General features: G+C 35.9%; 2 protein-coding genes across 2 annotated transcripts in view; both read right to left on the bottom strand.

Annotated features, from left to right (window-relative positions):
• LOC105442097 overlaps positions 1-1,091 on the bottom strand; it is a 16,945-nt gene extending 15,854 nt beyond the window's left edge. The window contains exons 1-2 of the mRNA XM_030993921.1: positions 900-1,091; positions 306-458 (exon numbers count right to left, since the gene is read on the bottom strand). Coding sequence (XP_030849781.1) covers positions 306-458; positions 900-1,091 — 345 coding nt within the window. The remainder of the gene's footprint in view (positions 1-305; positions 459-899) is intronic.
• A 20,897-nt stretch (positions 1,092-21,988) lies between these two features.
• On the bottom strand, positions 21,989-61,046 carry LOC105447010 (ankyrin-3-like). Its single transcript, XM_030993912.1, has 9 exons — positions 61,003-61,046; positions 57,576-59,511; positions 56,854-57,057; positions 56,123-56,280; positions 55,184-55,218; positions 50,997-51,311; positions 49,981-50,213; positions 49,097-49,225; positions 21,989-22,078 (listed from the first exon to the last, which is right to left on the bottom strand). Exons 1-9 carry the CDS (start codon positions 61,044-61,046, stop codon positions 21,989-21,991), a joined length of 3,144 nt encoding a protein of 1,047 aa, XP_030849772.1.
• Positions 61,047-72,089: the final 11,043 nt, after the last annotated feature.

The raw sequence follows: 72,089 nt of genomic DNA, 5'->3' as shown, positions 1-72,089 counted from the left end.
GTTATTCACCTCGGCTCGATGACTAATGAGGTATTTGGTGACGTCAGGATGACCATTATTTGCTGCCAAATGTAAAGGGGTCAAACCGTCATTTTGAACTTTATTCACCTCGGCTCCTTGACTGATGAGATATTTGGTAATGTCAGGATGACCAATGTGTGCTGCCAAATGTAATGGGGTCCAACTCTCATTTCCGCTTGTATTCACCTCGGCTCCTTGACTGATGAGATATTTGGTGACGTCAGGATGACCATTCTGTGAAGCTATGTGTAATGCGGTCCAACCGTCATTTCAACTTTATTCACCTCAGCACCTTGACTGATCAATTCTTTGACGACATCAAGATGTCCATTCCGTGAAGCTAGATGTAATGCAGTCCAATCGCGATTTTCGACAATATTCACTTCGGCTCCATGACTGATCAATTCTTTGACGACATCAAGATGACCATTCTGTGAAGCTATGTGTAATGCAGTCCAACCGTCATTTTCATCTTTATTCACCTCAGCACCTTGACTGATCAATTCTTTGACGACATCTAGAAGTCCGTTTATAGCAGCTGAATGTAATGCAGTCCAACCATCAATTTTGCCTTCATTGACTTCAGCTCCTTGACTGATCAGATATTTTGTTATCTCACGATGACCTTTCTGTGCATCTAGATATAATGGGGTCAAACCCTCTTTTCCGCTGTTATTCACCTCGGCACCTTGACTGACCAATTCTTTGACGACATCAAGATGACCATTATCTGCAGCTAGATGTAATGCAGTCGCAGCGTTATTTTGAACTTTATTCACCTCAGCAGCTTGACTGATCAGATATTTGGTGACATCGGGATGACTATCTGTAGCACTTGAATGTAATGAGATCGAACCGTCATTTCCATTTTTATTCACCTCGGCTCCTTTACCGATTTGTTTTGGGATGAGGTCAAGTTGTCCATTATGAACAGCACTGCTTAGTGCGCCCTGCAAATCACCGGTGCCAGTACGGCCATCTTGTTCATTTCCATCCTTATTGTCTCCGTGGGTCAGACTTTTGGCGTTGCCTTTACGACTGACCGACTTTTTGAAAAACTTCTTCCACATTCTTAGTGAAAGCTAGGTGTCATTCTCCTTGGTCTTAACGTATTGTACAAGTTCTTGAATTTATCAGAATCTTTTAAGGCTGTTTGTAAATGTATCTACATGCTGTATCTTCTCATTCTTCTGCCACATTCCTAGTGAAAGATGGAAACTGACATCAGTTTATCACCAAAACACCTAGAAAAAATGAATAATTTTAATTTTTGGCAAAATTGGTCAGCGGTGAGATTCATGTTTTTTAAAAGTTAAGTCCAAAAGGGTATGTGGTTAGCCAGACACGATTGATCTACGGCCAGAAAAAGATAGCCATTTTCAGAACTTTAGAGAGCACTATTCATATCATGCGTAATTGTTGGAGCGTGAAACTTGGCTAGGGTGTGTGCATCGATATGATAAAAGGGATGTTTTTTTGTTTTTTTGTAAAATAACCATTTCAGATCTTCTTTATTCTTTTCTTCATAATAATATAAGCATATTCACATTTTTAGCATTTGCCTCCATTTCTGGAGGGATATACATGGTTTTCTAATATTTTCTTCTGTTTGTAAACGATAACTTAATAGGTAAATAAAAATATGAAAAAGTCTCTTTTTAGTTGTTTTCTTTTTAAATTCTTTTCCAACAAAACTTTTGTAAATAGTAAAAAGTGCATAATTCAAAATAATATCAACATCTTTTTCCTTCTTTGAATTAAAATCAATACCAAACAATAGATGACATGGTTTGAAATTAAAATTACACATGAAATATAGTCCTTTCAACTTCATTCCAAAACATACTGACTTCGTTACAAAAAAAGAACATGTGCATACAATGACCTGTCTGATTACAGTAATAACATTTATCATTGGCATTAACTTTCCATTTAAACAAATTATATGGTATTGCTAAAATATTATACATGAATTTGAAATTGAAACTAATTAGTAAGCTGTCTTTTATTTAGTTTAACTTAAATAACCAAACATCCGACCATACAGGTACATATTCAACTTCCAAAGTATTACGCCAACATTCCTCCGCTCTAGATTTTTCGATTTTCGATTAAAGGGATAGTTGAGTTCTGTTGCAGAGGGCGCTACACAAAATATTTTTTTGGAGATAATGAAAAACTGAGTGTCAAATTTGAAAAAAAACATATAATTTAAATACAAAATCATCTTTGTTTGATCAAAATTGGTCCAGAGACGGCTGAAATATCCGTAAATATCCATTTCTAATATTTGTGTACCACCACAAATATTCGATAATTTGAAAAAGCCGTTGAAAAAAAAAGCGCCTTTTACGTTGTATTTCAACCAATGCCGATGTTGGATTTTGTGTTTAATAGCTTTGTCGTGTTGGTTATATGCACAAGCAGCCGGCCCATGTATTGTTATTATTAATTCATTCATTCATTAAAGGTCACCGTATTTTGGGGAAAGTGTAGCTGAATTTTGGGGTCTAAAATTACCTTCATAGCAACTTTATGTCCCAAAAGGGCACTATATAATGTCATATTAAAGTATTAATGACTGCTTTAATATTCGAGAAATAGTTGTTTTTATACGCTCTCGGGAAGGTTAGAAATATGCTATTGCCCGAGGCGTGCCGAGGGCAATAGCCCAATTGTAACCTTCCCGAGAGCCCAATAAACAGAACACTAAAAAGTAACCTCTTTTGGGAGTGTATATTAAGTGATTTTAAAGTATAGTGCTTTTTGAACTAGATTTAAACGTTATCGACACGTGCCTTCATTTAAACAGAAAAGGTACTCCTGTTCACGTTTTCATCTAACCTAAAAACCACCAGTTTATCACGCGACTGGAGTACCGTCATTCCACGTACCTCTGTAAATCAAGTGTTTATGACCAAATAACCACTTGACCAAGCAACGAGTTTTTTGTCCGTTAACCGATGGTGGCGATAAATACGTAATTATTTGGTCTTGCAAGCACCTTTATCGATTGGTTTCACAGGTTATCCAAGGTTGATGGTAATAATCACGTTACTTACACCGGCTAATCGTCTAATTGTTCTGTCCGTGAATCTCTGGTTATATTAAATTAGTAATTCTGAGGTGTCTTACACACCTCTTTAAATGGTTTCAAAGTTACCATGAATTTCTGGGTTATGATCACGTGGCTCAAGCTGATTACTAATCTAAGCTGTGAATACGTGATATGTAGGTATGAAAATTCGTAATTATTAAGTGTTTTAAAACACCTTTTTAAATGGTAGTCAAAGTTGCCATAAGTGCCGCGGTGATGATCTCGTGACTCAAACGGATTATTAATCTAAGCTGGGCATACGTGACTTTTAGGTGTGAAAAATTAGTAATTATTAGGTGTCTTAAAACACCTTTTTAAATGGTTTCAAAGTTACAATAACTTTCTTGGTGATGATCACGTAATTAAAACTGATTACTAATCTAAGCTGTGAATCCGTGATATTTAGGTGTGAAAAATTAGTAATTATTAGGTGTCTTAAAACACCTTTTTAAATGGTAGTCAAAGTTGCCAGCAGTTCCGCGGTGATGATCTCGTGACTCAAACGGAATATTAATCTAAGCTGGGCATACATGACTTTTAGGTGTGAAAAATTAGTCATTATTAGGTGTCTTAAAACACCTATTTAAATGGTAGTCAAAGTTGCCATAAGTTCCGCGGTGATAATCTGTGACTCAAACGGATTATTAATCTATAAGCTGGGCATACGTGACTTTTAGGTGTGAAAAATAAGGCATGTTTAGGTGTCTTAAAACACCTATTTAAATGGTAGTCAACGTTGCCAGCAGTTCCGTGGTGATGATCTCGTGACTCAAACGGATTATTAATATAAGCTGGGTATTCCGTGTTTTCCAGGTGTGAAAATGAGTTAGTCTTGGGTGTCTTGATGGTTTCACGGTTACCATTTAAGTTCCGTGGTGATAATCCCGTGACTGTTGGCATGTTTCTATGTTCATCAGTTGATAACTGACTGTTGGCATATTTTCATTGCACCAGTTGATTACTGGAGTGTGCATATTTCCAGTTGCACCAGTTGATAACTGAGTGTTGGCATATTTCCAGTTGAACCAGCTGACACCAATTAATTTGCATATTGAATATGGGGTGCGTGCAGATCTATGTTTTTTAAACAATTTATCTGAATTTACAGCATATTTCGTAATTACTGATGATTTAGTTATATGCAATTCATTTCGAAAATACTACAAATATAAATTACCAGTTATTAGGACATTTCGCTACTTCGTATAAATTACATTTAGGTAAACATGAATAAGGGAAACATAACCTATGAACTAAAATAATGTCAATAAAGTACAAGTATACGAACATTTTTCGATTAATTCAATTATGTAAGTCTACTTATTACCAATGCCTTTACATTGGAAATACAGACGTACCAGTATTGAAGTATTGTTGCTGTTCAACTGGTTGGAAGTTTTACCAAATGGTTCTAATGGCTCAGCTAGACCAGTTGAATTATAACTGACCTGGATCAACTGGATCATTTAGCCCCTTTCAATTTCCAGGGTTACCAGTTGGCATTAAATGGTTCATCAACTGGACCAGTTGCAACTAGCTTTCTCTTCTGGGATGTTTGCACCCCCCCCCCCCAACCCCCTGTAATCCCAAACTGCTTCCGGCGCGCCTGGACGTAATTATGGAAGATCCAAGACACGATGTTCAGAAACGGGATGAGAACGTCATTATTTTGGTTTATTTATTGTGTAACATTTGCGTAATTATTGGGTTGAACGCGGGTTACAGTAACATACTTCCTCTTCGATGTAAATTTCACGTGAATGAAGAACATGATTCATCTCAAGTCAGCCTCGTAATATTCACGTGAATTTTACGCAGATATTTTGACTAAAACTATCACTAACGCTTCACGTGTTTCTGTGAGGCGATAATTTCGTTTATGAAGATGTAATTTCATAACCAAACAAACACGGGAGTATTAGGTTTACAAACCATGGTCTCCAAGGTAGGGATAATGGTGATATTGCAGTGACAATTGCGTGATTTAGTGTACGTGTGTTTTAAGTTACCTAGTGCAATAAACGTATTAACACATTTACGTAAATGTCCGGTGTTTGAAGAACGTAACTCTCCTCAAGTCGATACCTTGATATTGACGTGATTTTCACGTGATTTTGTTTATTGGGAGCGTATAAAAAAAACTATTTCTCGAATATTAAAGCAGTCATTAATACTTTTATATGCCGAAAAAAAAGTCAACTTATGACACCACCTTGGCCTTTATCTAGTTTATCTGCACGGTAATTTTTTTTTATGAGTGTATCTTTGAGAGTAGACTAAAAAATTAAAAATTAAAAATTAAAAACTTTTGTCGAGGATGGGATTCGACCTCTTGCGTGCAAACGATGATGTGACTAAAATCACAGCGTTAGACCGCTCGGCCATCGCGCACTGATAAAATAGTTAGCAGTTTTCTCTGATTTATTTAAATGGATTGAAAACGGCTTCGCGTACTGGATGCTTCGCGGCAGCTCCATTAAACGGGCCCTTCGTTTACTTTTGCAATGCATTGGCACGAACTTAGATCAAGATCTATCGGCAGATGTTGTTTTTGGAAGTTTATTTTCGTCTTCATGTCAACAATGCAAGATAAAATTGTCGGTAAGATCGATCGAGATTCAATTGTATTGAAATTACCGACCAATTCATCGCACACGTACGGTATCCTCGATCGCTCAGATCATTTTTTAACATGTGAACCTATGGGTATTTCACCAAGACTGAACTATTTTCCCAGTAACCATGGTAACTGGGATTTTAGAACTCTTTTTTGAACTATTACATGGGTTTGGAATTTTACCGGGAATTTTACAGGAATAGTTAAAGTTTATGAATGCAATTTCGACCGAACAGATGGCTGGATTTCTTAAGTGAGGTATATAAGAATAAGAGCAATAAGCATGCACTTTAAAAGCATTTGCGGTCTGAAAACAGAAACTATCCCTTTAAAATACTGTAACAATTTGACAAAAATCGGAATCGGTATTAGAAAGTTATGGCAATTTCCGGTTTTTAGGGGATAATAATTATAGAATTTTAGCAATTTTTGACGAAGTTGATTTCTATTTTAATTTCAAATATGAAAGGCTAGGTTACACGTCGCAGATGAAAGATAATTCTTTTAGAAAAATATGTAAGAAGTCTGTAGGATCTAGAGTAGTGGACAAACGAATGAATAAAGAAAGGCCTTGAAAACGGACCGGAAATTGACAAAATGGCGTCTGGACGGTTACGCATCAGTGAATTTATAAAAACAAAGAGTCAGATGGCCTGGACTGGATGTCGAAAAATACGACTACGAACTTTGAAAGGACTTTGCTGGAGGAAGGAACCTAGATAGGGATAACAAGCACTCCGTGCATAACAAATATAATTTTAGGGAAGAAGAAAAAGAATTTAGAACGCGTACGGAAAAGGGCATTAACGAAAAGTCGTCCATGCAACTAAAACTGCAATCGTATTGGACCGATATTATGCATTGACAAGGACCTCCCGAATTTTCTACGAAACAGGCGAAAGAGTTTCTTTTTTTACTATTAAAAGGCATTTGTTAGACTGATGATTTATATTATTTCGGTCAAGAAATTACAAATCATGATTTTTCACATTCTTTCAAACTTTGAGCCCCAAATCAATTTTTTAATGAAAATTGGGCATGGCATCCACCTGTATCTTATTCCTCAGTATTTGTGCAAGAGTTTTAGCATTAGTGCCATACATTACCCCCAAAACGCCATGATTTTTGTTTATAGAGCCTTTCTCTACTACAGCGGAATCAGCAGTGCGGCCCTCTTTCAAAGGCGATTTACTTAAAATTTTCTGCGTGAGTATATAATGTATTCATTCGAAATGAAATTTCATTGCGGTCATTCTGCCACCATTATCATCTATTTGAAATGTACTGCAAGCATAAAACGCATTGTTATGTAATGCATAGTAAATTCATCATTTTGGGTGATGACTTCGCGATGACGTCATTTAACTTTACCAAACTTGGCAGACAGTTGGCACATGTATAGATACAAATATCTACTTAGTTTCATTAACCTACATGTAGGTATAGGGTGCGCCATTTTAGATCACGTTGATATTATTTCGGAATTTATCTGAAAAGCAAGATTTTCAGGTCGGTCAGTGGAATGATACCCATATACATATATTGGGGGGGGGGCAATTCTTGAAATATCTAAATCCAAAAAAGGGTACGGGTTTGGCCAGACAAGAATCTACGGCCCGGAATCTCGGAATTTTAGAGAGCGCTATTTATATCTCGCATCAAGGGGGTTCAACTCCGCTTCTGCATTCGTCAAACCATGGGGAAATTTCGGAAGTCAAAAGTTCACACTGTTCCCACTTTTCATGTCTATGAAGACGACAACCTTGTAGTGCACCAGCGAAATATAGATATTTTACTGCGTGCAGCGCGTAAAAAAAAAATTAGTAAAGATTTAAATATTCATGGAACTTTTTCACTTATTAGGATAAATCGCAATGAAAAAAACCAAACAATGTGCATGCGTTACTATCGGCCGGATCATGGCGCCTGTCCCGAACTAAAAGTGTAGAGCAAAGGTCAAAGTGGGGGAGGGTAAGGGGGGTAATAAACGTTTATTTGGGAAACATGGGGGCAAGATACTTCACTGTTACCAGAGTGGAAATGACATAAAGAAAATTCAGTGTTTCCATGGCAAATATGATGACCCGATTTCACCGTCTGCCTCAATCTCTTTTGGGTCTCTCAATTGTTTGTTCCTTGTTTTATTCATATTTTGTATTTTCCTTCTTTTTAATCAGTCAGATTTCTCAGATCATTTAGCGCCCACTTAACATGTGCCATTTTCAGTGCCAAAATGATTGATCATTCATCAAATGTTAATATTGTGCCCCCCTCCGAACAGTAAAATTTCATATGAACAAATTTGACCAACATTCGGCCAAAAGATCAATGAGTAATTGTGTGTACCTCCCACACAGACGACGAACGTTCGAGTGCACTAGAGCGTAACACCAAGTTACTGGACTCTTCAATTTTCATGCAATAGGGGTTTATCGTAGAAAACTGGTAAGAGTGTAAATGTCAACGCCGCTGTGCGAGAGTGACTTGTCAGGTCACTCTCCCCTTTTCTTCTCCCCCCTAAAAAAGCAAATCAGAAAATTATATATGCAAGTCTAGTAAATGCAGATGCACATATATTCGAAATTCATTGTCATCCCTCCGTCTAAGATGGGCGGGATCTCCCTGGTATATGAATACGCGATTCCTTCACAAGCAGATATCCGTGAAGATTTAGATCTGCTCATGCAGCGAGTTCAGAGTGCCATTAATTTGCTAATTTTCAGGGAAACTAAAGAATCCAGTGTCTCGTGAGAGATATAATATATTCCCTGCACACCTTTTTTTCATAAAAGATCGTCCATAATGTGTACATTCCCTTCAGTAAATTGCTGAAATCAACGTAAAATGTGCCTTTTCCATCGCTGGAGCCGAGTCAAATTTGGTGGTCGATATACGCACGGCTGCGAGGCCGGTGTGTAAGCCTCATTGTCCGCTGTGTAAAAACTTCGCTTACGCACTTGCATAAATTATAGAGGTCATACGTAAATTTATAAAAGATATTTTTCATTGGATTGAAATTGGCCCTACTTTTTTCGACAACCAATGAAATTATGTGTTACATCAGACGACAGGGGATTATATACTCTATGTTTTGGCATCCGAGACCACCCAATAACAAGTAGTAGTTACGAGCATTATCTCCTTGAAGTACACAGCCCCCAGTGAAAAAGTGATTTTTTCCTCTGACCTCTGTAGAGAAATCACAAATTGAATGATTGTTGTCCATATTTTAAGACGAAAAGGCTCTATTTTCCAGTCTACAAATCAGATCGAAATTGGTATCAGTGGAAAGAACCGTATCTCAACATGTGATTTCCACCGAGATGGTGTGTAATCAAAGTTTGTTTTCCTTGTAGGAGCATTTACATACACACTATGCGCATTTTCAAAGATGATTTTACGTGTTGTAGACCGTGGAACGAGACTGCGTGAGCAGATGTCTGAAATTTGTTCAGAATCCAGGCCCCCTTCCAATAATGAAATGTCCATTAGCCCTATTACCCCCCCCCCCTCCCACCACCACCATGATTTCCCATGCTGTTTGGCACTGACTTTTTGATTTTTTTTTATTTAACTTTGCCTCCCATATCCCCCTCCACACTGTAGACAATCTGTTATACTGCATTTCTATTTTTGCCCTGCCAACTCTCTTATTGCCGCCTTCCCTCAATCTCGCGAAAGACTGTATCAGCCCTATCACTCATCAGTCACACAGCTATACCACCATTACAGAGTAAAAGATTTTGTGCTTATATCATAATAATCACCATCGTCACATATCTTTCACAAAATAAGAAAATGAAAGAAAAACAATTGGGGTTAGGTGCGTATTGAGCCTATGGGAAAGTTTAGGGATAGGGTTAAATCAAGACCTCTTTAAAAAAAAAAAAAAGCCCCAATTTGTGCCGCAGAAAAAATGACGCCATCCGGGCATGGTGACTCAGTGGTTAGAGCGCCCGCCTCATGAACGGGAGGTCGTGGGTTCGAACCCTGGCCGGGTCATACCAAAGGATTATAACAATGGGACCTTCTAGCTAGGCGCTCAGCATATCAGATTGGAGAAGGGTAGTAATAACATATCATGTTATGCAGGGCCCGCTGGAAGAGCAGTTTCATAACTAAAGTGGCTACATTATCATAACGGAAAGACCATTTTTAGGTTCATTAAATGCAAATGAACTTTCCTACCGGAGTTTTTTTTGGGGGGAACCGCTTCGAACAAGATAATATTTCATGCGTTACCAGAGTCAAAATGCTTTATCCTTGTCCAGGTATAAAAACTTCTGACACGCTAATGTGGATAATGTCCACCTTCTCATCATTCTCAAAATACTATTAACATTTAGTCAAAGTGTCTATGATATATTACAAAGGATTAGGGTTTCTGCAATATATACATGGAGTGTATGTAACTCTTTTCCGTTTATCCTATATAGTGGATATTCCTGGGATCAACACAACTTAGAGGTAACGAGTCAAAATTGATACGTATTATACACACTGTACTCACTATTTTCCTAGATCCTGCTAAATGCGAAATGAATGGTAGAATGAGGCGTCGAGTCCTCTCCTTAGAAATATTTATCCAATTATAGCTGAGCTAAAATGATTCACACATAATCTTACACAGTTCAACTAAAAGTCACTGAAGCAAGTGACATTAGAAGTCTCATCTAGAACGTGGTATAAAGGCGTTTACGATGTCTTTTTCACAAGATAAGAGGAGAGTTTGTCTCTGGGTCATGACATGAATCAGGTGCGACTGATGCCAAAACATGCAGTTTGATGATCTAGAAATCAATTTAAATGCAGATTTCCTTTTCCAAAACTGTGCTTCGTTCCATTAGATTTCCATGTAGAAGTGATGGATAACCCAAAAGAAATGAAAGACATATCGGCAGCATGAGTCTGTATTTCAACGTCTGGTGAAATGGCATTCGGCAGGTACCTGATGCAAGTCAGTTGAATCATGTGGTTCAAAACGAAACCAGATGAAAATTCATCTAACTAGAGCTAATCGACCAAACAAAAGAAAACATATCTCTTGCTCAGTGAGTCGGTCCTGTGGGCATTGTGACGCAAGTAATATCACGTGACAACGTGGCCTGGGCATTCTGCTCAACAAGTGGAAACCTTAGTCTGTTACCAGACAGAAAAGAAACTACTTTAAATGACGATGGGGAGAGGGGAGAAGGGACTTCAATATATATCAACTGCCATAGCGAATAATGTAAACATGCTATTTATTTGTTTTTTTGGGGGGGGTAAGGGAAAGCCAGGCTTTTGTTACCCGGTAAGTATATAATTATGTTTTCAATTTTGATATTCGCGTTTCGTTTTATCATGATTTTAATACATTTATTAGTATCTGAATCTAAGGAAATGTATACTACAGTAAGGGGCTTAAATATAAAGTTTTGTTCTGGTCATGCGGTTGCATTGTGAAAGAAATGGTGAGGAATCAATCAAAAAAGGGTTTACAATGGAAAACTATTTTTGAAATGTAAACATGTCTAAATTTGGGTATTATACTTCGTTCTGCTTTGATAATAATAATAATGATAATAATACTCAGTTTTTATATAGCGCTTATTAGAATCACTAAGCAAACATCCCTTGCTAAAATGAGATACGAGAAAACTCAGGCAGACATATATTAGCTGAAGTGTAAAAAAATAGACACCAAAATTTGACTTCGGTTTATGACACTGATATTTAAGTCCACCATTCTTAAAGAGATTTCACATTTATATATCTTTCATAATGTAATTCAGGAAATGAGTTAAAACCCTTCAATCTAAATTATTAGAACTAAATTTATACTTTAATATAGCTAAGGTATGATATACGTGAACCCACGAGGGCATTTGAACGTTAAGCTGGTGTTGAATAGATTGAGAATTTTACAGAAAACGTTTGCTTTTTCTAACAGAACTAGACAAAATATGTATATATATATGCATACATATCATGTATTTGGTGAAAAACACAGGTCCGTATTTCAATAATTCACTTGTTGACACTTCAAATGATAACATTAAATTCCTCCGTCCCCGATACAAAGTATTACAGATATGTGTACTTATTTTACAACATTTATTTAGGCTCTACGAACTCTAAAATAAGATACCAACGGAAGCATTGTAAAATATACCCTAACGTATAGGCCGATGTTGTACTGCTATTGCTATTGTACAACAGATGTTGCTTAATATTACAAGTAGATTTGGCTTCGAGATGCCCTGCGTTTGGCAACCCAGGCTTACAAACTTTCAAGATAATGAAAAGGACGGAAAAAAGACGAAAATCGTTTTTAAAAATGACGCCCTAGCCAACGCGGGTTATAATTATGCAAAAACTCAGTAGTACTAGTAGACAAGAAAAGATAATTTTTTTTGTTTTTGTTTTTGTTTTACTTTCGACGGTATTATGGGGGGTAAAGCATGGCATCCATGCTAAAATGATCTAGAAATCAATCTTATGCAGATTCACCTTTCACTAATGTGCTTCGTTCCATCAGATTTCCATTTATTTCCATCTTCATATAAAAACAATTATAGATCATTACAATATTATACATTAAACAAAACCAAAAAAAACAATTATACATGTGAACTGTATCAAAGAGACCAAATTTACCAGCCTAAAATGAGAAAAGGGAAACTAATATAAGGACAAAAGGCCTTGTAAAATAAGTTCCCTGTGTAGCAGTGACGAATAACCCGTATGAAATGAAAGACATATAGGCTGCATGAGTCTGTATTTCAACGTCTGGTGAAATGGCATGTGGCAGGAACAGGCAGGTACCTATCATGCACCATCATGGAACATTGGGCTTTAAAGTTGATGCAAGCCGTCGAACATTGCCCGAATGTTGAAATCGTTCATCGTTCATCGACAACAACAACAAATCTTCAACGGAGAGACCTTTTTAGGTTCATTTAATGCTAAATCCACTTTCCTACTGCTTCGAAATAGATGATGTTTCATACGTTACCAGAGCCAAAAATTTCTTTTCCTTGCCAAGGTATAAACTTAAGAAACGTATGACATACTAATTTGATTTGACTTATTGGTTTCTGCATTTTTCTTCTTTTTTCATCATACATGTTCATAAACATAATATGGACAATGTCCACCTTACCATCATTCCCACAATACTCATAACATTTAGTCAAATTGTTCATGATATATACTAAGAATTACGGTTTCTGCAATATATTCATGGATCTTATGTTACTCTATTACGATGAGGTGAAAGTGGCTATTGCTTGGATCAACACAATTAAGAGGTAACGATCGAGTCAAAAACAATATTTCGTTTCGTCTATTTCTATTTCCAACAAAATAAAATGAATTACATGGGATTGCCTTGTACATATTGTATAACAATGAAATCTTAAACAAATATTTGTAATTGGTCCACCGTGTACAACAGGCATTTAAAACAGGTTGGTCGTGGAGGGGACTGCTGAAATGCTTGGCTTGTACATTATAACTTATAATTGCAAAAATAATATATCAATAATAAGGGAACGCACAAATACATTACCAAATAGACATAACATAAAAGGAGTGCAAGGGACAGGGAAAGAAGGGAGACAAGGAACGAGAGAGGGTGGGATTGTTGACTATAACACACACAACAAAACACGGTCCGACCGGAATACGGATGGCAGTACAAAATAAATGAAAATATAACAAAGTATTTTTATTGAGTGAAATATTTAATGAGGGAGAGCTGAGGCTTGATAATCACGCATAGTTTTATTTTAATTTCAACTTAAAAGAGTTTAAACTGGGGGCATTCTTCATGCTAACATCAAGAATGGCCGAAAGCTTCGGGCCTGCGTAAATAAACATGGATTTAGCAAGTATAGTTCGTCAGATTGGCGCGTGGGGTATTTGTGTATATTTTTTATTTTAATGAAAATTGAATTCGTAGCGTTTAATTATTTAACTGGTACATAAACTGACCGAGGCTATAACGATATAACTCATTTATCTTCAACCTATTTTTTTTAACAAAACATCAGTTTGGAAGTGTTACAGAAAACACGCATAGCTTTCTTTTGTAGAAGTATTATTTTATGAAGATAAGAAATGTGTGTATTACCCCATAAAATAATGCCATAATTTAAGTAGGGCAAAATTAATGTCGAGTAAATCATTAGCAGGGAGGAGGTTGGCAAAAAAAAAACGTAACCATATTTACAATCCCTATATTGCGAGAAATTGTGCGGCAAATGCTATAAATATGAACTTTCCATGAGAGTTTATCGTCGATTATCCTATATATCTTATATACAATATACTCACTATTTGCCTAGATCCTGCTAAATGCGAAGTGAAACGTGGAATGAAGCTTTGAGTCCTCTCCTAAATATATAATTATAGCCGAGCTGAAAGGATTCACAATAATCTTACACAGTTCAAATAAACGTAACTGGCAACACGTGACATGAGAGGTCTCTTCTAGAACGTGTTATGAAGGCGTTAACAATGTCTCTTTCACAAGATAAGAGGAGAGTTTGTCTCTGGGTCATTAATCCGTGTGTGACAGATGCCAAAACATGCAGTGTGTCGAGGAAAATGATCTAGAAATCAATTTAATGGCGATTCCCTTTGCACTAAAATGTGCTTCGTTACAACATATTTCCATGAAGAAGTGACGAATAATCCGTATGAAAATGAAAGACATGGGCTGCGTGAGTATGTATTTCACCCCCTGATGACGTGACATTGAGAAGGTACATGATGCAAGTCAGGTGGATCATGTGGTTCAAAAACGAAACCAGAGGAAAATACATCTAACTAGAACTAATCGACCAAACAAAAAAGATACATATCTCTTGCTCAGTGAGTCGGTCCTGTGGGCATTGTGACGCAAGTAATATCACGTGACAATGTGGCCTGGGCATTCTGCTCAACAGGAGGAATTTGGCCCAGCTTTGGCGAAGTAACAAGCAATGTACAAGTAAAGATGTATATGGGACTACAGAAACATGTGGACTAAAAGTCGGGCGTCATTTTTAAGCTGATACTTGTCATATTTAGAATAGAAGCGCCATGCTTTTCAGAGAACATTTTTCCTCTGATTTTGTCCACACTTGCATTATAAAAATGATAAAGCTTTCTTTAAACTCGATGATAATTGCCCGACAATGTTTGTGAAAACATTCATGAAATTCAAATGAAGCAATAAAATATTATGTCATTATTATATCATGTATAAAAGAGGCTCTCTATGTAAAGTTGAAGGCAAAATTATCCCCGACATTTGTTTTAGTTCTTCTTCTTTCCTATACGGGTTAACTCATGGTCCCTGGATTTTGTAATACACAGAGAGAGAAAGAGAGGGAGACAAAAGAGTGACTTTGCCTGGAAACCACACAAATCTATGTCTGATGCCCATTAGTCATACCATGATATTCGGACCGGCATACTTTTATTATCATGTCACAGTATTGTAGGTGAATAAGATATTTCATTCGCCGACTGGGCTTGTATCAAAGGTGCCAGTAGAAAGAAAAAGCACATTTGATAGGAACGTTCTAAAGAGAAACGTACCTTGATTTATATCATTTGTAATGAATTTAACGCTGGTAGGGGGTACATTAAACAAAAAAGTTTGATGCAAGTCAGTCGGATCATGTGGTTCAAACACGAAACCAGAAAAAAAAACATATAACTAGAGCTTTTCGACCAAACAAAAAAGATGCATATCTCTTGCTCAGCGAGTCGGTCCTGATAGGCATTGTGACGCAAGTAATATAATGTGAAAACAATACGACTGAGCTTGTATCAAAGGTGACAGAAGAAAGAAAAAGTACATTTGAAAGGAACGTTCTGAAAGGAACCGTACCTTGATTTAAATCATTTGTAATGAAGTTCACGCTGGTAGGTAGTACATAAATAAATGGAGAGAAAAAACAGTTTATGAACACTGGCTGTAACCCGAGGAGCGTGGGGGCTTAGAAGCTCAAAAACATGTTTGCCGAATATATTCTTTGGAGCAAAATTATAATGGAAAACTATTTGAAATGTAAGCATGTCCAGATTTGGTATTACACTTCGTTCTGCTTTGATATAAACATCCCTTGCTAAAAATGAGATACGAGAAAACTCAGACAGACATATATTAGCTAAAAAATAGAAACCAGATTTTGGCTTCGGTTTATGACACTTTACCTAATATTCAGGTCCACCATTCTTAACGAGATTTCACATTTATATATGTATCATAATGTATTTCAGTAAACAAGTAAAAACCCTTCAATCTAAATCAGAACTTTATTCATACTAAAGCTACGGTATGCTATACTTGAGCCCAAGAGGGCATTTTACCAATAAGCTGGTGTTGAATAGATTGAGAATTTTATAGAAAACATTTGCTTTTTCTTCTCGCATTAGTAAAATGAATAACAGAACTATACAAAGTATGTATATACACACATATCATGTATATGGTGAAAAACACACAGGTCCGTATTTCAATACTTCACTTGTTGACACTTCAAATGATCACATTAAATTCCTCCGTCCCCGATACAAAGTATTACAGATATGTGTACTTATTGATCAATTTTTATGAAATTTATTTAGGAACTACGAACTCTAAAAAAAAAGATACCAACGACATTCAAGCTTTGTAAAATACACCCTAACGTATAGGCCGATGTTGTACTGCTAAGCCGATGATGTTACAAATCCGGTATAGGTTAGTGTAGAAAACTATATAATTTGATTTTTGTTTTTTAAGACATCAAATTATAACAAATTCACTAGATGTTGCTTAATATTGTTAGTAGATTTGGCTTCGAGATGCCCTGCGTTTGGCAACCCAGGCTTACAAACTTTCAAGATAATGAAAAGGACGGAAAAGGGACGAAAAGCGTTCTTAAAAATGACGCCCTAGCCAACGCGGGTTATAATTATGCAAAAACCCAGTAGTACTAGTAGACAAGCAAAGATAAGATTTTTTTTTTTTTTTTTTTTTTTTTTACTTTCGACGGTATTATGGGGGGTAAAGCATGGCATCCATGCTAAAATGATCTAGAAATCAATCTAATGCAGATTCACCTTTCACTAATGTGCTTTGTTCCATCAGATTTCCATTTATTTCCATCTTCATATAAAAACAATTATAGATCATTACAATATTAAACATTAAACAAAACCAAAAAAAAAACAATTATACAAAGAGACCAAATTAACCAGCCGAAAATGAGAAAAGGGAAATTAATATAAGGACAAACGGCCTTGTAGAATAAGTTCCCTGTGTAGCAGTGACGAATAACCCGTATGAAATGAAAGACATATAGGCTGCATGAGCCTGTATTTCAACGTCTGGTGAAATGGCATGTGGCAGGAGCAGGCAGGTACCTATCATGCACCATCATGGAACATAGGGCTTTAAAATTGATGCAAGCCGTCGAACATTGCCCGAATGTTGAAATCGTTCATCGTTCATCGACAACAACAACAAATCTTCAACGGAGAGACCTTTTTAGGTTCATTTAATGCTAAATCCACTTTCCTACTGCTTCGAAATAGATGATGTTTCATACGTTACCAGAGCCAAAATTTCTTTTCCTTGCCAAGGTATAAACTTATGAAACGTATGACATACAAATTTGATTTGACTTATTGGTTTCTGCATTTTTCTTCTTTTTTCATCATACATGTTCATAAACATAGTATGGGCAATGTCCACCTTACCATCATTCCCACAATACTCATAACATTTAGTCAAATTGTTCATGATATATACTAAGAATGACGGTTTCTGCAATATATACATGGATCTTATGTAACTCTATTACGATGAGTTGATAGTGGCTATTGCTTGGATCAACACAAATAAGAGGTAACGATCGAGTCAAAAACAATATTTCGTTTCGTTTATTTCCTTTTCCAACAAAATAAAATAAAGTACATGGGATTGCATTGTACATAGTAAAATAATGAAACTTAACAATATATTTGTAATTGGTCCACAGTGTACAACAGGCATTTAAGACAGGTTGGTCATGGAGGGGACTGCTGAAAAACTGGGCTTGTAGATTGCAGCCCCCTATAAATTATAATTGCAAAAATGATATATCAATAATAAGGGAACGCACAAGTACATTACCAAATAGACATAACATAGAAGGAGTACAAGGGACAGGGAAAGAAGAGAAACGAGGAACGAGAGAGGGTAGGACTCTTGCCTATAACACACACAACAAAACACGGTCCGACCGGAATACGGATGGCAGTACAAAATAAATGAAAATATAACAAAGTATTTTTATTGAGTGAAATATTTAATGAGGGAGAGCTGAGGCTTGATAATCACGCATAGTTTTATTTTAATTTCAACTTAAAAGAGTTTAAACTGGGGGCATTCTTCATGCTAACATCAAGAATGGCCGAAAGCTTCGGGCCTGCGTAAATAAACATGGATTTTAGCAAGTATAGTTCGTCAGATTGGCGCGTGGGGTATTTGTATATCTTCAACCTATTTTTTTTTAACAAAACATCAGTTTGAAAGTGTTACAGAAAACACGCATAGCTTTTTTTTGTAGAAGTATTATTCTATGAAGATAAGAAATGTGTGTATTACCCCATACAATAATGCCATAATTTAAGTAGGGCAAAATTAATGTCGAGTAAATCATTAGCAGGGAGGAGGTTGGCAAAAAAAAACGTAACCTTATTTACAATCCCTATATTGCGAGAAATTGTGCGGCAAATGCCGTAAATATGAACTTTCTATGAGAGTTTATCGTCGATTATCATAATCTTATATACAATATACTCACTATTTGCCTAGATCCTGGTAAATGCGAAATGAATCGTGGAATGAAGCTTTGAGTCCTCTCCTCAGAAATATATAATTATAGCCGAGCTGAAAGGATTCACAATAATCTTACACAGTTCAAATAAACGTAACTGGCAACACGTAACATGAGAGGTCTCTTCTAGAACGTGTTATGAAGGCGTTAACAATGTCTCTTTCACAAGATAAGAGGAGAGTTTGTCTCTGGTTCATGAATCCGTGTGTAACAGATGCCAAAACATGCAGTGTGTCGAGGAAAATGATCTAGAAATCAATTTAATGCCGATTCCCTTTGACTAAAAATGTGCTTCGTTCCAACATATTTCCATGAAGAAGTGACGAATAATCCGTATGAAAATGAAAGACATGGGCTGCGTGAGTATGTATTTCACCCCCTGATGACGTGACATTGAGTAGGTACATGATGCAAGTCAGGTTGATCATGTGGTTCAAAAATGAAGCCAGGAGAAAATACATCTAACTAGAGCTAATCGACCAAACAAAAAAGATACATATCTCTTGCTCAGTGAGTCGGTCCTGTGGGCATTGTGACGCAAGTAATATCACGTAACAACGTGGTCTGGGCATTCTGCTCAACAAGAGGAATTTGGCCCAGCTTCGGCGAAGTAACAAGCAATGTACATGTAAAGATGTATATGGGACTACAGAAACATGTGGACTAAAAATCGGGCGTCATTTTTAAGCTGATACTTGTCATATTTAGAATAGAAGCGCCATGCTTTTCAGAGAACATTTTTCCTCTGATTTTGTCCGCACTTGCATTATAAAAATAATAAAGCTTTCTTTAAACTCGACGATAATTGCCCGACAATGTTTGTGAAAACATTCATGAAATTCAAATGAAGCAATAAAATATTATGTCATTATTATATCATGTATAAAAGAGGCTCTCTATGTAAAGTTGAAGGCAAAATTATCCCCGACATTTGTTTTAGTTCTTCTTCTTTCCTATACGGGTTTACTCATGGTCCCTGGATTTGGAGAGAGAAAGAGAGGGAGACAAAAGAGTGACTTTGCCTGGAAACCACACAAATCTATGTTTGATCCCCATTAGTCATATATTCGGACCGGCATACTCTTATTATCATGTCACAGTATTGTAGGTGAATAAGATATTTCATTCGCCGACTGGGCTTGTATCAAAGGTGCCAGTAGAAAGAAAAAGCACATTTGAAAGGAACGTTCTAAAGAGAAACGTACCTTGATTTATATCATTTGTAATGAATTTTACGCTGGTTGGGGGTACATTAAACCAAAAAGTTTGATTCAAGTCAGTCGGATCATGTGGTTCAAAAACGAAACCAGAAAAAAAAACATATAACTAGAGCTTTTCGACCAAACAAAAAAGATGCATATCTCTTGCTCAGCGAGTCGGTCCTGATAGGCATTGTGACGCAAGTAATATAATGTGAAAACAATACGACTGAGCTTGTATCAAAGGTGACAAAAGAAAGAAAAAACATTTGAAAGGAACGTTCTGAAAAGAAACGTACCTTGATTTAAATCATTTGTAATGAAGTTCACGCTGGTAGGTGGTACCTTAAAAAAAGGTTATGAACACTGGTTGTAACCCGAGGAGCGTGGGTGGTTAGAAGCTCAAAAACATGTTTACCAAATTGATTCTTTAGAGCAAAATTACAATGGAAAACTATATTTGAAATGTAAGCATGTCCAAATGTAGGTATTTTGTTCTGCTTTGATACAAACATCCATTGCTAAAATGAGATACGAGAAAACACAGACAGACATATATTAGCTGAAGTGTAAACAAATAGAAACCAGATTTTGGTTTCGGTTTATGACACTTTACCTGATATTCAAGTCCACCATTCTTAAAAGGTAAAGACCAGTTTTGGAAACGCTCCCCTCTCAAAAAAATGAAATGGAAGTTTTTATCAACAATCATGTGAAAGAGTATGTTTTGAATTATACGTAATGATACAAATTTGGCCGAGAAACTGCCTACTAATTGAAATATTTGGTAAAATATTATATCTATTTGGACCTGATAGGTATAACGCACGTGTCGCGCACGTGTCGCGTAGTCCCATATACATTTTTTTGTGTACAGTGCTTGTAACTTTACCAAGACTGGGCCAAATTTCTTATCATTTTGATGATTCCAGAACCTTGTAGTACACACCATTACTTATATGCTAGATGATCAACCTTTTCTGATCGATTCCACAGCGTTTCTTTCACAATGCAATCGCAACAGAACAAGACAAAGTATATATATTTATATATTTGCATACATATGAGGTATTTGGTGAAAAACACAAAGGTCCGTATTTCAATACTTCACTTGTTGACACTTCTAATCATCACATTAAATTCCTCCGTTCCCGATACAAAAGTATTACAGATATGTGTACTTATTGATCAATTTGTATGGAATTTATTCAGGCTCTACGAACTCTAAAATAAGATACCAACGACATTCAAGCTTTGTATAATATAGGCCGATGTTGTACTGCTAAGCCGATGATGTAACAAATCCGGTATAGGTTGGTGTAGAAAAACTAGAAAAATTTGTTTATTTGGAAACATCAAATTATAACAAATTCACTAAATATTATAAGTCGATTTGGTTCGAGATCCCCTGCGTTTGGCAACCCAGGCTTACAAATTTCAAGAGAGAAAAAGACGGAAAGGGACGAAAAGAGTTCTAAAAAATGACGCCCTAGCCAATATTATCAAACAAGAATTCTAAACTGAAATGTTGCTATATGCTTAATTGTTTTAGATCTAATCAAATTTTTGGGTGAGTATTAAACTGAATATAATCATCGAGTAAGCCATCACACCAAGAGAGGGAGGGAGATGGAGAGAGGGTGAGATAGGGTGAGAGGGAGAGAGAGAGAGAGAGAGAGAGCGAGAGAGAGAGAGATAAAGCGAATCTTGAATGGCACATTAAGTTGTTTTCAGTTCATTAGCGCATTTATTGATCGTTATGTTACCTAATTTATGCATATTTGAAATGAATTGAATTGAATTTATTTCTTCTCCAACATACAAATCAAATTGAATTTTAGAAATACAACTTATTCAATATAAAACAAGTTTTTTGAACGTGTATATAAAATGTTGATAATAAATGATGACATTAAAACAAAATGTAAACCGGTAATACAGATTCGAAGCCTCCACCCTTAAACTGAGATTAATGCCTAGGTCACATTTGTTTTACGGCTAGAATACGGCGGCCGTACGCCCCGAAATCGAGAGCCGTATGGCAGCCGCAGATTTTCTGTCTCCACAAATTCAAAATACACCGTGCGGCTACCTGTAACCTGACAATAGAATGATTATTCTCATAATAGTAGCCAGGTATATCCATGTTCAGTGTGTGCGCACACCCACTACTTTTACACAAAGGTAAAGTACATTTAAAGCTGAAACTAGTCTAGGTTGCACGAGGAAAATTGTCGCTCTGTAGCTCGTGATCCGGACCAAGGAGTGTTACTTCGGAGTATTTTGCCAATCGTCTGTACATCTAGAAAAGAAGCCAACAGATTACAATCGTTGAATTTCTTAGAAGAGCAGAGGGTGAAAAGTGACGCTGGAAGCAAAGTAAGTTATATCGTCTACATGACTTTGTATTAAAAAAACAAGATTCCACGTCGGCCTAAATGCATTTCCCCAAAACACTTGTTGTCTTGTTTTGTCCATGCGCTTGGTAGTTTGAAAACAAAGCGAATAATGCAATTTCTCGTAGATTATGGTACACTGTTTTCAATTTGTTATGATCCAAGTCATATTGTAAAATTCTGTATTGTAAGTTTGTTTAAACTGATTATCAACCTGACACTAATTGTTATTTCTGCCATAATATCATCAACATACTCCATATCGTGGAGTTATGAATTTTCATCTTCGTGCTAATCATAATCATCATATATAGAATAAACAGAAACTAGTTAAATACTAGACTACCTAAAGATGAACTTGAGTTCTGGTTTTAAAAAAATGAATTCTCACAGAATCAAACGAAACTTACACTGAATGTTCAAGATTACAAATAAATATCATTTGCCAAACAATTTTGATAAAAATGTATAGTGGCTGAGTAATGAGCATAGAAAGATGAGGAAATTGAGGTATAGGCCCGACAGTGGCGCATCCAGGGGGCCCGCCCCCCCCCCCCCCCCCTGGGGAAAAACCGTGTCAAAACACGTGTTTTTTTTACCTCTTTGGGGGCGATGGCCCCCCCCCCCCTGACGCCCAAGGGGGAGTGCAAATTTTTAAATCATCGAGGGCCCCTCCCCCCAAAAAAGTGGTCACTACCCCCCCCCCCCCCCCTTGCTACGTCCCTCGAAAAGGGGTAATACGGTCAGGTGACTTGATGACCCATGTGACGTCATTGCGGGCATGTCCGATTTGATAATTTCATACGAAATTGCCAAAAACGTACTGGGGTTATCGAGTGCATATTATTTGTCTAATAAATGTCCCTTTTTTCTTCAATTAATATCATAGTTTGCCTTTTTAAAGACATTTTAATGCCTAAATCACCCTCCTTTTCACCAGAGAGGCTCCTGCAGTGACGTCATATGCTATTGCGCAATACAGCTCCGAAACCTGGCTTTTTCTGAGCGTTATGAGTCGTGATTTTTAAAGCTAGATTCTAGAATTAATGATGATTTGTAAGAAAAGTCATTGTCATGTTCGGAATCTCCGTCAAAACTTATTTTACCTGTTTTTTTTTTCCTTTTTAGCCAGTTTTGGTTAGAGTGGCCCTTTAACATTATGTTTAGGTGGTAGGGCTTTTAAAACAGATGTGAAGCAGGGCTTCCACTTAGCCGAGTTGGAGCCTCGAGTTGTGGCGAGCTGGCGCGAGTTTATGGCAAGCCGTTTTATCATTAAAACGTATTTCTTGATATTAAGAAATAATTTTACGTTGTAAAACAATGGTAATTCTTGATATCAAGAATTGATTTCGTGATATCAAGAATTAAATTCTTGATATCAAGGAATATGTTTTAATGATAAAACGGCTTGCCATAAGCTCGCAACAACTCGAGGCTCCAACTCGGCTAAGTGGGAGCCCTGCTAAAGAGTAACCATTAGTTTCTTCTTGTGACCCATCACTTCAGAGAGAAGAGTACTGCACCAGATATGTTGTGCATGCATATGCCATTGCGTGGCAGCATTTTAACAACAATAAAAGAAATTATTGATGAATAGTCTACGGGTACAATTTATTGGGTCGTCATGCGATCTCACTTTACACAAAAGAACAGTGCTTGAGCTTATCAAAATTTCGCAATGCTTTACGCAATAGTCGAGAGAGCTAGAGAGAGAGAGAGAGAGAGATAATCCTCTGTGACGAGGAACAAAAAGAACAAAATAACATATGTTGTTCTGACTACAAATAGATTCATTTATGCAATATGTATCTATGCTATGCATAGACGTTGTTCTATTACTTTTACAATCGCTCAAAGGGTCCACAGTCTTCAATAATTTATCTTCTTTTTTTTTTTCTCTCTCTCTCTCTAAGTGCCATGCTGTTCAACAACTGTATTAGTACTCCTCCCAATTCTTTCACCCCTCTCTCTCTCTCTCTCTCTCTCCTCCCTCTCTCTTCCAACCATTTCTGCAGACTGTCCATCCAAAGTATCCTCCTTCTTCCCCTACTCCTTCTTCCCACAATTTTCCCTGCCACAGCAAGATTCTCTAGGCCTTCTTTACGTGTAATGTGACCCATGAACTTCAACTGCCTTCAACATCTCACGTTTCATTTTCATTTGATCTCCAGCTCGTGTAAAATCTCTCTCATTACTAACGTTGTCAGTCCAGGGGATTTCCATCATTATTCTTTAAAAAAAAAACATTTCGCAACTTTTCAAACGCTTTTTAGTATCAGAGGTTAAAGTCCATGTTTCACTACCATGCATAAGTACTGGGTAGATGTAACAATTCAGTAATCTTATTCTAGTCCTCATACCCATTGTTCAATTTGTCCGAATTTTGTCTAACTAGAATATGCAGATTTAGCGAGAGCTATCCTTCTCTTGATCTCTGTCTCACATCTTGCATCCTCGGTGATCATGCTGCCGAGGTAGTTAAAATGAGGAGACTTGTTTAATAATCTGTTCTTTCAGTTTCAAGTTACATTTTGGACTGCTCTTCTTGGATACCATCAGGCACTTTGTCTTGTTATAGTTGATATCTAGTCCCACGCAGAGGATACGTGGGGGTATTCTTGACAGGCCCCATCCCAACAAAGTCCAATTATCTCATTATATATGCAGTGGTTATTTGAATCAAATTGAAATTAAAATATTTCAAAAGAAAATTTCGATATTTCAAGATTTACACTGTGAAAGCTTAAAGCTAATACAAAGTGTTGATATGGGGTCATGAATTTGGTTCAAATGATTATTGGAAGCATATACGATCCTACAATATTCAGTGATCGTTGTCGCGGTCGAAATCGACTCTAAAGTTATGAAATTGTAAATAATAAACACTTCACGTTGAATAGCTCCCTCTCAAGGTCAAGATATTAATTAAGCTATAAAACAATGTTTATTGACTAAAAGTGACTGATTAGCTATTCTCGTTCGGAAATTATATACCACAACTACATACTCTGAGATTTTCATGGTCGCAGCTACCATTGTACGGCCGCAGGAGCTATTTGAAATTTATCAAAATTTACCGGGAGCACCGGTAAATCTTTATATTCATTTTTTCTCAAAAGCAGGAGTGTTTTAGGGGCTAACATTTCTGGTGTTTTTAATACATCCACATGGGGCATCCAAATATATTAAAATTGTAAAGAATCACTATCCACCCATTTTTTCAAAATTTCCCAAAAACTTTGTAATACCTTTAATGTAATCATTAAAGGCGGGAGGTAACATATGCCATTCTATACATGAAGAAAACAAGGCATAATTCGGCGCAGCGTTACTCATGATTCAGCAACATTTCACACAAAAACGGGACACGACGATCATATACAAATGTTTGAAAACTGATGATGCTTTGGATAATGGCAATAACCGCAAGTGATGAATACACAACACCTTTCTCGAGATTGGACAGAAAACTTCCTGAAAGTCCTACAAACTGGCGATTAGACCACATGGACACCCCCCCCCCCCCCACCAGAAACAACCAAAAGAAAAGAAATAATTAGATCTATTATTAGAAATGCGGGATAATACTTAGACGAACTGATTTTCGACCAAATTGCCAATACGAATGATAACTCAAGCAAAGAGAAATAGGAAGAAGAAGCTCAAACGAGCTTTTTTTTTTTTTTAAAGATATTCATTTAATTTCAGTTATTATATTGTCTTCTCTTTCACAAAATGTGGAAATATGCTTTCCACCAGTATTCAGTGACAATACAAGAACACATGACAGAAAAATAAAGTAACAGTAGAAACACACACATGTTTAAACATTCAAACAACCAATGAAAAAAATTTGTTTACAGAACCAAATGTATGTAACTCTACATTGTCGACATACTCATTATTGTTCATATCAAACTTTTTTCATGAAATATTATTTCGCTACTACTTTATTTTCTCTGCCTTCAATTTGTTGTTCTATTCGCTATCACTATCATCCTGATCATTTAATTTAATTCTATTATGTGCGCAATTTACTTCCTCTACTGCTCTTACATTTGTATTTGTTATCTGGTTGGGGTTCATTTGAGGTTCATATCATTAAAAAAACTGGTGTGTAGACTCTAGGTTAAATCGATAAATATGATTAATATATCAAATTTTGTACAATATTATTGAAAGTGTGTAATGCGTTGGGTACAAATGACTGGTGGAAGTAGAAGCGTAGACATGGTGGTGGAAATCCCCATATTTTCTTCGACGCCAATTAGCATACAATGTCCCCGTTGACCCCAAAACACATGACGAATCTACAACTAATTCTCGTAACAATACATTCCAATAGGGTACGTAAGGAAGTTCGTGTTGGGAGGTGGATTACTGAGAGAGGCTAGGGACAAATGTCTTCATTACTTTGTTGTCGTTTTTCTGAGCCAGAAGCAGAATTCATGTGTGACTTTGGAATATTTTTAACGGCCCGTTTATAAAAGCAGCCAACAGATGACAAACAGTTTGAATTTTTCCGAAGAGTAGAGGGTGAAAAGTGCTCCATTAAGTATTAAGTCAGTCAGTTTAATTCTTATTCGTCGATTTTACAAAATAATAAGCTTCAAGATCGGCCTATGCATTTCAAAACAATTTGTGTAGCTTGTCTTGATTTGTTCATGCGTTTGGTAATTTGAAAAAAAAATCGAATAATGAAATATCTCGTACGTTATTAGAAATGTTACGTTATTGTTATGTTTATTATCCAAGTCTTTCCTGTAAGTTTGTTTCAACTGATTTTCAATCATGCCTTGGACACGTGAACATTTTGAAATGACAAAACTTGAAAATGTTATAGTTATGTTCTACGAGAGTATTGCCCGTTTTAGCCCAGCTCATGCAGCTACATATTGTGTGTAGATAGTTAAAGAGTGCTCACAAATTGTTGATAATAGGCGTGACTGGTCAAGGATATGTAATTAGGCTTAAATCCCACATGTAACAAGCGATTTATTCTCCCACTGTATATTAAGTCAGTAGTTGAATTCAGTAAACACGCAACAAGCCTCGCTTTTTAGTAGGTTCATGTTTCATTTCCGTATCTGATGATTCACAGAATATTCTTTCACGTCCGATGTTTACTATGATTAATTACTTCCATATTTACTTAAAGAAATATTAGTGCTTTGTAAAATATATAATGTTTTGTTAAATTTACATGGAATATAAATAAAAGTAACCAATAAATAAATGATCCTACATTTCTATTGAATAATGTAATTCGTGAAGTGCAGTCATTCTTAGTATTTAAAGTTCAAAAGAAATGTTTAAGAATAGCTACCAATTCTCATTATCTAGCACCTTCCGCACCTTTGTTTAAGAAGCTATCGTTATTAAATATATATGATATAAATAAGTAAGAAATCGCAACATTTATGTACAAATATAAAAACAAGTTATTACCTGCCCCCTTTTCAGACCTCTTTCAATATAATAGTCAAATTCATAATTATAATACACGGCTTTCCAACAAATTTCATTTATGGTCTGTTAAGTCTAGTTATGAAGCTAAATCAATGAGTTATCTAGGTCCTAAACAGTGGAATATGATTCCCCAAGTAATAACGAAATCACAATTCATATCTTCCTTTAGAAAACAATATAAAATCTTACTACTAAATAATTATTAATCAGCACAGTTGTTGATTTTTTTTTCTTCTTTTTTTCTAATTTTATATCTGAACCCTCTTTCATTGTTATCTTGTTTTCCTTTCCTTTTTTTCCCCTTTATATATTGTTTTTCTTCTCTCTATTTTACTTTCTCTTGTTTTATAGGTAGTTGAAGTGTTTGTACTTTGCTTATTTTACTTAATTTATTGTTATGTGCTTATAATATGTTATACATGTATTTCTTTTTGTATTGTTTTTCATTCTTTAAAGGGCGATCCAACTTCACAGGTTCTCGCAACCTTCATGGAAAGCCCCGCATATAACCTTTGTAAACATAGTTAAAATTTACTGTTACTTTGTATATTTTGATTTTTATATTGCGAAATAAAATTGAATTGAATTGAATTGAATTGAATTGAATTGAATTGAATTGAAAAGTATTATGACTGAAAATGTGATTGTGAATAAGTTCTTTTTATTTTAAGTAATCATCTAAGTCAAATCAATTTATACCACTCTTGCAACAGTCATGGGTGTCGATCCGTAACTGATACCTATTCATCAGGGGGGGATGATCTATTCATTCATCCCCCCTGATGAATAGGTATTACGTAAGTATCGACACCCATGGCAACAGTGTAGATTGCACCTAGGGCTCTAGGGGAGAACTGTGTTAATACTGATGAGGCTTGCCTGGGTAAACAAGACATATTACTTATGATTATTATTATCATTATCATTATTAATATTATCATTATCATTGCTGTTATTGTTATTATCATTATTGTTATTTTTATTATCATTATTATTATCATTATTGTACATTTATCATTTTTCACAATCGTACCTTATAAAGAGGCAGGGGTTATTAGCCAACATATGAGTGACAAAAAGCGTTGTTACAAGACAAAACATTTAAAGACGGGGAAATGTCATCATCATCATGTTTTTGCCACTATATTGGCAGGTGGGCGTCGGGTGTTGTGTGAGGCACAGACAAAGTCAGTCGGAATTTCAAGGCGACGAGTACTTAACGGGATCCGGTCACTTTGTCTCAGATTCTAAAACAACATCCTGGATTTAGCCCATGCTGCAATGATAATTATAAACCTTTAGGTCAGTCAGGAACCCCATGAAATTTACAAGCCGATCGCCTGTCTGATTATCAAGATATTTATGATTGGAATTACAAATTTTGAAAACCTTTTGCCAAAGGGTTTTCATAAAATTACAGTCTATTAGAGAAAACGAGTATGGTAAAAAACCGGTCACTGAAAGATTTTTGAGGCACTTCTTGATCATTTTGAAGGGTGATTTTGTTTTACCGCTTCAATATTACACCATATCATTTAGCATTGTTAAACGATCCGTTTAAGGCATGAACGTGAAAGGGGCACGGGCGCTTTTGTTTGGAGATTAAAGGCATTATGGGTCTAAGTCAGTGAGTCATGAAGGTTGCCTTATTTGGACAAAAACATGACAAACAAGTCGTGATAAAGGGACGTGGAATTCAAAATATTTTGATTAGCTCACTTGATGATAAGTGACTTGGAAAAAACAATATTTTATACGAAGTATGGCGTTGTCGTTGTTTTCACATTGTGTGCTACTTTTTTTTTTTTTTAATTTACACTGTTTGTATGTTGTATAATTATATATTTATGTTTGAACTTTTTAATTAAACAAGAAAATGAGAATTTCGCTTCTGATACGTATCCTTTGTATCTCTGTAAAACAATATTTTGTGAGAGCCTAATATTTGATAAACTTTTCAAGATATCAGACATTTGATCGAAAATTATCTCGCTCATTTTGTAATCATAAGCTCCACATCTGATCTCTAGCACGCTCTTCATCGTACATCATATATCCTAAAGTGAGAACTATACTTATCTGAAAAGGCATGAATTTTTGGAAGAAAGAATGATGGAACAAATTATATTAAAACTGTTGTCAACCTTCTACACGTTTACGTCGCGGTAAGATCGCTTTTTCGTTTGATGCTTTAATTGGCATAACAGTGATAATTCCGTATCATTCTTACTTCCACAGGATATCAAGAACGAGCCAAAGAAGCCTGAAACTGAACTAACATGAAGATCATCGTTGCCATACTCTTTGTTATCTCAACCGTCATTGCGACTGACGAGAAGCAAAACAAAGAAATGCTCGAATCCCTGCACTACATTTGTACCAACCTAGCATCCACACTGGGAAAATTAAGTTATGTTAGTAGTGACGCTGGCAAATTGGATAAGGTACTGAAACCCATATGTGACATCTTTTCAGAGTCTGGCGGTCTTACGAATTTTAAATCTGCGGTTTTCTGCGATCTCGTCATCGACATTCTCCAGCTCGGTGGAATATGTCCTAAGATGTTAGGCCAAGGTAAATGAATCCCAATAAACTTTAAGGAAGACAAAAATTATGAAATTAATTTCTTATTTTCATTTCATGTCCCATTCTTTTCCCTTTTTTTGCATAATTAGAGTAATATTTAAATGGAGATTACTTGTTGAAACCTGGCCACCCATTAGCAGATTGGGCAGTGGACTAAGTCAAGACAGGCTTAACGTAGGCCACTTTCGAGAGGATAGGCCTTTTTTTTTTTGTAATGATGTGTCTGTTTTGTCATCCTTCTACTACACAGGAAAAAAAGAATTGTAGTGCTCGCTTAGGCCTCCGCCTATTAGTCTACAGCTATGATCGCAGAACTGGACAGAACTGTATGACTCATTAGGCTACTAACAAGACCGCATTAAGGCCCGTTCAGATATGTCGCGGTGAACCACCGCCAAAAAAAAATGCCGCTGTCTTTGTTCGTGTAAATGAATCAGAACTTAACGTTATCCAACAAACACATCAAAATAAAACAAAAAATCGCCGATTTGCTGAGGTATATCTGAACGAGCCCTTAGATTACCATTACAAACGCTTTAATTAAAGAGTAGGTTAAGTTTTGGTAGAGGTGACAACAATAATTGTGAGCTATCTCTTTCCTTTTATGTTAATGTAGAAGAATAACTTTTATTTTAAAAAAGATGGCCCCTGAAAAGGATGACTCGACAAACTATATGCATGGTAATCAATATGGCAAGAAATAGCTAAAGTGTTTAGACAAAACTTACATGCAACATGTTTGTGTACTTAATCCCATAACATGTTTGTGTCTTGTGTATATTACTCTCAGTGGGACTAAGTCAAATTTCTTTTTATTTTGATTCTTCCTAAACCACGTATAAAGTACAGCAGAATCAAACAATATCATGTGCTACAAGATCACCCTTTTCCAATAATGTCTACAGACACTTTCTGTCACAATGCAATCACATGACCAGAATTGAACTTTATCATCTTAAAGTAAAATAAGCAGTTGAAGACAGTACTATTACTAGTATCCTGTATTTTGTACGAGAAATACATATATGCCCACTGCAAGAGAGGCGCCATTTTGGCTGACACGTGATTGCGTCAATAATAGATCTTTGGCGCACGATGAGAAAGTTGTTTAGTACAAATGTGGGTGCACTATACACAGTTAAAAAAAATCAAAGTATATTTAATTACTGACGTAAGGGCTATTTTTTTTTCCTCGTCACAGTTTTGATTAACGCAGGTAATGACGCTTTCAAACGTCGCCTCGTGGGTAGCAGGCATTAGATTATCCTTTAAAAAAATTTATTAAAAGAGTTTCGTCAGCGTTTTTCAACCTTTTCATAGTCAACAAGACAACCTTTACAGAAATAGGGAATAAAAAGTTTCTTGTCACCCCTTCCCAAATTCATAACGGAAGATTCATTTTGCATCACGCTGGTAGTCGTAAGTGCCATATACACGTATAGGCACATTCTTCTTTTTTTAATTGCGAGTAAGCGAGTCACCTCACGAATATGTGAATATTCGGTCAACTCGTTGCCTAGAATCAGCCTGTTTCTATACATTCCGAGCGAGTAAAGCGAACGAGCATGGTATAATTTATTTTCGATAGAAACAAAGAAATATTCGGACACCTCCCTGTCATATTCTGGCACCCCAAAATAACGAGACATTCAGGCACTCAAAATCACAGCTTAAAATCAGATTCTAAATTTTGCGAGCGAGGTAAGCGAGCCAGGAGAAAATAACACTTTTTTCAAATATTATTTCATAATGAAAATAGATAGCCGTTAATATTATTTTGCTTCACGAATTTGACTTTTATTTAAAAATGCATCAACAATAGATCTTTGATAAATTTCTCTCGCGGCACCCTTAAAGGTGTTTTGCGTCACGCCGGTCGAAAAACGCATAGAATTCCTATTCCTATGTTTAAAGTAATGTATTGAAATTTAAGTAAATGTGTATTTTAAACTTGTACTAGATTTCCCACGAACTTGCGTGAGTGCGGGTGTGTGTATGTGTAATGTGTAGGTGTCTGTGTGTGTGTGTTGTGTGGGTGTGTTTGTGTGAGGGAGGGTGGCATGACGGAGCAGGACTTTGTCCTTTGTACCAATAAAATAACCTCCAGATTTGTTTTGTTTTTTTTTTTATATAGAGTAAATAACATGTTCAATTGATTTAATGTTTATGTACTTCAAGTTCAGTTATATATACTGTAAATTATGTTTTGTTCAATTATGTTTATTTATAAGCAATTAATATTGAAAAGGTTTATTTACTTCATTCAATTGTATGTTGTTCTTGTTTGTATTACATTTGGAGGAACAATACAAAATTACCCCCCCCCCCAAAAAAAAAAAAAAAAAAAAGTGTGTATGAATGTATAAGTACATGTAATCTTATAACCATATTGTTAGTAACTGACTTGTAAAAGCTCGAAGTTGAAAATCAATACTGAATTAAAGAAACAGTTTAAGTCTCTCTGTAAATATATAAACACGCTTGTAGTCTATTCTATAGATACAGAACCTTGCCATTACGGCTTTTGAAAAGCATAGCAGAGGGTCTGAAGTTTTACACTATGTAGATCAATTTCATTGGCCATATATCTACTCCTGAAACTGACAAAGTTAGTCAAGGCTCAAGACTTCACGGCATTGTGATGTTTTATCAAATTAGTCCAAGTAAAATTAATGGATTCCTATTTTCTCGTCCAGATCTTTTTCAATTTTGGGAGGAGACGGGTTCCATGTTATTTAATTTTTAATAGCTTTTCTGTAATGCAGTGTATTGCAATATCGATACATACTATCTTAGATAATTAAATTGTATTTTCTTTCTTTGTTCCATGCACTGTAGAGGCTCTAAACGAGGTGAAATTGCATTACATGGTAATTTATGTACATCATTTTTTTGAAAACATCAGATCCTTGACTTCAAATTTCAGCACAAAATTTTCAAATTAATTCGAAATGAGACAAGCCATACAATAAAGAGAAAGGTGAGAATATAGGAATTTCATTCATTTTGGCCTTATATTATGTAACCATGATTATCATTTAATCGCTTTGAATTAATTTCTCGTCGAACATAAATCTTTAGAATGTTTATTTTCTTTTGTTTTGGTCTGTTTCAATTAAAACGCTAATCCTAAAATAAATTCTTGGTTTATTTCGAATGATTGTTTGCCGATCTTTTTTTCCTTCACATGTTTTATATAGCCACTAAAACCGAATTTGGTGAGAGTAAATATTTAACTATGCCCCCCCCCCCCCCCGAGACCAACAACCGACAAGGCTGTTTTATGGACCTTCTTTCAACTTATTCTGATGATCCACGAGACCGGTGGCTCACGGAATCTAAAGCCAGTGAGGCCGACATTGTCTGAGTGCTTTTCTTACGTGTTTCTAAGCCTTTTTTATATTTGTATTTTTTGGTAATATCACCTCTTGGAGCAACTAAAGCAATAACATGGTGCTTACATTAGAAACATTTGATATGATCATTATTGGGAAGAAAAGTACGTAATAACATAAAATGCTTAACAATAATTTCTAACTTTCAAAATGAAACGAATAAAATTGTAATCTGAAACCTCATATGTACGGATACAGCATAGGCCATATTCCGTCACAAAAGTTGACCAGGGCCCCGTCTTATAAACAGTTGCGATAAATCTTATTTGATATTGATATCAATTGCAACTATGTACATAAGACTGCAAACTTGCGATTGATCATAGGACATGCGATTGATTCTAATCAATAGCAACTCTTTTTACAATGGGGCCCAGATTTCCGTTCTTATCTATATCATGTATTCTATTTCTATTTCTGTCCTCTTTGAATTTCTAAGTTTTTCGGTTCCTAAACTTTTTTTTGCTCTCTCCATTGAGTTTCCTCGTTTTCCTCTTGCTACATTTTTCATGAATCTTTTAGGTTTTCAATATTTCATCTCGATTATTTAAACCTTTCATTGTGCATTTCTTTTCAATGGTTCATTAGACCAAAAACCAATGAGACCGCAATTTTTCTTCCTCCCCCTCAGTATAACTTCATTCTCTCGTGGGTTGTTTATCTCCTAGGTTCTCAATATCACTGACTCATCGGTTTGAAATTCATAGACATTTCGGAACCTTTATTTTTTGTTCTATGTTTCTATTTATGTTTTTTTTTTAGATAATTCTTGGCAGTTACGTGGAGCGGTGAATATGAATACGTGGGCAACTACAAGATATTTGCTGTGTCCTTGTCCTATATAAACAGATTAATATCAAACAAGAGTTCTAAACTGAATTGTTGCCAAATACATAAAATTATTGTCTTTACTCTGATCTAATTTTTTGTTGAGTTTTTTACCGGATAAAACCATCGGATAAGCCATCACACCAAGAGAGGGAGAGCGAGAGAGCGAGAGAGCGAGAGAGTGAGAGAGAGAGACAGAGAGAGAGAGAGACAGAGAGATAATCTTGAATGGTATATTAAGTTGTTTTCAGTCTCATTGGCGCTCTACAAATTGGCCTTTATCCTGATGTAACCTAATTTATGCATATTTAAAAGGAATTGAATTGAATTTATTTTCTCCAGCATACAAATCAAATTGCACTTCAAAAATACACTATATGCAATATATAACAACTTTTTTGAACGTGAATACAAAATATTGACAATATATGATGTCATTAAAACAAAATGTAAACTGACAACCGAGAATTATCGATTAAGAAAATTAATACGCAAAAGAGGACGGGCTATTACAATAAGTGATTGCTTGATATCGTGATAGCCCGGGTAGGAGGGGATGTGGGGGTGGAGGGTGGGGGGTCCGCTCACTATTCATATGGACAGCTATTAATAAGGACGATATTCATAATTTCAGAAAAAGAGTCATTATTCATAAGTGCCATTATGAATAGCGCCCCTTCTTTATGATTATGAATAGCGACCCCCATGTTGCATTATGAATAGCGGTCCTTATCAATATGAAAAGTGACCCCCTTTCCGTTTGATGAATAGCGGTCCTTCACGTATAGGAACTTACACGTGATGAATAGCGGTCATCGGTCCTAGTGAGGTTACCAGCAAGGGGCGGAACCAGCCGGCGGCAATGGAGGGGCCCGATTCGTGAGAAAATATTTAGCGGCGAATCAGCCAGCCGGTGAAAAAGCGGGAGGAAGAGGTGGGGTACGGATCACTAATTTTTGTTTACTCAACACCCCCCCCCCCCCTCACCCCCTTCAGCACACAAAAAAACTAGTACTTTTTTTTTTGTCAGGGGATGGGGTTCGTCTTTTTTTTTTTTTACAAGGTAAGATTAACGTGTTTTTACCTGTTATTTTTTCCAGCGGAGTGGCTTCGCCCCTTCCCCCCCCCCCCCCTGATCCGCCACTGCCCCGCCACTGGATGGGGAGGCGGGAAGACTTTTTGAAGCGCCTCTATAATCATGAATGTATCTAGTAGTCAAAATTCAAAAAAAGTATACATTAGTTTTTGCTAGGTAGGTGAAACGTCATGGCTTGTCATCCCTAACACCACTTGCAATATATATTCTGAGTATTGAAATACAATTATTCGTAAACATGTGTAACATGTGAATGAAAAAATTCGTATCGGGGCACTTAAGTATGAATTTGGTTACGATACAAAAATGGCCTATTCCGGGATCGAATTGGATGGATGATGGATGATGCCAACGTAGGGGACAAAATAGGCTATCTCAGATTTGCCCGTATTTCGTCTGATATGCCGAGTGCAGATGGCGACAGCAAATATAACGAATATGAGTGAGTTTTCTCGTTTTGCTTTTTCTTATTATGTCTGATTCATTTTGGCGGTTTGTGTTTTCTTTTTGTTTGTGTGTGTGGGGGGGGGGAGTGCGAGTGTAGGTAGGGTACATATACACGTATGTATGTGTATGCGTGTGTGTGTGTGTGTGTGCGTGCGTGTGTGCGTGTGTGCGTGTGTGAGTGTTTGTGTTTATCTAACATATGTTATTTTAGCCTCGTTTAAATGATAACAAAAATTGTTTTAAATAGATTGTTTCTGTTTGTCTGTAGCTCCAATTAGGGGTATTCTGGGGGGGGGGGGCTAGAAACAATGTGTGGTGGAAGTGTGGTCGGGTGGTGTGTGTGTGTCGCATGGTGTGGAGGGGGGGAGTAGTGTGTTTGATTGGATGGGGATATTTCCCGGCCCCTCCACTCAGTGTTATTTAGGGTACGCATATGCATGTTCCCTCCTTTTGAAAACTTCCCTGAAGTCCGGTGTGTAAAGTCTTTTTTGCGAATGTAAGAGCCGGACTTTGGTTCGTGAAAAGTACCCCTTTACCAGACATTTGGTAACACGCATGATATCCCTCCGTTCACGGAGTGGGGGGGCGGGGTTATTTGTTTTAAGTTACAACTGATTTCATTTTTGTTTTCATCAATTGTCCAATCTATGTAATGAAAATGTTTTGAATTCATGTCAAGGAAAAACAACTGTATTTTATTTCGAAGATTTGTTTGTATGGTTTGGAGAAAAAAAATAAAAAAAACTATTGAAAAAAAAGCATTGCTTATCAAATAAGTATGGCCAACTTTTATAGCTCGTTCTTTCCTGTAGGAATAGGTTGCTATCCGTTTCTGATGTTGTATGTCTTTACTTTTCTCTCTTTGGGTATAAATAATTTAGTTGTTAACTTTATATGTTTGGTTTACATTCGTCTCTGGATCCCTCTTCATATCTCTCTCTTTGATGACTCCTATCGTTCTCTGCAGCTAGCTCCTCTTAAACCTCCTTTTCACTCCCCGTAATATGCCTCCTATATCCTCCTCCTTTTAATTCCTTCCTCTTCTTCCTCCTCCTTCTCCCCCTCCTTAGGAGTACTTAAACATGAAGAGGCCGTTGGAAGGGGATGAGGTTGAGGTAATGGCATTCATTTTCTACACGTGCCTCGTAGTTTTGTTGGGGGAGCTAGAAGGGTTCCCCTCCCCTCCTTACATCATGATATTGTAACATAGACAAAATAAATTCTGAATTACCCTACAATCAAACAAACAAGAATCAAACTCAGTCAAAAAACGAACAGTGAAAACACCAAACTAATTGAATTAAGAACCTACAAATAAATGGAGCTGAACAGAAGTACTCGAAATAAAAGACATTGAAGAGAAGAAGTCTAGAAGTGCTCTGATTTATTTTGCCTGCACTACAAACCTCACCTTCCTTGTTTTTACAAAACATATTCAAATATATTCAAATGAATGGGCAAGTACCCAATAGAAGAACAGAAAATAAAAGAATCCATAAATTTGAAGAACCAAGGGTCAAAGGTGAACTAATGAGAACGGGACGAGGATGAGTCAGGGGTAGTCTCCGGAATTATAATGAAGGATGAAGGCAAGGGATAGGAGCTAGGTGAAGGCGATGCAAATAAAATGGAAACTAGATAAATGGCATAAACAACTGAACAGGATGACAGGAAAACAACTTGAAGAACTATTACAACAGAAGTCGAAATGAGGTTATTCACTGCACTGCAAGTCACTCTTTTTTTTTATTGTTGTATCTAAGTTGAGGGCTGCGTGCAAGTCAAGCTACTTGCTTATTTATGTAGCCCTCCTGCATGTAATGTATGTTAATTATGCATTCAATATATTTGTTTAATTTCGTTTATTATCTTTATACAATACAATTATATACACTTAAAATATTGTATCAAACCATATTATGTTCATGGAAATGTATGAAAAAAATGCATGCCAACCAATAACCAAATCAATTCAAATAAAAATCAAATAATGATATTAACATAGTACTGAAATTACAAATGTCTATACAAAAATTGACAAATTTAGCAGATTTCAATGTTGGCTACGTAAATGTCTTCAATTGTAGGACAAGTTGTTTCATATGAGATAACAAAACAAAAAATGTTCTCGTCATTTGTTCTGATATTGACAATTTAACAAAATCTACTTTTCAATTTGCACAAGTACCAAGTCTAGTATATGAGCACTGCATAAAAAACCAAAGCAAACTTGCTCACCGAATACAATACGATGGTAAAGAAAATAAAATGAATTCACAAACACTTGCACATCTCTAAAAATGTTCACAGACTTAGAGACGTCATGTAAAACACATCAAATAAAATGACAACGGTATTTTGGTCAAGCAAAGTACTTTCTGAAATTCAGCATTTTTTTCTGCATGTCAAATTTTAGTTTATACACAGTAATACAAATTTAACACAAATGAACACCAATTAAAAAATGAGTAACATATACTTCAAGTGACATATTTATGTACATATACAATTATTTACCCCCGGAATAAGTGGAAGAAAACAAAGATTACAAGTTGGTGAAACAAGAGATTTTAAAAATATAACATAAAGAAGTCAAGAATAAACGAATGTTTGCTGAATATAGATTACTGCAGCAAGAGATATATAAAACATCACATACAATGTCGAAAAACGGCATCAAAGTCACATAACTACTGCAAAGTAGGCATATAGTTAACAGATCCCAATACCAGTATGAAATTTAAAATAAAATAAAAAAAACATATGCCATGATATCTATATATTTTGTTGTATTGTTGATAACTTGTGCAATGTGTTTATGGTTTTCAGTTACAGAATCTAAGTCCTATTTTGATATTGCTGTTTTTTGTACATGTATATATTTCTAACATTGTTATTTATTGGCCTAACATGTAAACATGAACATTCCAGCCAGTGCTGTCTGTCATGTAAAATTCAATCTGTATGAAACATGTTTTTGCAATAGTAAAATCCATTTTTGAATTGAATTGAATTGAAAATATGCATATATAATTAGGCACATAATCAATTTGCTTTACAGTTAGTACAGTTATACTTTCTAACGTAGTATGGTATTACTTCAGATAATATACCATGATAATCTTCCTATATATATATATATATATATATACATATATAACGAGGCACAGAATCAACATACTTTGCAGTTAGAACAGTAATACTTTCTAACAATATGGTATTACTTCAGAAAATATACCACGATAATCTTCGTATATATATACATATATATGGAGGCACATAATCAATATACTTTTCAGTTAGTACAGTAATACTTCTCACGTAATAAAGTATTACTTTAGAAAATATGCCATGATAATCTTCCTATATACATATATGATAAAGCACTAACCCTTCAGTTTAACAGTAATACTTTCTATCGTAGTATAGTATTTGGTTCCTTTTTTCACATGTAATTTCGAAATTATTTAGTGTAAATGCAATATAAACCTATGCTGTGTAGATGTCTTTATTTTTAACGAATATCGATTTTGCAAATATGCAATGTTTTGTTAATGTATTGTTTTTTTCATGTGAAATAAACGAAACTAAACTCAAACTCAAACTTAGTATGGTATTACTCCAGGATATATGCCATAATATCTTTTTATATAGATATATATAATGAGGCACAGATTCGATATAATTTACAGTTAGTACAGGAATACTTTTTGATATACTATGGTATTACTTTAGACAATTTGATTGTGACTATAGTAGTGAATAAAAATAGTTACATGTTACCATTCAACTTATTAAAAACTACAGATATAATGTTTATAACTGATATTGAGGGAAAAGAAGGTTTTGCCATTATCAAAAATTGAGGTAATGTTACATTTAACATTCTATTCATGAAACCAAAATTGCTCGATCACATTACATATTTTGGTATTTGAGCAAACATCGTTTTTTTTTTTTTCAAGTCTTCTAAAATGTTATATAAGTACCTCCGAATGAGAATACATACAATCAATAAAACAAATAATAGTAAATATTTTTTTCTTCATTTAATTACATTATTGGGCCAATTCAAGGTAAATACATATACGTTCTATATAAACCTAGCTCCATACATTGCAAGTATTGTTGAATTTTTATTATGGAATTGTGAACATTAACTGACATGAAATATCATTTAATTGCATGTTTTGTATGATTCACACTCGAGTAGGGCTATCAGCTTGATACATTTATCACATATACTGAATCTAATATGGGACAAAATAGCATGGACTCGCCCAATTACAAAGACGATTGGATATTGGCAATCAATTTGACCTCGTGATCTAGGACAAAAAGAACAACGGTTTTGGTTGTTCCAGCAGTTGGTATATGCATATATTATAATACATGAACAGTGTAAATACATAATTCAGAGACCACCACGACTAGCAAGTGATTCAATACATATTTAGATACATTAATTTAAGAGTATAATCAAATTCAAATCCATATTTACTGCAGTACAGAGTGTGATCCAAATCAGTTGCACTAGTAAGTAATAATATTCAGTGCAAGATAAATGTAAAAATGGCCGATTTGAGGAGTAAAAACTGAATTGCTTTAATTGATTGATCAACACCGAGGCCAGTAAGTTTTTTTTCTGGTATTGACAGAATATTGATATATATCATATAGTTTTATCAAGACATCGAAGACAGAATCTTGCAAATACATGCACAAATATACAATTATGTAAAATAGTCTAAAACAAAAACAAAAACAAATGTAAAAATAGGATATGATATCTTTTCAAAAGGCAAACTGTAGGATTTAAAAGACAGTAACATTTGCGTATACACTTTTCACCACTGCTGAAAACATATAATTTAAACAAAATACATTAAATAATAATACTCCCACTGTTAGCTGTCAGGATTGTGCATATGTTATATATATATATATATATTATATCTTTTTTTTTCTTTTTCAATTTACATGCATCTTATCTTTGAGGAAAAAGTCAAACTATCTGTGACATTTCAGTCCGGCGATTTTGTAGTACTGTGATTTCTTTTAAATCCATGTGCTTGAATGTTATTTTTTCTCACTTGAGGCATATCTTTATTCAGCGTAATCTATAATGTCTTTAATATCACACAATGTTTTAACTATTCAAACTGTACATTGGACAATCAATCCTGTACAAAGCATACTTTTGTATTTATATCATTATCAATATCACGTAACAATCAAAATGAACATGGTTCCATAAACTTTTATCAATTATATCCTCTTACATACCAAAATCGGGCCTGTATACCTGTGTTCCCTTTCAACAACAAAATAACGAAACTAAATGCTGAACTTTGTGTTTTGTAGATCTATGCCATGTTAAGTATCAAAATAGTCTCGTATTAAGACTTCCACATCAAACATATCTACATCTTGTCACAACATAAAGCATGATTATATATACTATCGCTTTCTGACGAAAAAAAGTGGTATCACCACTTATAAAATGGCAATATTCTACACTGTATGTTTCCTTTAAAACGGATGACTTGGCAAAGCCTTAAGTTTTTATAAAAGATTGCTTGACTTAGGCTGCCGCTGTACATAGATATTTTTACAAAATATAACTAAACATCTCAACTCAACAAACATAAAATCCATATAACCATAGATGTATAAGGCGTATGTCATACCAAAGATAACCAAATAATTTGCGTATCCCATGATGAAACAATAGTTTAAAGCAAATTATATCCATTTGAAATATATTCTGTAAGACTTACTGCTTTGGTAAATACATGGAATTATTGTCTCTACAGTGACTGATGAAATAGTTACAAGTTTTGTTTGTTCTTGCAAGAAATCCATATTTCGCAAGTCCTGCTGTTAAACTTGTCACGTGTATTCTTTGTGTCCACTTTATTCACAAACCAAAGATCTACACTCTTATATATATTTGCCAAATAATGTCCGATATAAAATCGTTTGTAGAAAGACGTGAATGAATGCAATGTGATTCCTTAGCTGACAACATTATTCACATGTAATTTACATAGTCAACACATTCCGGATATCAATAACACGTTACAGCAGTCCTGCAAACCCATGCACATTTAAAATACACATGTGTAACAAAAAGAGGAAATCACAGGCTTTCAGATGATTTCAGATTTTCACAAGGCAATTAAAAAGCCTGTAAGAAGAACAATATTTTCAGTACAGCTCAAACAAAGAGAATGCACCTCTCACAACGTAACGCACGTTGCAAGATTCTACTTAACTTTCCCATATTTAGATGTACTGCACACAAACTGGCAAATCATTACAACTCAGGTTGTAATGGAAACGATCATTACACTATAGATGGAAAGAAACTAACATCTCATACATTTATGAGATGTAATGGTAAAAACACTGTACAGGAGCGATGGATGGTTGAAATAAAACTTGAAAGAATTGTCACTGTATATAAGAAAAATCTTTGACAATTCATAAGATATCACATGTGTCTATGTCCTATTCAGATCTACTGATCATATAAAAATATAAACATAACTACATTGCATCATAATCATAATCCTGTAAATCGAGATGAAGATTCCTCTCTGCCTAACTACGCCCTCTTTTACTACTTCTCTCTGTATTATTCTGTCTTACTGCGACGACTGATCATGATTTAGTTTAATACAATAATATTACTACAATGAGATGGGAATTACTCATTCATATCTCTTATATATGACCTAAGACATAAATGACTGACCTCGAGTGCCACGAACAAGATCATGAATAATAGAATATCAAGAATAGTAAACAAGATAAGCTTTCTAATTCCTCTCTCTTACTACAGGAATGACCTTTGTATTTGTCCGTCAAACCTAGTATTATGTTCATGCAATAAAACATCTTTTCAGGCTAACAACCATGTAACAACACTTCAGTGATGTGTTAGCCATACATGGCAGGCAGTACAAGATATAGATATTAATAATGTATTATTTAAAATATTTTCTATTTACATTTGACTAAATATCAAAAAATAAAAACAAATAAGAAGATAGTTGGCAACCAAATTTATCCCCAAATTCAGAGTTGATGTAGACTGGAGAGTACTTTAAACCACTAGTTGACAACTGGTAATGTTATCACCGACTGTCGGATGTACAACAGTGGTCATAACTTTGTAGAGTTAGTAGATATTTGTAACAGAAAGGGAAGAGAGGGGGTACATTTCAGGACAGGTGGAATCCGACAGACATGTTTAGTGATGTTAAGTGCTATCAGGATTCCCCAGGAAAGTTGTCATAACATCTGACTTACCTTAAATTCCTGAAGTACAAATTATTTTGTAATAAATATCATCTCAATCAAAGAGAATACAAATAAAACCATCGTTGTCTGCCATTCTAAAATGTGTTTAATTTAACTTTTTCCCCTCTACAAAGATTAAAATACTGTATCAGACTGTGCTTAATGCAGGCTGTGCATAATGCATATTTTTGAACGCCTTTTTAAGGTTAAGTAGTTTGATTCAGCCGGTGCATCAATCCCCCGGAATATTTTTTACAGAATGTGTATCTTTTTTGTTTTAAAAAAAAGATTATATTATCATTATAGCAACTGCAGATTTTAATTTTGTTGTTACTGTTAAAATAACACTTTATTATTCATTTGATATCTTATACCAATTTTTACAAATTTAGTGAAATAATAGGATTTCTTTGTGCACCAGTTAGGTGAAAAGCCATCAGAGATTTCCTTAACATCAGATCTATTTCATATATTTCCTCCATAAACCCTCTAAGTGAAAATTATTAAAAATACTCTTCAGCTCGGTGAAACTTCCACCCGACTTGTTTTTCCATATAGAAAGGCACTCTCTCATCGCTGGCTTCGAGTCACTACCGTGCTGCTTCAAAATACGTGATGCCTCGTTGAACTCAATACCGAGTCCCACGGACAGGTCATTGTATTTCGCGTGAGGGATGTGGGTTGCAAGAATATTCAGTTGTCCATCCGATACCGCGTCACTATATGACAAGGATTTAAACAATAGGAAAATATTATGTAAAAGAATTTCTCAACTCACTGTGAATGTGTGCTGGGTCGTATTGTTAAAATGTTCGTGAGCACCTTTACTTTACATGAGTTGAAAGTGGTTTGCCAATTCCATTGCGTTGTCATGTGAGACTTCGTCAATTTATATTTCAATTATCGTTACGTTTTGGGTAGATACCCCTCTGTAAGCTGTCAAGTCGTTTTGAACATTCATCCTCCAAGCATTGAGAATATCAAATGCTTCATAGCTGCAATGAGCTCTTTGACTACTAAATGTCTGGATGCATCAAGTATTATGAAAAAATAGTTATTGATGAATTATTTTGTATTATTAGTAGTAGTCATTTATATATATATAAATACTAAGTTTCGGTCTATCCTATCAATAAGATTTTAATCAAGAATAATCTAAAAGCCATTATTTAACCATTTAGCGTTTAGGAAAGGAATCTAACCTGGTTTGAAAAGTGGAAACTTCATCGGCTACTGCTGATTCATCTGGATGAGGAATGGTGACTGATGTGGAAACCAAGGATAACGAGGAAGCGGAAACTGTGTTTCCGAGTGATGTCTTGGCTGTTGCTGATGTTAAAAGTGGGAAATTGTCTGAACCTCGTAAAAACACGTGTTCTTTACATTCATGTAATTTGTTGTAGAATTATGTCACATTGTAAATTGAATTAAGATTCGATCACACAAATATTAATTTTTCATTGATTAAATCTTGTTACCTCATTTTATTACTATTGTATCAAATCTGCTAATGATCAACATGCTATGTATGTTGGTGAGATTAAGTTTGAATATGAAAAACCCGACGTAAGCAAATTCCTTACATCTAAATTCAGAGTCTTTCTTAGAAGAGGAGAGGGATGGAAATAGTAAGAACAAAATACATGCTAAAGAAGAAGTGTAAAGGCTGCAGAGGGTGTGTTTTTATCTTAAAGACGAAATTAACAGGTTCTTTTGTTAAAGTTCATGTCTGCCCATGACACTCATAATGTCCGTTCATGACAAAGAGTTTTCACACTTATAATGGAAAATGGAGTTTAGAATTCGATCGATGTGACAAATAAATCAACTTCCCTCATCAATATTTGCAGCTGAATTTAAATGTCATTTTCAGCTAGTTAACATAAAAATCATCCGTCAGTGACAACGAATTTTTCCTTTATTCTTTACTAGGAGGTAACCAAGTGTTTTTAAATTTCAAAACTTTTTTGTTTTTAGCATGGTTGATGTAGTAATGGTTGCCGCTTTTAGTCAAAGTGAAACAATTCAAACGAAACAGATAAGCTAATTTTCTTTTTTAACTCACGAGAGGCAAGGAAATTGGTCTTGAACATTATTTCCATTGGAAGCTTAGACTGTATCACTTCCAGATTCACCAGCAGATCATCTGCTTTCCCGATAAAGTCCAATTTGAAGTAGACAGTATGCTTCCTCTTTTCGATGAAGCTTGCATCGACATTCTATCATTGGATATGATTAAGTGTTCATATTAGCACAATATAAAGGAAAAGAGGATTAGCATACTTTGAATACATTTGTAGGGGAGTACACATGAGGTTATTACATACGATGAACAAGTAAAGATAACATTAAATGCATGTTCTATATAGAATACAAGGTGGTGGTAGTATGGAGGGTATGATCATAGATATATTTGTCTCCTTGAAGGTGGTGAAAACAATCAACTAGTTCTCTTTTTCATAAGGAAAGGATATTTAGATAGTCTGCTTTATAGAGTAGTTCTAACATCATGTTAGCTCGTCGTACAGGTTACTTGTTATAAATAACATCGCCGTTGTTTGCAATCTCTTAGCTTCAAGCATCTAACACAAAGGCAACATGAATGTACAACTCAGCCTGCAGCCTGAATGTTGAATTTTGAATTTGTCAGTTCATAGATTTCGTTGTTTGTATATACCGGAGCGTGAAATACTTTTATAATAATGGTAAGTAGTTTTCGCGGACCTAAATGTTGTGACAAAGAAAATGCACACAATTTGGATAAACGAGTACAAGCAAACATATCAAGCCTAAAAAATACAAAATTAAAATGAAAAATATTTGGATTCGGAAAGTGCGGGCGTTTATGGTACATGTTTCATTTGATAGAATAATCGTTCAGGATAGAGCTATATGAAATACTGTAACCATAGTAAATCGGAAAGGGACTCGAACTGAACATAACATAGCCTACGTATGTGACACTTTCAAATCTGGTATTTCAATAAGCTATCAACGTTGAGGCTTGGAAATGTTAAAATTTAGATATACTTCATCATACTACAATTGAATATTTACTTCTTATGCTCATTGATTCATCAAATTATCTGCGCATCACAATACTTTAACATTTTGCTTCTGTCTACCTTTGCGGCTCGGAACCTTCTATATCAAAGAATCAAGGCTTTTCAGTAAATCAATCCCACAGCCTTTCAATGTTGCCAGATGTTGACATACATTTTACATCTTCGTACAGCGGCATAGCTAAAAATTTGTGCACTTTTGTCTAAAATAACCCACACTGGTCAGTATCAGATATGGAAAGACTTTCAGAATCTGTGTTATGTGGTAATTCTTCATGAAATAGTTAAATTATGCATGGTCAACTCGGCGAGTAAAATCTCATCTTAATAAAAATCCGGACCCTACCGCTACGTAAGCGACCGTAGAGGTCAGTGGAAAGGTGTTTCAGAACATGTCATGGGGCACGGTATTTTAAAGCGAGTCTGTTATGGTCGAGTGGGCTTAGTAATTGCAATTTTATAAATTTCGTTAGAACCGATTGAAACTGATGGAGAACTTGTATTGGCGGGTAGGGAGCGGGTTTACCTGAAATGCGAGAGAATGATCTGGTGGGGAATCATCCTTTCACGTTGCCTTAAAAAAAAAAAAAAAAAAAATTATATATATTCATTTAGCAAGAATCGGTGGAGGGGGTTATGTGTCCCCTCCTGTATCTATGCCTCTGCATTTGTAAACTTGATTCCTAGATTTCCTGAATATGAATATTTAACCAGTCCTAGAGTCTATTAAATTAGTAACCCAAAATTTAATGAGCCCATAATTATGATTCTGATAATGTAATTTCGTATGATCTTTACGTTACTTTGTAGGTAAATTAACGTTACATGATCATGGTGTCGAATAAACTCTGATGAGTTGATACGAAAGTATGAAAGCACTTTCAAGATGACTGTACATCAACGGTCACCTTGCAAAAGAATTTGCAAGGTCGCAGCTAGTGCGGCCAAAGCGGAAAATATCCATCATTTGTGTGGCTTTAAAAAAATTTGTTTAGTCTGAAATTTAACGAGGGATGGGAGCTGGGCGCCTCTTAAAACTTGAACTAAGCCAATCTCCAGGTAATGTTCTCCTATTGGGCTCTCCTTCTTCTTCTTTTTATGCTACAATTGCTTTTATATGGTTTAATAAACAAATTATTTTTTTCCCGCACTTCTTTATCAATTATTATCCCCTCCCATTTTTCTCAGGTTCAAGGATCAAGTGCCTGTCCATGTGGGAGGTGTAATATAATTGTGACACATTATTCCGAACGCCTTCATGTATTAAACTTGCCGGCTTTTCAGGATTTAAGCTATAATTTTACGCTAATTATAACCCGAATTTGTTTTCTTAACGCAAACTAAGTCGTCTAGCTACTGCAAATAGATCTTGTGAACAATCTAATGAAACTTAATTGTGTTGGGTTTTCACCTACTTTGCTAATAACATGAACAAGATGAGAATCATTGCGTAACGGTTGGGTCTGAATTTAAGCGTGACCGATTGTTTTATTTTATTTGGGCAAGTTTACGATTGCAAATTCCTACCCGATAAACCTGTTTTTTAAGTTCTTCCATAACTAATATTGCTCAGTATGTACTATTTAGTAACTTGCTCATTCGGCGTCTTTATATAAAAGTACAATGTTACGACGCTACGCCGCCGTACTAACTGTATCTCTCTAGAAATATGTTACCTAGTAATGTCTTTAAGTTGCATATAGCTCTGTTTAGTCTCATTTGACAACCACCCCTATCGCCAGAGTCCAGCAGCCTATAAACATGTTAGCCTATGGACTTTTACACAAAAGAAAAATCGTTAAAAATTCATTTTTTTTTGTTAAAACGAAAAGCATATCCACCCCGACGTACGTTATCACTAGCTCTTTCATTGGGACCCTCATGTCCCATTGACTTTTGGAAATTCACCCACCGTAATTTGATCAAAATAGGTCGCAAGCTCGCCATTGCATATATAACGCATGTGTAACAAGTCGAAATAGGACGCAATTTACCACGCGATTGTAAGATTATAGGTCAAGCACACGGAGGTTAAGAAGCATGAATTATCATAGATCAGTTCTGCTTGGTTCATTATATCCACTTCAGCCAGCCCCCCCCCCCCCCCACCGTAATTTTTTCCATTTAGTATAGGCAAACATTTTGCCGAGGTAAGCAAAAACATGAATATTCATGACACACCATGGACTATTCGATTATTAACAGAGGGGTGCAATTGTGCACCACATCAATCTCCCCTACTTTCAGTCAAGTATTTCATTGTAGTATGTAGTTTGGTAGGTTTATTTTACTAACTGTTAAATTATCAGATATCAATGATAGTTTAAAGATATGGAAAAGGTTCTTATATCTTATATTTAGCAAAGCAATCTCACATACAAAGTTACTATCAAGTGTCGTCTGATCCGCATTTTGCCGTCTGCTATATACGTTCTATAGACGGCGAACTAGCTACGTTTGTGATGGCGAAAATCAGACAACCGGAGCAAGATGGTCTAATGAAATGCTGGATTCTCCCAGATTACAGGGATGGTCTTTCATATCAGAACCAGTCTTAATTGACATCTTACTAGGTAATATATGAAAAATAATATACAATAAGATACGTGGTGTGTAAGGAATAACGAATAAACCGATTCATTATACTTAAGATAACGATCATACATCCGAGACCAGTTTGAACCCAAGAGCCACAACATCTAATAAGGGAAGGGGGAGGTGGGGGATTCTTACCTTTCTACATGTGTCATTATCATTCAGTTGGCAAGTGATTTCCATATCTTCACATTTGACATTCATCTCATCATCATCATCTTTAGCGGGTTGATACTCTGCTTTCTCTCCGATTTCATGAACATCTCTCTGTGACAAGGTTAGGTGACAAGACGATGTTTATTTATACAACTTTCAGACTTGAGAATACACAAAAGTTGCATGTATCATAGTTCAAACTGGCACAAAACATATTTTTCTAAATAGTTTTTAGCTTTGAAGGAGGGTATAACGGCAACACTTTGAATCATTTATAGAGGTATTGACACACAACTTCCAGAAGAATTTATCATTCACTAGGCCCACAGTGAATTCAATATGAATACTTTTAACATTCCATAAGTTTACCTTCTTAGCCATGTTGGGTTTCAAATGGGATAGAATAGTAAGTAAAGTGAGCGTGTTCTTTCGGTAGTCCTTTAGAGGACTACTTGCTATTGTTAGGAGAGAGGCCGAGAAAGGTAAGAGAGGTAGTATTTAGTGAGTGCAGGTAAGCTGGATGAACCAGGCCATGACGCTCCTCTCATTATTAGCCTGGTCAAGCTCACCATTCTTTTATGGACTACCTACATATAGTGAAAGCGCAAAGTTAAAGAATATTACACATATGACCATGCAAAACATAACTTTTGAAGAGGATTTGAATCCCTTGAATTTGTAGTCTTGACAAACAGCATGGATTTAGTTTTACGTCTTTCATGTTAATGAAAATGAAGCCGATCCTATCAAAACATCACTATTCACTTAGTGGGCAATTGGTGAGCATTAATGTATGTGTGTTTTAATGAAAAAAATAGTGGATATTTAATTGAGATTACTTTATATGACAGATATTTATGCCATACCCAAGAGTTTCCATGAGGTTTGTTGGCCATACGAAACTCGAGCGGCATTTCTCTACACTGTGGCATAATCTTTGGAAGAAAAGGCATGAAGGACATTCGTTTGCTTTTCATGTAGAACAGATTTGTAATGAAGGCCGGAAGTCCTATTGTAAAGTGCTCCAGTGAAATCTCCACATGGTTGCATGTAACCAGACAGGTTCCTGAAGTTTGTACAATGCGATCAGCTTCTCCTTCTGTAAATAAAAAATGAAATGAATTGCACACAAAATTATTATTAGTCGTAGTTGTTGTTAAGGTTGTAGTAATTGTTTGTGTGGTTCTCGTAATATGATTACATTTAGTTCTTTCTTCAATATCATTGGAAACATTACCTGATCTTGGTAAGCTTTCACTCGCTGAGCTACGAGCTTCTTCAGCCCTTTGTATTTATTTCCACTGTTTGTGAAGAAAGACGGAATTTTCAAGCTACATCACCGATCAGATGAACCTCTTTGATGATTTAGTGGAAGTCAAAGTTGTAGTGATTTGCCACTCGCTACCAAGATTTAAATTGGTACCTTGCAATTATTGCTGGGGTAATAATAATCGTAGGGTCATAAGAATGAGTAGCATTGATGCTGATGATTCCTGCGTAAGTAAAATTGTTATTATTATCATTATTAGTATTAGTAGTAGTAGTACTAGTAGAAGTAGTATTATTATAAACATCAGTATCATTATTATTATTATATTAACTACTACTGTAAATATTCACCCTGTTCTAGATCCTAGACGAATTATCACATTCTGTCTTTCTACGATCCTTTACCCCACTCAGTTGTTAGACGGGTATTTGCTCGGATGCTTTCAGTTTTGGATGATTAGAAATTACATGCCTATAAAATGGCGACTGGCTAGAAAGCTCTCCATTTAGTTGGAGGGTATGTGGTATTATAACTACTACAAAATGTTTTTTTCTTCTTCTTCTGATATTGACATGTTAATGAACTTTCTGTTTCTTGACCACATTGCTTTACCGTGATTCCAGAAGTACATAACGACCAGCACTTTTGTCGGATCAATGAGGTTGGCACAATGAGGAATCTTCAATCTGACAGGTTTCTCTGATACAAATTGTAATCCTGACGGAAGACACTGAAAGCCATAGGTAAGAATCGTCTCATCGGGTCTTAGAGTGATTGCAGGTGGAATGTCTTTGAGAACATCTAAAGTGATCGTTTCACTAGAACCCTCTTGCAGCGCACCGGGAGGGATGGAAAGAGTGAATCCGTATGACGGGATCTGCAGCTCTCCTCCATTATGGTCGAAGATGCCTTCACAATGGTATTTGTCTACGATTAAAATCATTTGTAACATTATCAATACATGTATCAGTTATGATGCGAGGAGATCTTGCCTTAGGTAGTATGAATATTCAATGCATTCTGTATTTGAAATACTTTCAAAACACAATTTTTCTAACTTGAGTCAGTGTCATATAATAATGGAAGCCCTAGAAGTAGGTTTTTGTCCTGTGTGATCTCTTTTTGCAACGTTCTTTATATTTACGAGGAACTATACGTCGACTTCACGTTATGCAACAATAATAAATGTAATACTCATTACGCCCCCGAAAATTACACCCTACGACAATTTCCCCCTGGAAAATAACCCCATGGGACAATCACCAAATGTACTATCATCCCAGGACAATAACCCCCTTAAAACAATACATATTGCTCCGTTTAGTCTCATTTCACAACGCCCCCTATCGTCAGAGTAAGTAGCCTAACATGTTAGCCTAAGGACGTTCTTTTTTTAAATCGTTAACAATTCATTTTTTGTTTAAACGAAAAGCACATCCACCCCGACGTACGTTATCATTAGCTCTTTCATTGGAGCCCTCATGTCTCATTGACTTTTGAAAGTTCACCCACCGTAATTTTTTTAAATAGGTTGCAAGCTCGCCATTGCCTATAATACACATGTGAAACAAGTCGAACTTTGGACTCAGTCTGCCAAGCGATTGTAAGATTATAGGTCAAGCACACGAAGGATAAGAAGCATGAATTATCAATTATCACTTCTGCTATGTTCATTATGTCCATTTCATCCAACCCCCCATCGTAATTTTTCCATTTAGTAAAAGCAAACATTTAGCCGAGGTAAGCAAAAACATGAATATTCATGACACCCATAGACTATTCGGTTATTAAGAGAGGGGTGCAATCGGTCATCACGTCAAACTCCCCTGATTGCCACCAAGTATTTCATATCATTTTATAGTTTGGTATGTTTCTTTTACTCACTCATGAATTATTAAATATCAATGATGGTTTAAAGATATGTAAAAGAAATTTTAGTTGATATTTATTAACAAATTAGTTTATATTTAGCAAAGCAATCTCACATATAAAATTACTATGAAGTGTCGTCTGCTACGCCGATTGTCGCCTGCTTCGTTTAAGGCACATATTTATCGTTTGGACTGTAAGGCATACCAGGGAGATTTGTATTTCCCTGCGGTACAACGTATAGCAGGAAAATGTTGTATAATTATGCGGATCCTTTTAATGATTACGTAATGGAAGTGGCGAGACGCCACGATTCCTTATGGTTTAAATAACTTAGGCAGGTGAAAGTTATTGTATTGAGAAGGAAAGGAATGTTCACACCCGACGGCGCGGTGGCCTGTACTTATAGCGAAGAAGAAGAAGAATGTATAATTCGCGGCATTGCGCGCGAACACATCACACCCAATGGCATACACCCGGCACTAGGAACATGACAGACAATGAAAGCGGACAAAATATACAGTTCCTCAGGTAGACAAAGGAACATCCCTTCACTGCTATTATGTAAAAATGTGTAGAACAGGTGAATATGCATGTGACACCTGTTCTACACATTTTTACATAATAGCAGTGAAGGGATGTCCCTTTGTTTACCTGAGGAACTGTATATTTTGTCCGCTTTCATTGTCTGTCATGTTCATAGTGCGGTACCCTGCAACACATTGGAACATTCTAAGAAATTGAAAATTTATCTACAAAATAGACCTCTTGAATCTTCTGAGACTAAGATAACAATGGCTGCATTTCCATCCAAAAATAAAACTAGTTTGCAATTAGAGATAGTCAATTTCTCGATAATTTCACAAAATATATTTGCCGCCACATTCAATATGACGTCATTGACAGCTGATTGGCTAGTTTGGTACACTCTACAAACTGAAATGTTAAATCACCATTTAAAAGGGCTGAGGAGTGACAACTTTATCAAAATGGTACATTAACACTTTAAACATGCTGGATCCAACACTATAAAGGTTGAATCCAGCATGTTAAAAAAGTGGATGTTTGTGCTGCAGTGATCCATCGAGCGAAAATGAGATAATCGGAGCAATATGACCCGATTTGGGACCAAAAACACCCCTGGACATTCAACCCATGATAATTACCCCATTAAGACATTTGTCGCAAGGGCCAATTACCTCAAAGACAATTATTATACCTTATGATTACAATTACCCCCTATGACAAATACCTCCTGGATGATAGAACAATTACCCCTCGGACCATTGAAAATAACACAAACATCTTCTTCTTTTTTTTTGCACGAGTCCTCTCACCCTTTCACACACACACACACACCCACACACCCATAATAGCCGCCTGTTGATATCTTTCTGGGTTTTCTTTTTCTTCTCTTTTCTTGTTTTTGTTGAGGGAGGGGGGTGGGCGTGCGGGAAAAGAGTGTGATTTTTGCGTGTGTATTTGCAGTCGGCAGGGACGCTAATTCTTTTAGATAAAAACAATTATTGAACAATATGGAAATTATTATTTTAATGCAAGTTTAAAAATAGAGGGAAAGAACGAGGGATTTCATTGCAAAAGACGATCTGACACACTAGAAGATGAAAAGGCTACGAGCCATTAAATCCCACGCATGGACCCTCATATTCCTTCAAAATACTCTTACGTTATGTCCCTCATTTGTACACATTTCCCTTTTCTGTAATTTATGTTCAGCGCGTATCAAAATGCATGAAAATATTTATATCTGGAGTTACAAAATCAAAAGAGATAAATGTACCAAAAAGCGGAATACTTTTCATCTTTACTTATAACGTTAAACCCTGCATACCAAAATCATTAATATGTATTATACATATATTGTAATTGTTACAATTACCCCCTATGACAAATACCTCCTGGATGATAGAACAATTACCCCTCGGACCATTGAAAATAACACAAACATCTTCTTCTTTTTTTTTGCACGAGTCCTCTCACCCTTTCACACACACACACACACCCACACACCCATAATAGCCGCCTGTTGATATCTTTCTGGGTTGTCTTTTTCTTCTCTTTTCTTGTTTTTGTTGAGGGAGGGGGTGGGCGTGCGGGAAAAGAGTGCGATTTTTGCGTGTGTATTTGCAGTCGGCAGGGACGCTAATTCTTTTAGATAAAAACAATTATTGAACAATATGGAAATTATTTTTTTAATGCAAGTTTAAAAATAGAGGGAAAGAACGAGGGATTTCATTGCAAAAGACGATCTGACACACTAGAAGATGAAAAGGCTACGAGCCATTAAATCCCACGCATGGACCCTCATATTCCTTCAAAATACTCTTACGTTATGTCCCTCATTTGTACACATTTCCCTTTTCTGTAATTTATGTTCAGCGCGTATCAAAATGCATGAAAATATTTATATCTGGAGTTACAAAATCAAAAGAGATTAATGTACCAAAAAGCGGAATACTTTTCATCTTTACTTATAACGTTAAACCCTGCATACCAAAATCATTAATATGTATTATACATATATTGTAATCAAAAAGAGGATATTTCAAATATATCTAATCCTCCAAAATGACATTCAAAGAATGCGAAAGCTCACAACTTATTCTTTATTTTCACCAAAACTCAACCTTCTCTTACGTGGCTCCAACAAAATTAAAAAGTGCCCCCTATGCATTATGGACATTTAGTTAAACAATAAAACTGATCACCGCGTCTATCATTTCTCTCTTTTAAATATGAAATTTGTATTTCTGAATGTGAATTTGGCGATTGCCTAAAGTTTTCTTGTTCTGTTCTTGTTTTTACAATGCACCCATGTCAATAAAAATGAAAACCTTATTAATCATCTATTTATCATTATTTGTTTATGATAATGTATGTTAAATTATTTATTTAACACAGAGTGTTACCTCGATCAGCTCTGATGATGTCCATGGCAGGAGACCTGAGAATTTATGCGAATGACAACAAAGAAAAGAAAAGTGATATTAACATATTGTTTCAACCTTCAGGATATACTTGGGCAAGCAAAAGGTATTTGATCAAATATCCACAGATCCTTTACCCATGGAGAGGTCCTACTTTCTGCTTTTAAGAATAATCATTGCTTAAGTAATGAAGGTGCTTCATAAATGACTACTTTTTGTTTGCCCTTTAAAAGAATACTTCTACTTGGGTACTACAGTTAATACTGTTTGTGCATAAATGAATAATGAACGCATACTTTCATGTACACATATCCAGTGTCCATCTCAAGGTTTTTTGCACAGTTTTACAATTATATCTTATAACTAATTTATACAATCAGCAGCAATACTAACATTTAAGACATATAGTCAGGACAAAATGCGATGTAATGATTGATGGAAATGATAGCTTTCAAATGCAATTTTTCACACACTTTTTTTGAAAATAAAGACTCTCCTATCTACAGAAAGTAAGCATGAGAATTTTCAACAGGATTCATCACAATTAATACTTCAACTGGCCAAAATTCTACAAATCATCTAATGAAGTTACTGAACAGTCAAGTATTACTCTTCATATACTACAATTCATAATATTTTAATTAAATTTGAACAGTTTTTGTTGGATCAGTCCAAGGTAAAATTTACCCTATTTCATCCACATAATTTAATTTCATAACCTGGTAGAAATCATATATATAACTAAGCTGGAAATCTAAATCCAAATTTAGGAAAGCAATTTCAATAATATATATTTGTCTTTTAAAATAATAATAACTTTATTTTAAGAAGCACTTTACCAGTTACAACTTAGACCAATCGACTGCTACACCATTTCTACATTTGTTCTAAATGCCCATGTTAATATAATCCTTCCCCCACCTTGAGAAAATCATCTGGCGAGTGATTTCATCCTTGGCATAGTGGACTGGTAGGTTGCCTTGGTTATCCTTGATGTCCGGCTTTGCTCCATGGTCCAAGAGATAGAAGACCAGGGCCTTCTTGGGAGACAATTCATTCTGATAGAACTCTGCTGAGATCTAGAACAATTATCAATAGAAACGATTGTTCAAACTTTTGGAGGCCCTTATGTTTCTGAAGATTTATCCACAGGTTCATCATTCTGAACATTTGTTATGTTATTCTGATGGTTAGTTATGTTTGTAATTCCGAAAGTGAAATAGGTTTCATTACTCCAAAGGTTTGTTACACACAAAAAGGAAATAAGACTCGTTAGTCCAAAGGGTTTGTAATTTCCGAAAAATGACACAGAACTTGTTGCCATTTTTGCAATCATGTGCTTTTTTTATTTTCAGATATACGAACCCTCTTTAATTTTCAGAATTTTCAATCCTTTTTCATTTTTCAGAAATATGACCTTTTTTTATATTTCTTTTTATTTGACTCTACAAGATTAAATAATCATCGCTTTATACCCATTTTGGGCAGTATGCCCCATTTTTTATGCGCACTCATTTGGGAATGGTATGATTCCAATTGCATAATTGTAAGTAAGTAATTTGGTTAGTGTAGGAAATTATGCAGAGCAATTTTCACAGGAGCAAGTGTCATACAATCCCAGGGATAATGTGTTCTAGAGTTCATCATCTTACCCTTTGGAGTACTGGTGTTGCTTCAACGTTGATGTCCTTCCTACCACAAAGTCTGATGGCTTCGTGAAGACAGGTCTCTCCGTCGATGGACTGGATGTTGAGATCAGCGCCATGGGAAACTAATGTCTCGATGATGGAGGTGTTGCCATTCCGCGTGGCTAAATGAACTGCTGTGCAGCCTTTCTCAGCATGTTGTCCAACAACCTGTGTAAAACACCAGCCTCAAGAAATAAGAATCTACTAACAACAGCTTTTTATGAAGTAGGTTCTTTTCTAGTTTTCCATTGCTTGTATCATCACATATACTTACACATATACAGATATTAGTATTTAAGTAAACATTATACAGTCAAACCTGTATGTTAAGGTTACCCATGGAAAACGAAAATAGTTGTCCCTGTAGACACATGGCCTTTCTAGAAAGGTTCTCAAACACATATATTTTTTTCTCGAGGGAGGCAAAATGAACGGCCACGATACACAGGTGGCTTTTATAGAGAGGTGGCCACTAAAAGAGGTTTGACTTACTTGTATATGTTCTTGTACAAGATAAGTTTTAAGAAGTCCTTGTGGAATCATTTCAACCTTTTTCATAATTTAGACAATCTATGTAATAGTAGTAGAAGGGGATTAGTAAAGACTGATTTTAATACTTGCAAGATTGTGGGTAAACAGTAGGATATTTTTCAATATGAAACCTATAGGAATACTAAATTAAATACCTTCTTCTCATCTTCTGTTAAAGCCTCAGTGTCTGCATGGCCATTTGGGGGGAAAGGGTGTTTCTGCCCTTCAGCACACCACGCATCTGAACTTGCTCCATGAACTTGGTCTTGTTCTGCGGCGAGTTGCAACGCAGTCTGATCAGGTTTACTCAGATTTACTCCAGCTCCGTGCTCTAATAGATATCTTGTGACATCGGTATGTCCATTTGCAGCAGACAAATGCAATGCAGATGATCCCTTCTTGGTAACCTTGTTAACATCTGCAAGTTGCTGAAGTAGACACCTCATGATATCGATGTGACCGTTCTGAGCAGCAATATGCAAGGGAGTCCAACCATCATTGTCTGTCGCATCAATTTCGGCTCCGTGGTTGAGCAAAAATGTTGTGATATCAAGATGCCCGTTCTGCACTCCGACATGTAGGGCTGTTGAACCTTTCTCATTGGTGGCGCCGTTGACCTCTGCTCCTCGCCTAACCAAATGCTCGGTAACATCACAATGGCCAACAAATGCAGCAACATGCAAAGGCGAGATATCATCGAAGTCTCCTTTGTTTACTTCAGCTCCCTGTTCAAGTAGATAATCTACAATAAAAAGACGACCCACTTGCGCAGCAACATGAAGAGCAGTCCAGCCAGCATTGTTGCTTTCGTTCACTTCAGCTCCTTGAGTAATCAGATACCGAACAACTGCAAGACAGCCACCTTCTGTAGCATATTGTAATGATGTGCTACCAGCTGTTCTGCCTCCTTCACTTACAAGAAGATCTTCATGACTGTTAAGATCAGACGATATACGTGTCATTTTCACAATAACCATTCCCCCTTTAAGTGTCTTATCCTCATCGCCATCTTGATATTTGGTTCTACCAAGATCACTTTCTGGAGTACCTCTAAAGACAGTGAAAGAATCCCTGAATCTGCTAACTGCGTGACCTACACGACTCTGCACACATCGCACAACATCATAATGACCATACTGTCCATCAAATTGTAAGATGACGGAGTTCCGAACGCTTCTCTTAATCAGTTCAGAGCCTTGGCTAAGCAGATACTTCGTAATGTCGATCCGACGATTAAATAAAGCATAATGGAGAGCAGTAGTTCCATATGCATTGCAAATATCTGCCTCAACCCCTCTGCCGATGAGGGATTTGACGATATCTAAATGGCCAGACGATGATGCAAAATGTAGGGCAGTCAATCCACGGTCATTTCCCTTATTCATATCGGCCCCTTCACTGATCAGATATTCCACGACATCCAAGTTCCCTTTCTCTGCGGCACTATGCAAGGCACACCTACCAAAGTCATTGCTAGAATTCACATCTGCTCCTTTACTCAGCAAATATTTTGTCATATTAAGATGGCCATTACTTGCTGCAATGTGTAAGGCTGTCCAACCAAAAGAACCAGCTTTATTCAGCTTGGCTCCTTGACTGACATGATCTTTCATGGCATCAAGGTCGCCTCTCTCTGCAGCGGAATGAAACTCCGTCCAATGAATTATATTTGATGTGGCCAGCTCAGCTTGCTGACTAAGCAAAGCACTTGAAACACGAACACGACCAGCAGCTGCAGCAAGATATAATGCTGACCATCCGTTGTCACTAGCCTTATCAACATCAGCTCCTTGACTGATTAATTCTGTGACAACATCTAGATGTCCTTCATTAGCAGCTGCATGTAATGCAGTCCAACCATCATAATTGGTGTGGTTAAAGTCAGCACATTGATTGATTAGTTCTTTGGTCACATCAGGATGACCATTAAAAGCGGCTAAATGTAATGCAGTCCAACCCACACTATCACCTGTATTCACTTCAGCTCCTCGATTTATCAGCCATTTGGTGACATCAAGATGACCATTACATGCAGCTAGTCGTAATGGGGTAAAACCATCTTTACCAACGTTATTCACCTCAGCTCCTTGACTGATGAGAGATTTGGTGACATCAAAATAACCACAATAAGCAGCTAGATGTAATGGGGTAAAACCCTCATTATCATCTTTATTCACTTCAGCTCCTTGACTTATCAGAAAGTTGGTGACATCAAGAATACCATTCCGTGCAGCTTCATGTAATGGGGTCATACCCCCATTTTTGCTGTTATTAACCTCGGCTCCTTGACTGATCAGAAATGTGGTGACATCAAGATTACCACCATAAGCAGCTAGATGTAATGGGGTCGAACCATTAATATCATCTTTATTCACTCCAGCTCCTTGACTGATGAGATATTTGATCACATCAAGATGATCATTTCCTGCAGCTAGATGTAATGGGGTCAAACTCTCATTTCCGCCGTTATTTACCTCGGCTCCTTGACTGATGAGATATTTGATCACATCAAGATGATTATTTTCTGCAGCTAGATGTAATGGGGTCAAACTCTCATTTCCGCCGTTATTAACTTCGGCTCCTTGACTGATCAGAAATGTGGTTATATCCAGATGACCAGTCCCTGCAGCTATACATAACGGATTCACACCATCATTTCCGCCGCTATTCACCTCGGCTCCTCGGCTAATCAAGTATTTAGTGACATCAAGATGACCATTCAGTGCAGCTAGCTGTAATGCAGTTCTACCGTCATTATCAACTTTGTTCACCTCGGCTCCTCTACCGATCAGTTCTTGGATGAGGTCAAGTTGTCCATTCTGCGCAGCACTGCTTAGTGCACTCTGCAAATCATCAACACTGTACTGATGGGGGGGCTTGGGAAAATTCAAAAGTGGTTTATTCATAAATTGATACCATGTTGATTTAAAAATGTTGCTGAAATGCCATGATTTTCCGGTTTTGTTTTTCTTCTGCCCCCAAAAAAGTTTTTGCTCATTAAGCCACTGCATACTATCTCTGTTGATCAGAGCTTTGGCGAAGCCCTTTTTTTTTGGGGGGGGTCTTTCCTTGCTCCTGAGGTACTGTACAAGTTCATGAATCGATCACAATCTGTTATTTCATTTTTCACTTCACGCTGTATCTTTCATTCTTCTGCCACATTCCTAGTGACAACTGGAAGCTGACATTATGTTATCACCAAAAAACCTAGAAAAATGAACATATAAACATTTTCGCAAAGTCAGTCAGTGGTGAGGTACATATTTAAAATTGGGTGGAAACCCAATAAACAAATTAACGTAAAAATTACGTCAATATCAAGGTATCGACTTAAACAGATTTACGTTCTTCAAACACTTGACATTTACGTGATTGTGTAAACACGTTTCTTGCACTAGGTGTACGTTTATGCTCAATTTTGAAGGCAGAATGAGCGATTTTAAACGCTCATCGTAAACACTTATCGAATCGCAGTTCCACGGTGTACTGTTTATGCTCACTTCTCTGGCTCCTCCAGGCATGATTCAGGCTCACTTCTCTGGCTCATCCAGGCATGATTCTGGCTCAGAGCAAGGATCATACCTGGAGGAGCCAGAGAAGTGCAGTGCAGAGTCTGCACTGCGCATGCTATGTTGACCACATTTAAACGCGTTTAAAAATGATTATGCGTTTATGCTTCCCCAGAATCGCCGATCCAAAACGCACCTTTTTGTGAGTTTAGGATCGGCGATTACGATCGCCGTTTTTCTGTGATTCTACAAAAATGAGTAAGGACGCAACCGTGTTTTGAACTAAACGCGTAACAAATGCCTCATTCTGGCCAGAAAAAGCTGAGTATAAACGTACCCTAGGTCACTTATAAATCACATGTACACTAAATTACGACCATGGTTTGTAAACCTTATACTCCCGTTTTTGTTTGGTTATGAAATTACATCTTCATAAAAGAAATTATCACATTCTTTACAAGTTTTAGAATCGCGTCACAGAAACACGTGAAGCGTTAGTGATAGTTTTAGTCAAAATATCTGCGTGAAATTCACGTGAATATTAAGAGGCTGACTGGAGATGAATCATGTTCTTCATTCACGTGAAATTTACGTCGGAGAGGAAATATGTTACTGTAACCCGCGTTCAACCCAATAATTACGAAAATGTAAGAGGACACTGTAATAACAACGACTCAGCCAGCCGCTAAATAAGCGGGGGGGGGGGGGAGGGGGGGGGGGGGGGGGGTAAGAGGATTTTTTTTTTTTGTGTGTGTGTGTGTATCGAAATTTGAAAATTTGACATTTTGTACCGTTGGGGGGGGGTAGGTCACCTTTTTTAGGTCAGCCATTGGTATAATTTAAATTTATTTATTTTTATTTTTTTATTTTTATCATTTTTTTTTTAAAACAACAAACTCAAAGGGGGGGATTCCCCATAAACATATACAAAACATACACATAAAAAACTCAAGGGGTGGTTTAAAACCCACCCCCCCCCCCCCCCCTGCGTACGCGCCTGATTATGGTACATTGGGATCTAGAGGTTAATATGCAAATCGCCCAACATTGTCCGAATGTTGAAATTGTTCTCTAATGACATGAGATCGCGAATTGTTACCATGTTCAACAACAACAACAACAACAAATCTTCAACGGAAAGACCTTTTTTAATGTTCATTAAATGCAAAGTGCAATTTTCTGCCGTGGATTATTGGGGAACCGCTTCGAACAAGATGATATTCCGTACATTAACAGAGCCAAAATGCCTTATCCTTGCCCAGGTATAGACTTAATAAACTTAAGACATGCTAATGCGGGTAAAGTCCACCTTTTCATCCTTCTCAAAATATTAATAACATTTAGTCGAATCGTTTATGATATATACTTAGGATAAGGGTTTCTGTAATATATACATGGATTGTATGTAATACATTCCGAGGAGCTTATACAGTGCGTCCCAGAAAAAAACGAAACCGTGAATAATCGATGTTTTATCATAACTTAATCGCAATTATAATTAATAGATGACACATATTTGTAAAGCTTAGATCCCCCTCTTTATTTTGATGCAACTCATGTGATACATATTTTTCTGGGACACACTATATAGCGGCTATCTCTTGGATAAACCAAACCTCTCCTCAGATATATTTATCCAATTATAGCCGAGCTAAAAGGATTTACACATAATCTTACACATCTCAAATACAAGTAACTGGCAACAAATGACATGAGAGGTCTCTTCTAGAACATGTTATAAAAGCGTTTATAATGTATTCCCCAAGATAGGAGGATAATTTGTCTCTAGGTCATGGATCCGGCGTGACAGATGCCAAAACATGCAGTGTGTCGAAGAAAATGGTCTAGAAATCAATCTAATGCAGCTTCCCTTTGTACTTACTATGTGCTTAGTTCGATCACATGTCCATGTAGAAGTGACGAATAACCCATATTAAATGAAAGACATAGGCTGCGTGAGTCTGTATGTCAACATATGGGTAACATGGCTTTGAGCAGGTACATAATGCACTGAGTCAGCTGGATCATGTGGTCCAAAAATGAAACCAGAGGAAAATAAAAATAACTAGTCGAGCTTATCAACCAAACAAAAGAATACATATCTCTTGCTTAGTGAGTCGGTCCTGTGGGCATTGTGACGCAAATAGTATCATGTGATAAAGTGGCCTGGGCAGTATAACACTCCACAAGCGGAAACCTTTGTATTTTCCTAGACAGAAAATAAACTGCTTTAAACGACGATTCGGGGGGGGGGGGAGGGGGATTTAACATTAATCACTTGTCATTGCATCTGAGTACTTTTCCCACAATTCAATCACTTAAATCTACTACACTAGCGAATCTAGAAAATTCCAAATTTTCTGTTAAAAATGTAAACATGTTATTTATTTATTTTTTTTTTTTTTTTTTTTTTTATTTTTATTTTTTTTTATTTTTTTTTGGGGGGGATGTTAAAAGCATCGTTCAACCATATTTAATCTGAGATGCATGAACCTATGTGTTATCAGTGTCTGTGATATGGTGTATATTGAAGACCTAAAAAAAACTGCGCTTCAAAATGATCATGGAGTGCCTCAAAAGATTAAAAACTTTTGAGTCACCGGTTTTACCATACTTATTTTTCCCAATAGACTGTAGTGGTTCGAAAACCGTTACGAAAACACAAAATGAAAACACAATTATAAATATCTTGATAATTAAATAGGCAATCGGCTTGTAAAAGTCATGGAATTCCTTAATGACCTAAATGTTTATAATTATGACTGCAGCATGAGCTAAATCAAGGATTTTGTTTTAAGGATCTCAGACAAAGTTACCGTATCCCTTTAAGGGTGTGACAGGCTTTGGTTTTCCAGTAACTATTTGATTATGTTTTGAATTTGTACATTCGAGTTTAGTTTTATTATGGTTTTGATACATGTGTTTCTTTATTAGTATCTACACCTAAGGAAATGAATACTAAAACTAGACATGTAATACTTGTTTGGAACAAGTATAGGTGGGCTGGTCAACTAAAATTTGAGACAAAATAGAGCAAAAAAAAGCGAGATAATGCTTAAACATTCTTAAAAAACAATATCATTTAGATTCATGACGTGAACGAAATTCACCTTCTATAGGCATAACACGCAAATTATGAAATTTCTGACATGAGGCCTTTAATCGAAATTTTCACTATGATAACGTCATCAAAATGAAAAATGATGAATACTGAGCTTGTAGAAAATCGTCTTAGCTACAAGATATCGAAATTTCGAAGAAAATCAAGTAATATTTACAGAGATACAATCAATTTTCCATAAATATGCTGACTTCATAATATGCAAATTCGTATTTTTAGTTCGAAGGCCATTATGATGATGTCAGAATATTTTTAATAGCCAAATGAGAAAATCAATCATATTTCCGACTCATTCTCTATCAAAATATGAAGAAAAAAATTGGGGTCCAGTTCCATCCCAAAGAGCTATAATGGAATTTGTATAGGCATGGTTTTGCCCATAAATGCTATGTATTACAAGAGCTCGCGCGCACGGACATTTATCTTGAATGGACGCTCATCTTGTTCTCAATGGTCATAAAGAGATAAACATGGTATCATATTGTTCGAAAAAAATATGGGAAATATCATGAAGAAAAAATGGTGATTCTATGTTATGTAATGGTGTTACGCGCAAAAACGCGCGCGCATGCGCGTGTGCGCGATTTTTTATAAAATGCTTAAAAGGACCTAGGGGGGTGTTTCACAAAGATCCTAAGTTGAACTTATCTCTAAGTTGGACTTAAAAATTATGGAAAGCCATTAGCATCTTTGAAAATATTTTGTAAAAGTTATTTTGAAAGGCATTAATTGTTTATTCAAATCATTCATATTGTCTATCATCAAGGAGATTTCATGTTCTGGATGTTGAATTAATAAAAAGTCTAAAATACTTGAATTTCTGCTTTTGAATATATTTCATTTAAAGACTCCAATGGCTGTCCATAAGTTTTAAGTCCAACTTAGAGTTAAGTTCAACTTAGGATCTTTGTGAAACACCCCCCTGAAACGTATGCAAACAAAATTTAAGACGATTTTGAGCATTTTAAAATTTTGCGCGCGGACGTACGCGCACGCGCGTTTTTTTTTTTTACCTGAAATAGACCAGACGGATATTGACCTTGATCATGATAAATATGAATGACAAATAACTTTTGGTTATGAAGATATAATCATGAGTTAATATTCACAAAATGACGCCTAGATGACGTCATCAGTGAAGGTCAAGGTTGAAAACCTGACCATGTTTTCTCTATATGCCTATACATATTTGTACCAAATTTCAAGGCATTTGATTGAGCCATTTTTAACTTATCTTGCAAACAAAAAAGTGGGTCTAAATAAAAAATTAAAAAAAAGAATAAAGAATAATAATAAAGGCGATTTAAAACATAAGGTGGTCTGTATGACATTCAGCCCACCTGATTAGGAACTTTAACTCAACGATAATTGCCCCACAGTGTTTAAGAAAACATTCATGAAATTCGAATGAAGCAGAAAAAATATCGAAGCGTAATGTAGGTCTATAGCCTTGCTTTTTCTCTTCTTTAACATTTTGGTTTCCAGCCATGGTGGTTGTGAGTGTGCGTGAAGATGAACTCATTGCTCTGGGAAGTGGGTGTGTGTGCTATTTTGGATGTGCGGGGTGGTGTTTTGTTTGGGGTTGGTAAGTAAGGGACGGGATTATAATTTGTTTCATTTTATAACTGTTTTCATTCCAAAAAATCTTTCGCATTTTGGGAATTGTACTTGCATTAAATTAATAGAATTATGTTACTATGATGAAAAAGAATTATATTTTGAAGAATTATTTGTATTGTTCTAGTATTGAATGATAATAAGAATACATATTACGGAAAAACAAAAAAAGAGAATGTGTGGGTGGGTGCGTGGGTAGATTGTACAGGAAATTTGTTGTTTGCTCTTCCAAACACACCAAGCAAACAATCAGCGAATCCAGACGTCCTTTTGATATTCCTTTCAAGATGGTATTCCTGCATCACTTATTATATTATACGGTCTGCCAAAAATATTGTGGGTAAATAATTGTCTTGACTTGTAGCGGAAGGGTGAATCGACTTAAATATTGTGATTAAAGTAGATCATTGGTATGAACGCCATGGTCTGATTGACCATGTTGACGTGTAAGAGGGATTATTCTAATATTCTTTAAAATTGATAAAGCCATGAAATAATTATGTCATTATTACATCATGTATAGGATGGCGGCTGGTTGTGTTAAGTTGAAGACCAAATAACCTTCCTACATTTGAATATTCTACAAGTAACCTTGCTCGCAGCCCAACGAGAGAGAGAAACAAAAAAGTGACTTTGCCTGGAAACCACACAAATCTATCTCTGATCCCCATTAGTCATGGTATACGGACTGGCATACTCTTTATATCATGTCACAGTATATTCATACGCCGACTGGGGCTGTAACTAAGGTAACAGGAGAAATAAAAACCCGTTTGAAAGGAACGTTCTGAAAAGAAACGTACCTTGATTGAAATCATTTGTAATGAAGTTCACGCTGGTAGGTTTTACATTTACCAAAAAATATGATCACTGATTGTAACCTGTAGAGCGTGGGTGGTTTGAAGCTCAAAAACATGTTTGTCAAATGGATTCTTTAGAGTAAAATTACAATGGAAAACTATTTGGAGTGTAAGCATGTCCACATTTGGGCATTAAACTTCGTTCTGCTTTGATACAACCCAGACAGCCATATAACCGAAGCATACAAAATAGAAACAATATTTTGGCTTCGGTTTATGACACTTTACCTTATATTCAGGGACTTGGTAACATTGTTCAAATGAGAGACTTCAATTAAATATAATCTGAAAGTTTGGGTGAAAAAGGACCCTATCTATATATCTATCAGGCTATAGTTCATCCAGGCGTTGGACAAAGCCCTCCTCATAAAATTTCCATTCTCTTCTGTCTCTAGCTGTCCTAGTCCAAGCGGACCCTAACACAGCTTACTAATAATACAAATTTGGAAAAACTGATCTGAAGATTGATTCCTTAATTCTCCCAACTATATATATTATTACAATTTAATTACATTTTAGGTGAATGTAAATCGTCACAAAACAATGAATTAAAATATTGTTATTCTTGGGGGCCCTGCATAACATAAAATACATATTTAAAAAAAAACATATACATGAAAACATCATCACATGGTGAGTAGTAAACATACCAGAAAGAATACAGATTAAATCTCAAATGTAAATTTAAACTCAGCAAGTAAACAAAACAAATCCCCCAAAAATCAAGTCATCAAGAAAATCATACATAAATTTTTTTTCGAGAAGAAACAAAATTACATTGTAGTGACAGTGTGTCTAAATATAGATACAGTGATCTGCAATTGGTAATTACTAAATATTGAAGTTTGTGATAGAGGCTACGTATTTGCGTGTATACTTGGGTTATATTTACATTTTTCTAAAATAACTGGTGCAAAAGGACTGCTTGGTTTGGGCATTTCGTACCTCACAAGGGAGGTTGTTCCATGTCATTGCACCCTCAAAAGAAAAGGCCCTTCTACCATTTTCAGTTTTAACTTTGGGGATGACTAATCCACGAGTATCAGCGATTCTAGTGCTATAACGATGTGCTGCTGCAGACTGAGTAAACATATCTTGAAGATATGAGGGGGAAATACCGTTTACAATATCGAACATAAGTTTACATTTCTGGAATTGCCAACGTATTTCCATGTTCATCCACTTGAGTTTTGAGAACATTTCTGAACTTGGTGTAAGTACATTCATTTGGAGAACAATCCTGGTTGAAAAAGTGTTGAAAGATACTTAAAAGCCTGTCTTATGTCTTATTTTTTATGGGAAAATTCGAAAATGGTTGGGAGAATTTACTGTTAGAGGGTGGCGCACACTAGTGACGCCTTCAAATAAAACCATAAATATCTTTGTGGTTTGAGGATTTGTTCAGGATATTTTGCATGTTAGAGGGTAAGTACGATAGAAGGAATATGATAAGTAACATTTCATACAAAAAAAGCAGTTTTTTCATCGATCTTCAACGATGTTACCGAGTCACTTTAACAAGATTTCACATTTATGTATGAATCATAATGAAATTCAGGAAATAATTGAAAACCCTTAAATCTAAATACCGAACTATATTTATACATTTAGCTATGGTATGCTTTACTTGAACCTTAGAGGGTTTTTAATCGTTAAGCTGGTGTTGGGCGGATTGAGAAAAACCTGAATTTTACAGAAACTTTTTTTTTCTCTCGCAGCGTTCTACATTAATAAAAGAATATCAGAATTAGACAAAGTATAACTACGCATATATATGTCATGTATATGGTGAAAAACGCACGGGTCCGAATTGCTATACTTTACTTGTTGACACTTCAAATGATCACATTAGATTCCTCCGTCCACGCTACAAAATAATACAGATATGTGTACTTATTGATACTTTTTATGAAGTTTATATATTCTCTACGAACTCTGAAATAAGATACCAACGACATTCAAGCTTTGTAAAATATACCTTTACGTATAGGCCGATGTTGTACTGCTAAGCCGCTGATGTTACGAATCCGGTATAGGTTGGTGTAGAACACTAGAAAATGTGTTTATTTTGCAACATTCACTAGATATTGCTTATATTGCAACTAGATTTGGCTTCGAGATGCCCTGCATTTGGCAACCCAGGCTTACAAAATTTCAAGAGAAAGAAAAGGACGGAAAAAGGCCGAAAAGCGTTCTTAAAAATGACGCCCTATCAATACGGGTTATAATTGTGCAGTAGTAGACAAACCAAGACACGATTGTTGTTGTTTTTTGTTACTTTCGACGGCATTATGGGGGGTAAAGCATGGCATCCATGCTAAAATGATCTAGAAATCAATCTAATGCAGATTCCCTTTGCACTAATTCAGATTCAGATTTATTGTATTGGTCCATTTGGAAATGCAATTTGTTGGCATTACATAAAGCACTTGAACAATATACAATAGAAAATAATATACACACAAAGATAATGCACAGTAGCAAATGTACAATGACATATTCATATGGAAACACGGATATAAATCGTTTTTACATAGTGGAATGATATAAGAAAATAGAATGTGCTTCGTTCCATCAGATTTCAATGTTCATATGTTCATTTATTACCATCTTCATATAAAAACAATAGATCATTACAATATTATACATTAAACAAAAACAAAAAAACAATCACTCATGTGAGCTGTATCAAAGAGACCAAATTTACCAGTCGAAAATGGAAGAAGGGGAACTAAAATAAGGACAAAAGGCCTTGTAAAATAAGTTCCCTTTGTAGAAGTCACGGATAACCCGTATGAAATGAAAGACATATAGGCTGCATGAGTCTGTACTTCAACGTCTGGTGAAATGGCATGTGGCAGGAACAGGCAGGTACCTATCATGCACCATCATGGAACATTGGGCTTTAAAGTTGATGCAAGCCGTCGAACATTGCCCGAATGTTGAAATCGTTCATCGTTCATCGACAACAACAACAAATCTTCAACGGAGAGACCTTTTTAGGTTCATTTAATGCTAAATCCACTTTCCTACCGCTTCGAAATAGATGATGTTTCATACATTACCAGAGCCAAAGTTCCTTTTCGTTGCCAAGGTATAGACTTAAGAAACGTATGACATACTAATTTGATTCGATTTTGATTTGTTTTGATTTATTGCTTTCTGCATTTTTTTATTTTTTTTTTTCATCATAAATTTTCATGAACATAATATGGACAATGTGTACCTAGCCATCATTCTCACAATACTAATAACATTTAGTCAAATTGTTCATGATATATACTAAGAATCACGTTTTCTGCAATATATATAAGGATCTTATGTAACTCTATTACGATGAGTTTATATGTAGTGGCTATTGCTTGGATCAACACAATTAAGCGGTAACGATCGAGTCAAAAACAGTATTTTCGTTTCGTTTATTTCCATTTCCAACAAAATAAAATAAAGTACATGGGATTGCCTTGTACAAAGTAAAACAATGAAATCTTAAACAAATATTTGTAATTGGTCCACCGTGTACAACAGGCATATAAAACAGGTTGGTCGTGGAGGGGACTGCTGAAATGCTTGGCTTGTACATTATAACTTATAATTGCAAAAATACTATATCAATAATAAGGGAACGCACAAATACATTACCAAATAGACATAACATAAAAGGAGTGCAAGGGACAGGGAAAGAAGGGAAACGAGGAACGAGAGAGGGTAGGACTCTAATCTATAACACACACAACAAAACACGGACCGACCGGAATACGGATGGCAGTACAAAATGAATGAAAATATAACAACGTATTTTTATTGAGTTAAATAAATTTAATGAGGGAGAGCTGACGCTTGATAATCACGCAAATTTTTTTTTTTTTTTAATTTGAACTTAAAAGAGTTTAAACTGGGGGCATTCTTGATGCAAACATCAAGGATGGCCCAAAGCTTCGGGCCATTTGCAGGCCAAAAAAAAATGAAAAGTTAAATTCCAACGGCATTTGAAAGATAATACTAGTGTAGAACTTCCCCCCCCCCAAAAAAAAGGGGGGCTTGAAAATGTTTTTAAGTGGGAAAATAACGACTATTAGTTTTCGAATCAACTTAAGTGCTACCAAGTCAGTAAGTAATAGTCTGATTTTCAGGCAATTGTACCATATTGTCGTACGTTTTGTGCCGCGGAAAGATTCAATCATTTTAATTTTGACCATTACAAGAAGAGGGTTACTGATGTAGAGAAATGCTCATGTACCATTTACAGCTCATGTTATGTATGTTATTACCAAAGAAGAAAAAAGCCAGTCAGTCACTCAATAGTGTCTGACAGTGAAGTCTAGCAGGTAAACGGGATATCCTTGCATAATTTGAATATTATGACACTGCTAACGTTTAAATTTCACAGATAGGACATACATGACATATCCATAATTCCTGCAAAGTTCTACAGAATTTGATGTTGGCTGCAAAAGGGACATAGTCATGGGTGTCGATAGTTACGTAATACCTATTCATCAGGGGGGATGAATGAATAGATCATCCCCCCCCCCCTGATGAATAGGTATTAGTTACGGATCGACACCCATGGACATAGTATCTTTAATGCAGGCGCGGATCCAATATTTCGCTCAGTGGGGGCAGGGGGGGGGGGGGTAGTGAGCACTATTTTTTGTTTGACCCTTGAAAAATCGCACCCCCCCCCCCCCCTTGAGCACCAGGGGGGTTAAAACCTTCCCCCCCCCCCCCCTGGATCCGCCACTGCTTTAATGGCAGGTGGTATTCGTCAGATTGGCGCGTGGGGTATTTGTGTATAGTTTTATTTTAATGAAAATTGAATTGGAGACTGAGGGTAGCGTTTTATTAATTAACTGGTACATAAACTGACGGAGGCTATAACGATATCAATCATTTATATCTTCAACCTATTATTTTTCAACAAACAAAACGTTAGTATGGAATCTCAAGGAAGTTTTATACAAATAACACGCATAGCTTTCTTTTGTAGAAGTAGTATTCTATGAAGATAAGAATTTTGTGTATTACCCCATAAAATAATTACATAATATATGTAGGGCAAAATTAATGTCGAGTAAATCATTTGCAGGGAGGAGGTTGGCAGAAAAAAAACTCAACCTTATCTACAATCCCTATATTGCGAGAAATTGTTCGGCAAATGCTATCAATATGAACTTTCCATGATAGTTTATCGTCTATTATCAGATATATACATCATACACAATTTACTCACTATTTGCCTAGATCCTGCTAAATGCGAATGAAGCTTCGAGTCCTCTCCTCAGAAATATCTATCTAATTATAGCCGAGCTGAAAGGATTCACAATAATCTTACACAGTTCAAATAAATGTAACTGGCAACATGTGGGGTCTCTTCTAGAACGTGTTATAAAGGCGTTAAAAATGTCTCTTTCGCAAGATAAGAGGAGAGTTTGTCTATGGTTCATGAATCCGTGTGTGACAGATGCCAAAACATGCAGTGTGTCGAGGAAACTGATATAGAAATCAATTTAATGCCGATTCCCTTTGACTAAAAATGTGATTCGTTCCACCAGATTTCCC

The sequence above is a fragment of the Strongylocentrotus purpuratus genome, unplaced genomic scaffold (genome assembly GCF_000002235.5).
Source record: "Strongylocentrotus purpuratus isolate Spur 01 unplaced genomic scaffold, Spur_5.0 spur5_contig_850, whole genome shotgun sequence".
NCBI lineage: Eukaryota > Metazoa > Echinodermata > Echinoidea > Camarodonta > Strongylocentrotidae > Strongylocentrotus > Strongylocentrotus purpuratus.
The sequence above is the reverse complement of the archived record's forward strand: the minus strand, read 5'-3'. Positions and strand labels throughout refer to the sequence as shown.

Excerpts from the sequence above, each read along its gene's own strand:
- LOC105447010 (XM_030993912.1), bottom strand. The coding sequence starts at position 61,046 with ATGCGCAGTGCAGACTCTGCACTGCACTTCTCTGGCTCCTCCAG. Across the intron at positions 59,512-61,002 it reads CACTTCTCTGGCTCCTCCAG|TCAAGGAGCTGAGGTGAATA; the intron begins GTATGATCCTTG and ends ATCTCTCATCAG. Across the intron at positions 49,226-49,980 it reads AACCTCATGGAAACTCTTGG|AGAGATGTTCATGAAATCGG; the intron begins GTATGGCATAAA and ends ACCTTGTCACAG.